The sequence below is a fragment of the Solanum lycopersicum genome, chromosome 4 (assembly GCF_036512215.1).
Source record: "Solanum lycopersicum chromosome 4, SLM_r2.1".
In the NCBI taxonomy this organism is placed as follows: Eukaryota; Viridiplantae; Streptophyta; class Magnoliopsida; order Solanales; family Solanaceae; genus Solanum; species Solanum lycopersicum.
Window position 1 is genome coordinate 59,049,603 of NC_090803.1, and position 72,089 is coordinate 59,121,691.

Genomic DNA, 72,089 nt, shown 5'->3' on the forward strand with positions numbered 1-72,089 from the left:
AATGAGGCGTATGCTCGCTTCGGGGCTTGTTTGACCCTCCAAATGGGCCGGACAATCCGTGATGGCCAATCGAATGCATAGACAAGGTCTTGACTGACGTCCACGAAAAAATTTGGCATTTTTGACATCGGAATCCGGATCACCCAAAAAATAATGTGCTATCGCACACGAAAATCGTCGAAATGAGGCGTATGCTCGCTTAGGGGCTCGTTTGACCCTCCAAATGGGCCGGAGAATCGGTGATGGCCAACCGTATGCCTTGACGGACGTCCACGAAAAAATTTGGCATTTTTGACGTCAGAATCTGGATCACCCAAAAAATGGTGTGCTGTAGCACACGAAAATCGTCGAAATGAGGCGTATGCTCGCTTCGGGGGCTCGTTTGACCCTCCAAATGGGCCGGACAATCCGTGATGGCCAGCCGTATGCCTTGACGGACATCCACGAAAAAATTTGGCATTTTTGACGTCAGAATCCGGATCACCCAAAAAATGGTGTGCTGTAGCACACGAAAATCGTCGAAATGAGGCGTATGCTCGCTTCGGGGCTCATTTGACCCTCCAAATGGGCCGGAAAATCCGTGATGGCCAACCGTATGCATAGACAAGGTCTTGACGGACGTCCATGAAAAAATTTGGCATTTTTGACGTCGGAATCCGGATCACCTTAAAAATGGTGTGCTATAGCACACGAAAATCGTCGAAATGAGGCGCATGCTCGCTTCGGGGCTCGTTTGACCCTCCAAATGGCCCGGACAATCCATGATGGCCAACCGTATGCATAGACAAGGTCTTGACGAACGTCCACGAAAATATTTGGCATTTTTGACGTCGGAATCCGGATCACCCAAAAAATGGTGTGCATTAGCACACGAAAATCGTCGAAATGAGGCGTATGCTCGCTTCGGGGCTCGTTTGACCCTCCAAATGGGCCGGACAATCCGTGATGGCCAACCGTATGCATAGACAAGATCTTGACGGACGTCCACGAAAAATTTGGCATTTTGACGTTGGAATCCGGATCACCCAAAATATGGTGTGCTATAGCACACGAAAATTGTCGAAATGAGGCGTATGCTCGCTTCGGGGCTTGTTTGACCCTCCAAACGGGCCGGACAATCCGTGATGGCCAATCGAATGCATAGACAAGGTCTTGACTGACGTCCACGAAAAAATTTGGCATTTTTGACGTTGGAATCCGGATCACCCAAAAAATGGTGTGCTGTAGCACACGAAAATCGTCGAAATGAGGCGTATGCTCGCTTCGGGGCTCGTTTGACCCTCCAAATGGGCCGGACAATCCATGATGGCAAACCATATGCATAGACAAGGTCTTGACGGACGTCCACGAAAAAATTTGGCATTTTTGACGTCGGAATCCGGATCACCCAAAAAATGGTGTGCTATAGCACACGAAAATCGTCGAAATGAGGCGTATGTTCGCTTCGGGGCTCGTTTGACCCTCCAAATGGGCCGGAAAATCCATGATGGCAAACCATATGCATAGACAAGGTCTTGACGGACGTCCACGAAAAAATTTGGCATTTTTGACGTCGGAATCCGGATCACCCAAAAAATGGTGTGCTATAGCACACGAAAATCGTCGAAATGAGGCTTATGCTCGCTTCGAGGCTCGTTTAACCCTCCAAATGGGCCAGACAATCCTTGATGACCAACCGTATGCATAGACAAGGTCTTGACAGACGTCCACGAAAACATTTGGCATTTTTGACGTCGGAATCCGGATCACCCAAAAAATGGTGTGCTATAGCACACGAAAATCGTCGAAATGAGGCGTATGCTCGCTTCGGGGCTCGTTTGACCCTCCAAATGGGCCGGACAATCAATGATGGCCAAACGTATGCATAGACAAGGTCTTGACGGACGTCCACGAAAACATTTGGCATTTTTGACGTCAGAATCCGGATCACCCAAAAAATGGTGTGCTATAGCACACAAAAATCATCGAAATGAGGCGTATGCTCGCTTCGGGGCTCGTTTGACCCTCCAAATGGGCCAGACAATCCGTGATGGCCAACCGTATGCATAGAATAGGTCTTGACGGACGTCCACGAAAATATTTGGCATTTTTGAAATCGGAATCCGAATCACCCAAAAAATGGTGTTCTATAGCACACAAAAATCGTCGAAATGAGGCGTATGCTCGCTTAGGGGCTCGTTTGACCCTCCAAATGGGCCGGAGAATCGGTGATGGCCAACCGTATGCATAGGCAAGGTCTTGAAGGACGTCCACGAAAAAATTTAGCATTTTTGACGTCGGAATCCAGATCACCCAAAAAATGGTGTGCTATAGCACACGAAAATCGTCGAAATGAGGCGTATGCTCGCTTCGGGGCTCGTTTGACCCTCCAAATAGGCCGGACAATCCGTGATGGCCAACCGTAAAAATAGACAAGGTCTTGACGGACGTCCACGAAAAAATTTGGCATTTTTGACGTCGGAATCGGGATCACCCAAAAAATGGTGTGCTATATAGCACACGAAAATAGTCGAAATGAGGCATATGCTCGCTTCGGGGCTCGTTCTACCCTCCAAATGGCCCGGACAATCCGTGATGGCCAACCATATGCATAGACAAGGTCTTGACTGACGTCCACGAAAAAATTTGGCATTTTTGACGTCGGAATCCGGATCACCCAAAAAATGGTGTGCTATATAGCACACGAAAATCGTCGAAATGAGGCGTATGCTCCCTTCGGGGCTCGTTTGACCCTCCAAATGGCACGGACAATCCGTGATGGCCAACCGTATGCATAGACAAGGTCTTGACGGACATCCACGAAAATTTTTTGCATTTTTGACATTGGAATCCGGATCACCCGAAAAATGGTGTGCTATAGCACACGAAAATCGTCGAAATGAGGCGTATGCTCGCTTCGGGGCTCGTTTGACCCTCCAAATGGCCCGGACAATCCGTGATGGCCAACCATATGCATAGACAAGGTCTTGACTGACGTCCACGAAAAAATTTGGCATTTTTAACGTTGGAATCCGGATCACCCAAAAAATGGTGTGCTATAGCGCATGAAAATCGTCGAAATGAGGCGTATGCTCGCTTCGGGGCTTGTCTGACCCTCCAAATGGCCCGGAAAATCCGTGATGGCCAACCGTATGCATAGACAAGGTCTTGACGGACGTCCACGAAAAAATTTGGCATTTTTGACGTGGTAATCCGGATCACCCAAAAAATGGTGTGCTACAGCACATGAAAATAGTCGAAATGAGGCGTATGCTCGCTTCGGGGCTCGTTTGACCCTCCAAATGGCACAGACAATCCGTGATGGCCAACCGTATGCATAGACAAGGTCTTGACGGACATCCACGAAATTTTTTTGCATTTTTGACGTTGGAATCCGGATCACCCGAAAAATGGTGTGCTATAGCACACGAAAATCGTCGAAATGAGGCGTATGCTCGCTTCGGGGCTCGTTTGACCCTCCAAATGGGCCGGACAATCCGTGATGGCCAATCGTATGCATAGACAAGGTCTTGACGAACGTCCATGAAAAAATTTAGCATTTTTGACGTCGGAATCCAGATCACCCAAAAAATGGTGTGCTATAGCACACTAAAATCGTCGAAATGAGGCGTATGCTCGCGTCGGGTCTCGTTTGACCCTCCAAATAGGCCGGACAATCCGTGATGGCCAACCGTAAAAATAGACAAGGTCTTGACGGACGTCCACGAAAAAATTTGGCATTTTTGACGTCGGAATCGGGATCACCCAAAAAATGGTGTGCTATATAGCACACAAAAATAGTCGAAATGAGGCGTATGCTCGCTTCGGGGCTCGTTCTACCCTCCAAATGGCCCGGACAATCCGTGATGGCCAACCATATGCATAGACAAGGTCTTGACTGACGTCCACGAAAAAATTTGGCATTTTTGACGTCGGAATCCGGATCACCCAAAAAATGTTGTGCTATAGCGCATGAAAATCGTCGAAATGAGGTGTATGCTCGCTTCGGGGCTCGTTTGACCCTCCAAATGGCCCGGACAATCCGTGATGGCCAACTATATGCATAGACAAGGTCTTGGCGGACGTCCACGAAAAAATTTTGCATTTTTTACGTCGGAATCCGGATCACCCAAAAAATGGTGTGCTATAGCACACGAAAATCGTCGAAATGAGGCGTATGCTCGCTTCGGGGCTCGTTTGACCCTCTAAATGGGCCGGACAATCTGTGATGGCCAACCGTATGCATAGACAAGGTCTTGACGAACGTCCATAGAAAAATTTTGCATTTTTGACGTCGGAATCCGAATCACCCAAAAAATGGGGTGCTATAGAGCACGAAAATCGTCGAAATGAGGCGTATGCTCGCTTCGGGGCTTGTTTGACCCTCCAAATGGCCCGGACAATCCGTGAGTGCCAACCGTATTCATAGACAAGGTCTTGACGGACGTCCATGAAAAAATTTGGCATTTTTGACGTCAGAATCTGGATCACCCAAAAAATGGTGTGCTATAGCACTCGAAAATCGTCGAAATGAGGCGTATGCTCGCTTCGGAGCTCGTTTGACCCTCCAAATGGCCCGAACAATCTGTGATGGCCAACCGTATGCATAGACAAGGTCTTGACGGACGTCCACGAAAACATTTGGCATTTTTGACGTCGGAATCCGAATCACCCAAAAAATGGTATGCTATAGCACATGAAAATCGTCGAAATGAGGCGTATGCTCGCTTCGGGGCTCGTTTGACCCTCCAAATTGCCCTAACAATCCGTGATGGCCAACCGTATGCATAGACAAGGTCTTGACGGACGTCCACGAAAAAATTTGGCTTTTTTGACATCGGAATCCGAATCACCCAAAAAATGGTGTGCTATAGCACACAAAAATCGTCGAAATGAGGCGTATGCTCGCTTCGGGGCTCGCTTGACCCTCGAAATGGCACGGACAATCCGTGATGGCCAACCGTGTGCATAGACAAGGACTTGATGGACTTCCACTTCAAAATTTGGCATTTTTGACATCGGAATCCGGATCACCCAAAAAATGGTGTGCTATAGCACACGAAAATAGTCGAAATGAGGCGTATGCTCGCTTCGGGGCTCGTTTGACCCTCCAAATGGCCCGGACAATCCGTGATGGCCAACCGTATGCATAGACACGGTCTTTACGGACATCCACGAAAAAATTTGGCATTTTTGACGTGGGAATCCGGATCACTTAAAAAATGTTGTGCTATAGCACATGAAAATCGTCGAAATGAGGCGTATGCTCGCTTCGGGGCTCGCTTGACCCTCCAAATGGCCCGGACAATCCGTGATTGACAACCGTATTCATAGACAAGGTTCTTGACGGACGTCCACGAAAAAATTTGGCATTTTTGACGTCGGAATCCGGATCACCCAAAAAATGGTGTGCTATAGCACACGAAAATCGTCGAAATGAGGCTTATGCTCGCTTCGGGGCTCGTTTGATCCTCCAAATGGCCCGGACAATCCGTGATGGCAACCAATATGCATAGACAAGGTCTTGACGGACGTCCACGAAAAAATTTGGCATTTTTGACGTCGGAATCCGGATCACCCAAAAAATGGTGTGCTATTGCACACGAAAATCGTCGAAATGAGGCGTATGCTCGCTTCGGGGCTCGTTTGACCCTCCAAAAGGCCCGGACAATCCGTGATGGCCAACCGTATGCATAGAAAAGGTCTTGACGGACGTCCACGAAAACATTTGGCATTTTTGACGTCGGAATACGGATTACGAAAAAAATGGTGTGCTATAACACATGAAAATCGTCGAAATGAGGCGTATGCTCGCTTCGGGGCTCGTTTGACCCTCCAAATGGACCGATCAATCCGTGATGGCCAACCGTATGCATAGACAAGGTCTTGACAGACGTCCACGAAAAAATTTGGCATTTTTGACGTCGGAATCTGGATCACCCAAAAAATAGTGTGCTATAGCACGCGAAAATTGTCGAAATGAGGCGCCTGCTCGCTTCGGGGCTCGTTTGATCCTCCAAATGGCCCGGACAATCCGTGATGGCCAACCGTATGCATAGACAAGGTCTTGACGGATGTCCACAAAAAAATTTGGCATTTTTGACGTCGGAATCTGGATCACCCAAAAACGGTGTTCTATAGCACACGAAAATCGTCAAAATGAGGCGTATGCTCGCTTCGGGGCTCGTTTGACCCTCCAAATGGGCCGGACAATATGTGATGGCCAACCGTATGCATAGACAAGGTCTTGACGGACGTCCACGAAAAAATTTGGCATTTTTGACGTCGGAATCCGGATCACCCAAAAAATGGTGTGCTATAGCACACAAAAATCGTCGAAATGAGGCGTATGCTCGCTTCGGGGCTCGTTTGACCCTCCAAATGGCCCGGACAATTAGTGATGGCCATCCGTATGCATAAAAAAGGTCTTGACGGATGTCCACAAAAAAATTTGGCATTTTTGACGTCGGAATCAGGATCACCATAAAAATGATGTGCTATAGCACACGAAAATCGTCGAAATGAGGCGTATGCTCGCATCGGGGCTCGTTTGACCCTCCAAATGGCCCGGACAATCCCTGATGGCAAACTGTATGCATAGACAAGGTCTTGACGGACGTCCACGAAAAAATTTGGCATTTTTGACGGCGGAATCCGGATCACCCAAAAAATGGTGTGCTATAGCACACGAAAATCGTCAAAATAAGGCGTATGCTCGCTTCGGGGCTCGTTTGACCCTCCAAATGGCCCGGAAAATCCGTGATGGCCAACCGTATGCATAGACAAGGTCTTGACGGACGTCCACAAAAAAATTTGGCATTTTTGACGTCGAAATCCGGATCCCCCAAAAAATGGTGTGCTATAGCACACGAAAATCGTCTAAATGAGGCGTATGCTCGCTTCGGGGCTCATTTGGCCCACCAAATGGCCCGGACAATCCGTGATGGCCAACCGTATGCATAGACAAGGTCTTGACGGACGTCCACAAAAAAATTTGGCATTTTTGACGTCGAAATCCGGATCCCCCAAAAAATGGTGTGCTATAGCACACGAAAATCATCTAAATGAGGCGTATGCTCGCTTCGGGGCTCTTTTGACCCCCCAAATGGCCCGGACAATCCGTGATGGACAACCGTATGCATAGACAAGGTGTTGACGGACGTCCATGAAAAAATTTGGCATTTTTGACGGGGAAATCCGGATCACCCAAAAAATGGTGTGCTATAGCACACGAAAATCATCGAAATGAGGCGTATGCTCGCTTCGGGGCTCGTTTGACCCTCCAAATGGCCCGGACAATCCGTGATGGCCAACCGTATGCATAGACAAGGTCTTGACGGGCGTCCACGAAAAAATTTGGCATTTTTGACATTGGAATTCGGATCACCCAAAAAATGGTGTGCTATAGCACACGAAAATCGTCGAAATGAGGCGTATGCTCGCTTCGGGGCTCGTTTGACCCTCCAAATGGCCCGAACAATCCGTGATGGCCAACTGTATGCATAGACAAGGTCTTGACGGACATCCACGAAAAAATTTGGCATTTTTGACGTCGGAATCCGGATCGCCCAAAAAATGGTGTGCTATAGCACACGAAAATCGTCGAAATGAGGCGTATGCTCGCTTCGGAGCTCGTTTGACCCTCCAAATGGCCCGGACAATCCGTGATGGCCAACCGTATGAATAGACAAGGTCTTGACGGACGTCCACGAAAAAATTTTGCATTTTTGACGCCGGAATCCGGATCACCCAAAAAATGGTGTGCTATAGCACACGAAAATTGTCGAAATGAGGCGTATGCTCGCTTCGGGGCTCGTTTGACCCTCCAAATGGCCCAGACAATCCGTGATGGCCAACCGTATGCATAGAAAAGGTCTTGACGGACGTCCACGAAAAAATTTGGCATTTTTGACGGGGAAATCCGGATCACCCAAAAAATGGTGTGCTATAGCACACGAAAATCATCGAAATGAGGCGTATGCTCGCTTCGGGGCTCGTTTGACCCTCCAAATGGCCCGGACAATCCGTGATGGCCAACCGTATGCATAGACAAGGTCTTGACGGGCGTCCACGAAAAAATTTGGCATTTTTGACATTGGAATTCGGATCACCCAAAAAATGGTGTGCTATAGCACACGAAAATCGTCGAAATGAGGCGTATGCTCGCTTCGGGGCTCGTTTGACCCTCCAAATGGCCCGGACAACCCGTGATGGCCAACCGTATGCATAGACAAGGTCTTGACGGACGTCCACGAAAAAATTTGGCATTTTTGACGTTGGAATCTAGATCACCCAAAAAATGGTGTGCTATAGCACACGAAAATCGTCGAAATGAGGCGTATGCTCGCTTCGGGGCTCGTTTGACCCTCCAAATGGCCCGGACAATCCGTGATGGCCAACTGTATGCATAGACAAGGTCTTGACGGACATCCACGAAAAAATTTGGCATTTTTGACGTCGGAATCAGGATCGCCCAAAAAATGGTGTGCTATAGCACACGAAAATCGTCAAAATGAGGCGTATGCTCGCTTCGGGGCTCGTTTGACCCTCCAAATGGCCCGGACAACCCGTGATGGCCAACCGTATGCATAGACAAGGTCTTGACGGACGTCCACGAAAAAATTTTGCATTTTTGACGCCGGAATCCGGATCACCCAAAAAATGGTGTGCTATAGCACACGAAAATCGTCGAAATGAGGCGTATGCTCGCTTCGGGGCTCGTTTGACCCTCCAAATGGCCCAGACAATCCGTGATGGCCAACCGTATGCATAGACAAGGTCTTGACGGACGTCCACGAAAAAATTTGGCATTTTTGACGGGGAAATCCGGATCACCCAAAAAATGGTGTGCTATAGCACACGAAAATCATCGAAATGAGGCGTATGCTCGCTTCGGGGCTCGTTTGACCCTCCAAATGGCCCGGACAACCTGTGATGGCCAACCGTATGCATAGACAAGGTCTTGACGGACGTCCACGAAAAAATTTGGCATTTTTGACGTTGGAATCTAGATCACCCAAAAAATGGTGTGCTATAGCACATGAAAATCGTCGAAATGAGGCGTATGCTCGCTTCGGGGCTCGTTTGACCCTCCAAATGGCCCGAACAATCCGTGATGGCCAACTGTATGCATAGACAAGGTCTTGATGGACATCCACGAAAAAATTTGGCATTTTTGACGTCGGAATCCGGATCGCCCAAAAAATGGTGTGCTATAGCACACGAAAATCGTCGAAATGAGGCGTATGCTCGCTTCGGAGCTCGTTTGACCCTCCAAATTGCCCGGACAATCCGTGATGGCCAACCATATGAATAGAAAAGGTCTTGACGGACGTCCACGAAAAAATTTTGCATTTTTGACGCCGGAATCCGGATCACCCAAAAAATGGTGTGCTATGGCACACGAAAATCGTCGAAATGAGGCGTATGCTCGCTTCGGGGCTCGTTTGACCCTCCAAATGGCCCAGACAATCCGTGATGGCCAACCGTATGCATAGACAAGGTCTTGACGGATGTCACGAAAAAATTTGGCATTTTTTACGGCGAAATCCGGATCACCCAAAAAATGGTGTGCTATAGCACACGAAAATCATCGAAATGAGGCGTATGCTCGCTTCGGGGCTCGTTTGACCCTCCAAATGGCCCGGACAATCCGTGATGGCCAACCGTATGCATAGACAAGGTCTTGACAGGAGTCCACGAAAAAATTTGGCATTTTTGACGTTGGAATTCGGATCACCCAAAAAATGGTGTGCTATAACACACGAAAATCGTCGAAATGAGGCGTATGCTCGCTTCGGGGCTCGTTTGACCCTCCAAATGGCCCGGACAATCCGTGATGGCCAACCGTATGCATAGAAAAGGTCTTGACGGACGTCCACGAAAACATTTGGAATTTTTTATGTCGGAATCCAGATCACCCAAAAAATGGTGTGCTATAGCACACGAAAATAGTCAAAATAAGGCGTATGCTCGCTTCGGGGCTCATTTGACCCTCTAAATGGCCCGGACAATCCGTGATGGCCAACCGTATGCATAGACAAGGTCTTGACGGACGTCCACGAAAACATTTGGCATTTTTGACGTCGAATCCGGATCAACCAAAAAATGGTGTGCTACAGCACACTAAATCGTCGAAATGAGGCGTATGCTCGCTTCGGGGCTCGTTTGACCCTCCAAATGGCCCGGACAATCCGTGATGGCAAACCGTATGCATAGACAAGGTCTTGACGGACGTCCACGAAAAAATTTGGCATTTTTGTCGTCGGAATCCAGATCACTCAAAAAATGGTGTGCTATAGCACACGAAAATCGTCGAAATGAGGCGTATGCTCGCTTCGGGGCTCGTTTGACCCTCAAAATGGATCGGACAATCCGTGATGGCCAACCGTATGCATAGACAAGGTCTTGACGGACGTCCACAAAAAAATTTGGCATTTTTGACGTCGAAATCCGGATCACCCAAAAAATGGTGCTATAGCACACGAAAATCGTCGAAATGATGTGTATGCTCGCTTCAGGGCTCATTTGACCCTCCAAATGGCCCGGACAATCCGTTATGGCCAACCGTATGCATAGAAAAGGTCTTGACGGACGTCCACGAAAAAATTTGGCATTTTTGACGTCGGAATCATGATCACCCAAAAAATGGTTTGCTATAGCACACGAAAATCGTCGAAATGAGGCGTATGCTCGCTTCGAGGCTCGTTTGACCCTCCAAATGGCCCGGACAATCCATTATGGCCAACCGTATGCATAGACAAGGTCTTGACGGACGTCCACGAAAACATTTGGCATTTTTGACGTCGGAATCTGGATCACCCAAAAAATGGTGTGCTATAGCAAGCGAAAATCGTCGAAATGAGGCGCCTGCTTGCTTCGGGGCTCGTTTGACCCTCCAAATGGCCCGGACAATCCGTGATGGCCAACCGTATGCATAGACAAGGTCTTGACGGACGTCCACGAAAAAATTTGGCATTTTTTACGTCGGATTCCGGATCACCAAAAAAATGGTGTGCTATAGCACACGAAAATCGTCGAAATGAGGCGTATGCTCGCTTCGGGGCTCGGTTAACCCTCCAAATGGCCCGGACAATCCGTGATGGCCAACCGTATGCATAGACAAGGTCTTGACGGACGTCCACAAAAAAATTTGGCATTTTTTTCGTCGGAATCCGGATCACCCAAAAAATGGTGCTATAGCACACGAAAATCATCGAAATGATGCGTATGCTCGCTTCGGGGCTCGTTTGACCCTCCAAATGGCCCGGACTATCCGTTATGGCCAACCGTATGCATAGACAAGGTCTTGACGGACGTCCACGAAAAAATTTGGCATTTTTGACGTCGGAATCTGGATCACCCAAAAAATGGTGTGCTATAGCACACGAAAATCGTCGAAATGAGGCGTATGCTCGCTTCGGGACTCGTTTGACCCTCCAAATGGCCCGGACAATCAATTATGGCCAACCGTATGCATAGACAAGGTCTTGACGGACGTCCACGAAAAAATTTGGCATTTTTGACGTCGGAATCTGGATCACCCAAAAATGGTGTGCTATAGCACACGAAAATCGTCGAAATGAGGCGTATGCTCGCTTCAGGGCTCGTTTGACCCTCCAAATGGCCCGGACAATCCGTTATGGCCGACTACATGCATAGACAAGGTCTTGACGGACGTCCACGAAAAAATTTGGCATTTTTGACGTCGGAATCTGGATCACCCAAAAAAAAGGTGTGCTATAGCACACGAAAATCGTCGAAATGAGGCGTATGCTCGCTTCGGGGCTCGTTTGACCCTCCAAATGGCCCGGACAATCCGTTATGGCCAACCGTATGCATAGACAAGTTCTTGACGGACGTCCACGAAAAAATTTGGCATTTTGGACGTCGAAATCCTGATCACCCAAAAAATGGTGTGCTATAGCACACGAAAATCATCGAAATGAGGCGTATGCTCGCTTCGGGGCTCGTTTGACCCTCCAAATGGGACGGACAATCCGTGATGGCCAACCGTATGCATAGAAAAGGTCTTAACGGACGTCCACGAAAAAATTTGGCATTTTTGACGTCGGAATCCGGATCAACCAAAAAATGGTGTGCTATAGCACACGAAAATCGTCGAAATGAGGCGTATGCCCGCTTCGGGGCTCGTTTGACCCTCCAAATGGCCCAGACAATCCATGATGGCAAACCGTATGCATAGACAAGGTCTTGACAGATGTCCACGAAAAAATTTGGCATTTTTGACGTCGGAATCTTGATCACCCAAAAAATGGTGTGCTATAGCACACGAAATACGTCGAAATGAGGCGTATGCTCGCTTCGGGGCTCGTTTGACCCTCCAAATGGCCCGGACAATCCGTGATGGCCAACCGTATGCATAGACAAGGTATTGACGGACGTCCACAAAAAAATTTGGCATTTTTGACGTCGAAATCCGGATCACCCAAAAAATGGTGCTATAGCACACGAAAATCGTCTAAATGATGCGTATGCTCGTTTCAGAGCTCGTTTGACCCTCCAAATGGCCCGGACAATCCGTTATTGCCAACCGTATGCATAGACAAGGTCTTGACGGACGTCCACGAAAAAATTTGGCATTTTTGACGTCGGAATCTGGATCACCCAAAAAATGGTGTGCTATAGCACACGAAAATCGTCGAAATGAGGCGTATGCTTGCTTCGGGGCTCGTTTGACCCTCCAAATGGCCCGGACAATCCATTATGGCCAACCGTATGCATAGACAAGGTCTTGACGGACGTCCACAAAAAAATTTGGCATTTTTGACGTCGGAATCCGGATCACCCATAAAATGGTGTGCTATAGCAAGCGAAAATCGTCGAAATGAGGCGCCTGCTTGCTTCGGGGCTCGTTTGACCCTCCAAATGGCCCGGACAATCCGTGATGGCCAACCGTATGCATAGACAAGGTCTTGACGGACGTCCACGAAAAAATTTGGCATTTTTGTCGTCAGAATCCGGATCACCCAAAAAATGGTGCTATAGCACACGAAAATCGTCGAAATGATGCGTATGCTCGCTTCGGGGCTCGTTTGACCCTCCAAATGGACCGGACAATCTGTTATGGCCAACCGTATGCATAGACAAGGTCTTGACGGACGTCCACGAAAAAATTTGACATTTTTGACGTCGAAATCCGGATCACCAAAAAAATGGTGCTATAGCACACGAAAATCGTCGAAATGATGCGTATGCTCGCTTCAGGGCTCGTTTGACCCTCCAAATGGCCCGGACAATCCGTTATGGCCAACCGTATGCATAGACAAGGTCTTGACGGACGTCCACGAAAAAATTTGGCATTTTTGACGTCGGAATCTGGATCACCCAAAAAATGGTGTGCTATAGCACACGAAAATCGTCGAAATGAGGCGTATGCTCGCTTCGGGGCTCGTTTGACCCTCCAAATGGCCCGGACAATCCGTTATGGCCAACCGTATGCATAGACAAGGTCTTGACGGACGTCCACGAAAAAATTTGGCATTTTGGACGTCGGAATCTGGATCACCCAAAAAATGGTGTGCTATAGCACACGAAAATCATCGAAATGAGGCGTATGCTCGCTTCGGGGCTCGTTTGACCCTCCAAATGGGCTGGACAATCCGTGATGGCCAACCGTATGCATAGAAAAGGTCCTTACGGACGTCCACGAAAAAATTTGGCATTTTTGACGTTGAAATCCGGATCACCCAAAAAATGGTGTGCTATAGCAAACGAAAATCGTCGAAATGAGGCGTATGCTCGCTTCGGGGCTCGTTTGACCCTCCAAATGGCCCAGACAATCTATGATGGCCAACTGTATGCATAGACAAGGTCTTGACAGATGTCCACGAAAAAATTTGGCATTTTTGACGTCGGAATCCGGATCACCCAAAAAATGGTGTGCTATAGCACACGAAAATCGTCGAAATGAGGCGTATGCTCGCTTCAGGGCTCGTTTAACCCTCCAAATGGCCCGGACAATCCGTGATGGCCAACCGTATGCATAGACAAGGTCTTGACGGACGTCCATGAAAAAATTTGGCATTTTTGACGTCGGAATCTGGATCACCCAAAAAATGGTGTGCTATAGTACACGAAAATCATCGAAATGAGGCGTATGCTCGCTTCGGGGCTCGTTTGACCCTCCAAATGTCCTGAACAATCCGTGATGGCCAACCGTATGCATAGACAAGGTCTTGACCGACGTCCACGAAAAAATTTGGCATTTTTGACGTCGGAATCCGGATCACCCAAAAAATGGTGTGCTATAGCACACGAAAATCATCGAAATGAGGCGTATGCTCGCTTCGGGCCTCGTTTGACCCTCCAAATGGCCCAGACAATCCGTGATCGCCAACCGTATGCATAGACAAGGTCTTGACGGACATCCACGAAAATATTTGGCTTTTTTGACGTCGGAATCCGGATCACCAAAAAAATGGTGTGCTATAGCACACGAAAATCGTCGAAATGAGGCGTATTCTCGCTTCGGGGCTCGTTTGACCTTCCAAATGGCCAGGACAATCCGTGATGGCCAAATGTATGCATAGACAAGGTCTTGACGGACGTCCACAAAAAAATTTGGCATTTTTGACGTCGGAATCCGGATCACCCAAAAAATGGTGTGTTATAGCACACGAAAATCGTCGAAATGAGGTGTATGCTCGCTTCGGGGCTCGTTTGACCCTCCAAATGGCCCAGACAATCTGTGATGGCAAACCGTATGCATAGACAAGGTCTTGATGGTGTGCTATAGCACACGAAAATTGTGGAAATGAGGCGTATGCTCGCTTCGGGGCTCGTTTGACCCTCCAAATGGCCCGGACAATCCGTGATGGCCAACCGTATGCATAGACAAGGTCTTGACGGACGTCCGCAAAAAAATTTGGCATTTTTGACGTCGGAATCCGGATCACCCAATAAATGGTGTGCTATAGCACACGAAAATCGTCGAAATGAGGCGTATGCTCGCTTCGGGGCTCGTTTGACCCTCCAAATGGCCAGGACAATCCGTGATGGCCAACCGTATGCATAGACAAGGTCTTGACGGACATCCACGAAAAAATTTGGCATTTTTGATGTCGGAATCCGGATCACCCAAAAAATGGTGTGCTATAGCACACGAAAATCGTCGAAATGAGGTGTATGCACGCTTCGGGCCTCGTTTGACCCTCCAAATGGCCCGGACAATCCGTGATGGCCAACCGTATGCATAGACAAGGTCTTGACGTACGTCCACGAAAAAATTTGGCATTTTTGACATCGGAATCCGGATCACCAAAAAAATGGTGTGCTATAGCACACGAAAATTATCGAAATGTGGCGTATGCTAGCTTCGGGGCTCGTTTGACCCTCCAAATGGCCCGGACAATCCGTGATGGCCAACCGTATGCATAGACAAGGTCTTGACGGACGTCCATGAAAATATTTGGCATTTTTGACGTCGGAATCTGGATCACCCAAAAAATGGTGTGCTATAGCACACGAAAATCATCAAAATGAGGCGTCTGCTCGCTTCGGAGCTCGTTTGACCCTCCAAATGGCCCGGACAATCCGTGATGGCCAACCGTATGCATAGATAAGGTCTTGACGGACGTCCACAAAAAAAGTTTGCATTTTTGACGTCGGAATCCGGATCACCCAAAAAATGGTGTGCTATAGCACACGAAAATTGTCGAAATAAGGCGTATGCTCGCTTCGGAGCTCTTTTTACCCTCCAAATGGTCCGGACAATCCGTGATGGCCAACCGTATGCATAGACAAGGTCTTGAGGGACGTCCACGAAAAAATTTGGCATTTTTGACGTCGGAATCCGGATCACCCAAAAAATGGTGTGCTATAGCACACGAAAATCGTCCAAATGAGGCATATGCTCGCTTCGGGGCTCGTTTGACCCTCCAAATGGCCCGGACAATCCGTGATGGCCAACCATATGTATAGACAAGGTCTTTACGGACGTCCACGAAAAAATTTGGCATTTTTGATGTCGGATTCTGGATCACCCAAAAAATGGTGTGCTATAGCTCACGAAAATCGTCGAAATGAGGCGTATGCTCGCTTGAGGCTCGTTTGACCCTCCAAATGGCCCGGACAATCCGTGATGGCCAACCGTATGCATAGACAAGGTCTTGACGGACATCCACGAAAAATTTGGCATTTTGGCGTCGGAATCGGATCACCCAAAAATAGTGTGCTATAGCACACGAAAATCGTCGAAATGAGGTGTATACTCGCTTCGGGGCTCGTTTGACCCTCCAAATGACCCGGACAATCCGTGATGGCCAACCGTATACATAGAAAAGGTCTTGATGGACGTCCACGGAAAATTTTGGCATTTTTGACGTCGGAATCCGGATCACCCAAAAAATGGTGTGCTATAGCACACGAAAATCGTCGAAATGAGGCGTATGCTCGCTTCAGGGCTCGTTTGACCCTCCAAATGGCCCGGACAATCCGTGATGGACAACCGTATGCATAGACAAGGTCTTGACGGACGTCCACGAAAAAATTTGGCATTTTGACGTCAGAATCTGGATCACCCAAAAAATGGTGTGCTATAGCCCACGAAAATCGTCGAAATGAGGCGTATGCTCGCTTCGGGGCTCGTTTGACCCTCCAAATGTCCCGAACAATCCGTGATGGCAAACCGTATGCATAGACAAGGTCTTGACGGATGTCCATGAAAAAATTTGGCATTTTTGACGTCGGAATCCGGATCACCCAAAAAATGGTGTGCTATAGCACACGAAAATCGTCGAAATGAGGCGTATGCTCGCTTCGGGGCTTGTATGACCCTCCAAATGGCCCTGACAATCCGTGATGGCCAACCGTATGCATATACAAGGTCTTGACGGACGTCCACAAAAAATTTGGCATTTTTGACGTCGGAATCCGAATCATTCAAAAAATGGTGTGGTATAGCACACGAAAATCGTCAAAATCAGGCGTATGCTCGTTTCGGGGCTCGTTTGACCCTTCAAATGGCCCGGACAATCCGTGATGGCCAACCGTATGCATAGAAAAAGTCTTGACGGACGTCCATGAAAAAATTTGGCATTTTTGACGTCAGAATCCGGATCACCCAAAAAAAGGTTTCATATAGCACATGAAAATCGTCGAAATGAGGCGTATGCTCGCTTCGGGGCTCGTTTGACCCTCCAAATGGCCCGGAAAAGCCGTGATGGCCAACCGTATGCATAGACAAGGTCTTGACGGACGTCCACGAAAACATTTCGCATTTTTGACGTCGGAATCCAGATCACCCACAAAATGGTGTGCTATAGCACACGAAAATCGTCGAAATGAGGCGTATGCTCGCTTTGGGGCTCGTTTAACCCTCCAAATGGCCTGGACAATCTGTGATGGCCAACCGTATGCATAGACAAGGTCTTGACGGACGTCCACGAAAAAATTTGGCATTTTTGACGTCGGAATCCGGATCACCCAAAAAATGGTGTGCTATAGCACACGAAAATCGTCGAAATGAGGCGTATGGTCACTTCGGGGATCGTTTGACCCTCCAAATGGCCCGGACAATCCGTGATGGCCAACCGTATGCATAGACAAGGTCTTGACAGACGTCCACTCAAAAATTTGGCATTTTTGACGTCGGAATCCGGATCACCTAAAAAATGGTGTGCTATAGCACACGAAAATCGTCGAAATGAGGCATATGCTCGCTTCGGGGCTCGTTTGACCCTCCAAATGGCCCGGACAATCCGTGATGGCCAACCGTATGCATAGACAAGGTCTTGACGGACGTTCACGAAAAAATTTGGCATTTTTGACATCAGAATCCGGATCACCCAAAAAATAGTGTGCTATAGCACACGAAAATCGTCGAAATCAGGTGTATGCTCGCTTCGAGGCTCGTTTGACCCTCCAAATGGCCCAGACAATCCGTGATGGCCAACCGTATGCATATACAAAGTCTTGACGTACGTCCACGAAAAAATTTGGCATTTTTGACGTCGGAATCCGGATCACCCAAAAAATGGTGTGCTATAGCACACAAAAATCGTCGAAATGAGGCGTATGCTCGCTTCGGGGCTCGTTTGACCCTCCAAATGGCTCGGACAATCCGTGATGGCCAACCGTATGCATAGACAAGGTCTTGACGGACGTCCACGAAAAAATTTGGCATTTTTGACGTCGGAATCCGGATCACCCAAAAAATGGTGTGCTATAGCACACAAAAATCGTCGAAATGAGGCGTATGCTCGCTTGGGGGTTTGTTTGACCCTCCAAATGGCCCGGACAATCCGTGATGGCCAACCGTATGCATAGACAAGGTCTTGAAGGCCGTCCACGAAAAAATTTAGCATTTTTTACGTCGGAATCCGGATCACCCAAAAAATGGTGTGCTATAGCACACGAAAATCGTCGAAATGAGGCGTATGCTCTCTTCGGGGCTCGTTTGACCCTCCAAATGGCCCGGACAATCCGTGATGGCCAACCATATGCATAGAAAAGGTCTTGACGGATGTCCACGAAAAAATTTGGCATTTTTGATGTCGGAATCCGGATCACCCAAAAAATGGTGTGCTATAGCACACGAAAATCGTCGAAATGAGGCGTATGCTCGTTTTGGGGCTCGTTTGATTCTCCAAATGGCCTGGACAATCCGTGATGGCCAACCATATCCATAGACAAGTTCTTGATGGACGTCCACGAAAAAATTTGGCATTTTTGACGTCGTAATCCGGATCACCCAAAAAATAGTGTGCTATCGAAAATCGTCGAAATAAGGCGTATGCTTGCTTGGGGGCTCGTTTGACCCTCCAAATGGCCCGGAAAATCTGTGATGGCCAACCGTATGCATAGACAAGATCTTGACGGACGTCCACGAAAAAATTTAGCATTTTTGACATCGGAATACGGATCACCTAAAAAATGGTGTGCTATAGCGCACGAAAATCGTCAAAATGAGGCGTATGCTCGCTTCGAGGCTCGTTTGACCCTCCAAATGGCCCGGAAAATCCGTGATGGCCAACCATATGCATAGACAAGGTCTTGACGGACGTCCACGAAAAAATTTGGCATTTTTGACGTCGGAATCCGGATCACTCAAAAAATGGTGTGCTATAGCACGCGAAAATCGTCGAAATGAGGCGTATGCTCACTTCGGGGCACGTTTGACCCTCCAAATGGCCCGGACAATCCGTGATTGACAACCGTATTCATAGACAAGGTTCTTGACGGACGTCCACGAAAAAATTTGGCAATTTTGACGTTGGAATCCGGATCACCCAAAAAATGGTGTGCTATAGAACAAGAAAATCGTCGAAATGAGGCTTATGCTCGCTTCGGGGCTCGTTTGATCCTCCAAATGGCCCGGACAATCCGTGATGCCAACCCATATGCATCGACAAGGTCTTGACGGACGTCCACAAAAACATTAGGCATTTTTGACGTTGGAACACGGATTACCAAAAAAATGGTGTGCTATAGCACACGAAAATCGTCGAAATGAGGCGTATGCTCGCTTCGGGGCTCGTTTGACCCTCCAAATGGCCCGAACAATCCGTGATGGACAACCGTATGCATAGACAAGGTCTTGACTGACGTCCATGAAAAAATTTGGCATTTTTGACGTCGGAATCTGGATCACCCAAAAAATAGTGTGCTATAGCACGCGAAAATCGTCGAAATAAGGCGCCTGCTCGCTTCGGGGCTCGTTTGACCCTCCAAATGGCCCGGACAATCCGTGATGGCCAACCATATGCATAGACAAGGTCTTGACGGACGTCCACGAAAAAATTTGGCATTTTTGACGTCGGAATCCGGATCACTCAAAAAATGGTGTGCTTATAGCACGCGAAAATCGTCGAAATGAGGCGTATGCTCGCTTCGGGGGTCGTTTGACCCTCCAAATGGCCCAGACAATCCGTGATTGACAACCGTATTCATAGACAAGGTTCTTGACGGACGTCCACGAAAAAATTTGGCATTTTTGACGTCGGAATCCGGATCACCCAAAAAATGGTGTGCTATAGCACACGAAAATCGTCGAAATGAGGCTTATGCTCACTTCGGGGCTCGTTTGATCCTCCAAATGGCCCGGACAATCCGTGATGGCAACCAATATGCATAGACAAGGTCTTGACGGACGTCCACGAAAAAATTTGGCATTTTTGACGTCGGAATCTGGATCACCCAAAAAATGGTGTGCTATTGCACACGAAAATCGTCGAAATGAGGCGTATGCTCGCTTCGGGGCTCGTTTGACCCTCCAAAAGGCCCGGACAATCCGTGATGGCCAACCGTATGCCTAGACAAGGTCTTGACGGACGTCCACGAAAACATTTGGCATTTTTGACGTCGGAATCCGGATGACCCAAAAAATGGTGTTCTATAGCACACGAAAATCGTCGAAATGAGGCTTATGCTCGCTTCGGGGCTCGTTTGACCCTCCAAATGGCCCGGATAATCCGTGATGGCCAACCGTATGCATAGACAAGGTCTTGACGGATGTCCACAAAAAAATTTGGCATTTTTGACGTCGGAATCCGGATCACCCAAAAATGGTGTTCTATAGCACACGAAAATCGTCGAAATGAGGCGTATGCTCGCTTCGGGGCTCGTTTGACCCTCCAAATGGGCCGGACAATATGTGATGGCCAACCGTATGCATAGACAAGGTCTTGACGGACGTCCACGAAAAAATTTGGCATTTTTGACGTCAGAATCCGGATCACCCAAAAAATGGTGTGCTATAGCACACAAAAATCGTCGAAATGAGGCGTATGCTCGCTTCGGGGCTCGTTTGACCCTCCAAATGGCCCGGACAATTAGTGATGGCCATCCGTATGCATAAAAAAGGTCTTGACGGACGTCCACCAAAAAATTTGGCATTTTTGACGTTGGAATCCGTATCACCCAAAAAATGGTGTGGTATAGCACACGAAAATCGTCAAAATGAGGCGTATGCTCGCTTCGGGGGTCGTTTGACCCTCCAAATGGCCCGGACAATTAGTGATGGCAAACCGTATGCATAGACAAGATCTTGACGGACGTCCACCAAAAAATTTGGAATTTTTTACGTCAGAATCCGGATCACCAGAAAAATGGTGTGCTATAGCACACGAAAATCGTCGAAATGAGGCGTATGCTCACATCGGGGCTCGTTTGACCCTCCAAATGGCCCGAACAATCCGTGATGGCCAACTGTATGCATAGACAAGGTCTTGACGGACGTCCACGAAAAAATTTGGCATTTTTGACGGCGGAATCCAGATCACCCAAAAAATGGTGTGCTATAGCACACGAAAATCGTCGAAATGAGGCGCCTGCTCGCTTCGGGGCTCGTTTTACCCTCCAAATGACCCGGACAATCTATGATGGCCAACCATATGCATAGACAAGGTCTTGACGGACGTCCACGAAAAAATTTGGCATTTTTGACGTCGGAATCCGGATCACTCAAAAAATGGTGTGCTATAGCACGGGAAAATCGTCGAAATGAGGCGCCTGCTCGCTTCGGGGCTCGTTTGACCCTCCAAATGGCCCGGACAATCCGTGATGGCCAACCGTATGCATAGACAAGGTCTTGACGGACGTCCACGAAAAAATTTGGCATTTTTGACGTCGGAATCCGGATCACTCAAAAAATGGTGTGCTATAGCACGCGAAAATCGTCGAAATGAGGCGTATGCTCGCTTCGGGGCTCGTTTGACCCTCCAAATGGCCCGGACAATCCGTGATTGACAACCGTATTTATAGACAAGGTTCTTGACGGACGTCCACGAAAAAATTTGGCATTTTTGACGTCGGAATCCGGATCACCCAAAAAATGGTGTGCTATAGCACACGAAAATCGTCGAAATGAGGCTTATGCTCGCTTCGGGGCTCGTTTGATCCTCCAAATGGCCCGGACAATCCGTGATGGCAACCAATATGCATAGACAAGGTCTTGACGGACGTCCACGAAAAAATTTGGCATTTTTGACGTCGGAATCCGGATCACCCAAAAAATGGTGTGCTATTGCACACGAAAATCGTCGAAATGAGGCGTATGCTCGCTTCGGGGCTCGTTTGACCCTCCAAAAGGCCCGGACAATCCGTGATGGCCAACCGTATGCATAGAAAAGGTCTTGACGGACGTCCACGAAAACATTTGGCATTTTTGACGTCGGAATACGGATTACGAAAAAAATGGTGTGCTATAACACATGAAAATCGTCGAAATGAGGCGTATGCTCGCTTCGGGGCTCGTTTGACCCTCCAAATGGACCGATCAATCCGTGATGGCCAACCGTATGCATAGACAAGGTCTTGACAGACGTCCACGAAAAAATTTGGCATTTTTGACGTCGGAATCTGGATCACCCAAAAAATAGTGTGCTATAGCACGCGAAAATTGTCGAAATGAGGCGCCTGCTCGCTTCGGGGCTCGTTTGATCCTCCAAATGGCCCGGACAATCCGTGATGGCCAACCGTATGCATAGACAAGGTCTTGACGGATGTCCACAAAAAAATTTGGCATTTTTGACGTCGGAATCCGGATCACCCAAAAACGGTGTTCTATAGCACACGAAAATCGTCAAAATGAGGCGTATGCTCGCTTCGGGGCTCGTTTGACCCTCCAAATGGGCCGGACAATATGTGATGGCCAACCGTATGCATAGACAAGGTCTTGACGGACGTCCACGAAAAAATTTGGCATTTTTGACGTCGGAATCCGGATCACCCAAAAAATGGTGTGCTATAGCACACAAAAATCGTCGAAATGAGGCGTATGCTCGCTTCGGGGCTCGTTTGACCCTCCAAATGGCCCGGACAATTAGTGATGGCCATCCGTATGCATAAAAAAGGTCTTGACGGATGTCCACAAAAAAATTTGGCATTTTTGACGTCGGAATCCGGATCACCATAAAAATGGTGTGCTATAGCACACGAAAATCGTCGAAATGAGGCGTATGCTCGCATCGGGGCTCGTTTGACCCTCCAAATGGCCCAGACAATCCCTGATGGCAAACTGTATGCATAGACAAGGTCTTGACGGACGTCCACGAAAAAATTTGGCATTTTTGACGGCGGAATCCGGATCACCCAAAAAATGGTGTGCTATAGCACACGAAAATCGTCAAAATAAGGCGTATGCTCGCTTCGGGGCTCGTTTGACCCTCCAAATGGCCCGGAAAATCCGTGATGGCCAACCGTATGCATAGACAAGGTCTTGACGGACGTCCACAAAAAAATTTGGCATTTTTGACGTCGAAATCCGGATCCCCCAAAAAATGGTGTGCTATAGCACACGAAAATCGTCTAAATGAGGCGTATGCTCGCTTCGGGGCTCATTTGGCCCACCAAATGGCCCGGACAATCCGTGATGGCCAACCGTATGCATAGACAAGGTCTTGACGGACGTCCACAAAAAAATTTGGCATTTTTGACGTCGAAATCCGGATCTCCCAAAAAATGGTGTGCTATAGCACACGAAAATCGTCTAAATGAGGCGTATGCTCGCTTCGGGGCTCTTTTGACCCCCCAAATGGCCCGGACAATCCGTGATGGACAACCGTATGCATAGACAAGGTGTTGACGGACGTCCACAAAAAAACTTGGCATTTTTGACGTCAGAATCCGGATAGCCCAAAAAATGGTGTGCTATAGCACACGAAAATCGTCGAAATGAGGCGTATGCTCGCTTCGGGGCTCATTTGGCCCACCAAATTGCCCGGACAATCCGTGATGGCCAACCGTATGCATAGACAAGGTCTTGACGGACGTCCACGAAAAAATTTGGCATTTTTGACGTCGGAATCCGGATCACCCAAAAAATGGTGTGCTATAGCACACAAAAATCGTCGAAATGAGGCGTATGCTCGCTTCGGGGCTCGTTTGACCCTCCAAATGGCCCGGACAATTAGTGATGGCCATCCGTATGCATAAAAAAGGTCTTGACGGACGTCTACCAAAAAATTTGGCATTTTTGACGTTGGAATCCGTATCACCCAAAAAATAGTGTGGTATAGCACACGAAAATCGTCAAAATGAGGCGTATGCTCGTTTCGGGGCTCGTTTGACCCTCCAAATGGCCCGGAAATTAGTGATGGCCAACCGTATGCATAGACAAGATCTTGACAGACGTCCACCAAAAAATTTGGCATTTTTGACGTCGGAATCCGGATCACCAGAAAAATGGTGTGCTATAGCACACGAAAATCGTCGAAATGAGGCGTATGCTCGCATCGGGGCTCGTTTGACCCTCCAAATGGCCCGAAAAATCTCTGATGGCCAATTGTATGCATAGACAAGGTCTTGACGGACGTCCACGAAAAAATTTGGCATTTTTGACGGCAGAATCCGGATCACCCAAAAAATGGTGTGCTATAGCACACGAAAATCGTCAAAATAAGGCGTATGCTCGCTTCGGGTCTCGTTTGACCCTCCAAATGGCCCGGAAAATCCGTGATGGCCAACCGTATGCATAGAGAAGGTCTTGATGGACGTCCATGAAAAAATTTGGCATTTTTGATGTCGGAATCCGGATCACCCAAAAAATGGTGTGCTATAGCACACGAAAATCGTAGAAATGAGGCGTATGCTCTCTTCGGGGCACGTTTGACCCTCCAAATGGCCCGGACAACCCGTGATGGCCAACCGTATGCATAGACAAGGTCTTGACGGACGTCCACGAAAAAATTTGGCATTTTTGACGTTAGAATCTAGATCACCCAAAAAATGGTGTGCTATAGCACACGAAAATCGTCGAAATGAGGCGTATGCTCGCTTGGAGGCTCGTTTGACCCTCCAAATGGCTCGGACAATCCGTGATGGCCAACCGTATGCATAGAGAAGGTCTTGACGGACGTGCATGAAAAAATTTGGCATTTTTGACGCCGGAATCCGGATCACCCAAAAAATGGTGTGCTATAGCACACGAAAATCGTCGAAACTAGGCGTATGCTCGCTTCGGGGCTCTTTTGACCCTCCAAATGGCCCGGACAATCCGTGATGGCCAACCGTATGCATAGACAAGGTGTTGACGGACGTCCACAAAAAAATTGGCATTTTTGACGTCAGAATCCGGATAGCCCAAAAAATGGTGTGCTATAGCACACGAAAATCATCGAAATGAGGCGTATGCTCGCTTCGGGGCTCATTTGGCCCACCAAATGGCCCGGACAATCCGTGACGGCCAACCGTATGCATAGACAAGGTCTTGACAGACGTCCACGAAAAAATTTGGCATTTTTGACGTCGGAATCCGTATCACCCAAAAAATGGTGTGCAATAGCACACGAAAATCGTCAAAATGAGGCGTATGCTCGCTTCGGGCTCGTTTGACCCTCCAAATGGCCCGGAAAATCCGTGATGGCCAACCGTATGCATAGACAAGGTCTTGACGGACGTCCACAAAAAAATTTGGCATTTTTGACGTCGAAATCCGGATCCCCCAAAAAATGGTGTGCTATAGCACACGAAAATCGTCTAAATGAAGCGTATGCTCGCTTCGGGGCTCGTTTGACCCTCCAAATGGCCCTGACAATCTGTGATGGCCAACCGTATGCATAGACAAGGTCTTGACGGAAGTGCACGAAAAAATTTGGCATTTTTGACGTCGAAATCCAGATCACCCAAAAAATGGTGTGCTATAGCACACGAAAATCGTTGAAATTAGGCGTATGCTCGCTTCGGGGCTCGTTTGACCCTCCAAATGGCCCGGACAATACGTGATGGCCAATCGTATGAATAGACAAGGTCTTGACGGACGTCCACAAAAAAATTTGGCATTTTTGACGTCGAAATCCGGATCACCCAAAAAAAGGCGTGCTATAGCACACGAAAATCGTCGAAATTAGGCGTATGCTCGCTTCGGGGCTCGTTTGACCCTCCAAATGGCCCGGACAATCCGTGATGGCCAACCGTATGCATAGACAAGGTCTTGACGGAAGTCCACGAAAAAATTTGGCATTTTTAACGTCGGAATCCGTATCATCCAAAAAATGGTGTGCTATAGCACATGAAAATCGTCGAAATGAGGCGTATGCTCGCTTCGGGGCTCGTTTGACCCTCCAAATGGCTCGAACAATCCGTGATGGCCAACTGTATGCATAGACAAGGTCTTGACGGACAACCACGAAAAAATTTGGCATTTTTGACGTCGGAATCCGGATCGCCCAAAAAATGGTGTGCTATAGCACACGAAAATCGTCGAAATGAGGCGTATGCTCGCTTCGGAGCTCGTTTGACCCTCCAAATGGCCCGGACAATCCGTGATGGCCAACCGTATGAATAGACAAGGTCTTGACGGACGTCCACGAAAAAATTTTGCATTTTTGACGCCGGAATCCGGATCACCCAAAAAATGGTGTGCTATAGCACACGAAAATCGTCGAAATGAGGCGTATGCTCGCTTCGGGGCTCGTTTGACCCTCCAAATGGCCCAGACAATCCGTGATGGCCAACCGTATGCATAGAAAAGGTCTTGACGGACGTCCACGAAAAAATTTGGCATTTTTGATGGGGAAATCCGGATCACCCAAAAAATGGTGTGCTATAGCACACGAAAATCATCGAAATGAGGCGTATGCTCGCTTCGGGGCTCGTTTGACCCTCCAAATGGCCCAGACAATCCGTGATCGCCAACCGTATGCATAGACAAGGTCTTGATGGACGTCCATGAAAACATTTGGCATTTTTTACGTCGGAATCCGGATCAACCCAAAAACGGTGTGCTACAGCACACGAAAATCTGCGAAATGAGGCGTATGCTCGCTTCGGGGCTCGTTTGACCCTCCAAATGGCTCGGACAATCCGTGATGGCCAACCGTATGCATAGACAAGGTCTTGACGGGCGTCCACGAAAAAATTTGGCATTTTTGACATTGGAATTCGGATCACCCAAAAAATGGTGTGCTATAGCACACGAAAATCGTCGAAATGAGGCGTATGCTCGCTTCGGGGCTCGTTTGACCCTCCAAATGGCCCGGACAACCCGTGATGGCCAACCGTATGCATAGACAAGGTCTTGACGGACGTCCACGAAAAAATTTGGCATTTTTGACGTTGGAATCTAGATCACCCAAAAAATGGTGTGCTATAGCACACGAAAATCGTCGAAATGAGGCGTATGCTCGCTTCGGGGCTCGTTTGACCCTCCAAATGGCCCGGACAATCCGTGATGGCCAACTGTATGCATAGACAAGGTCTTGACGGACATCCACGAAAAAATTTGGCATTTTTGACGTCGGAATCAGGATCGCCCAAAAAATGGTGTGCTATAGCACACGAAAATCGTCAAAATGAGGCGTATGCTCGCTTCGGGGCTCGTTTGACCCTCCAAATGGCCCGGACAACCCGTGATGGCCTACCGTATGCATAGACAAGGTCTTGACGGACGTCCACGAAAAAATTTTGCATTTTAGACGCCGGAATCCGGATCACCCAAAAAATGGTGTGCTATAGCACACGAAAATCGTCGAAATGAGGCGTATGCTCGCTTCGGGGCTCGTTTGACCCTCCAAATGGCCCAGACAATCCGTGATGGCCAACCGTATGCATAGACAAGGTCTTGACGGACGTCCACGAAAAAATTTGGCATTTTTGACGGGGAAATCCGGATCACCCAAAAAATGGTGTGCTATAGCACACGAAAATCATCGAAATGAGGCGTATGCTCGCTTCGGGGCTCGTTTGACCCTCCAAATGGCCCGGACAACCCGTGATGGCCAACCGTATGCATAGACAAGGTCTTTACGGACGTCCACGAAAAAATTTGGCATTTTTGACGTTGGAATCTAGATCACCCAAAAAATGGTGTGCTATAGCACATGAAAATCGTCGAAATGAGGCGTATGCTCGCTTCGGGGCTCGTTTGACCCTCCAAATGGCCCGAACAATCCGTGATGGCCAACTGTATGCATAGACAAGGTCTTGATGGACATCCACGAAAAAATTTGGCATTTTTGACGTCGGAATCCGGATCGCCCAAAAAATGGTGTGCTATAGCACACGAAAATCGTCGAAATGAGGCGTATGCTCGCTTCGGAGCTCGTTTGACCCTCCAAATTGCCCGGACAATCCGTGATGGCCAACCATATGAATAGAAAAGGTCTTGACGGACGTCCACGAAAAAATTTTGCATTTTTGACGCCGGAATCCGGATCACCCAAAAAATGGTGTGCTATGGCACACGAAAATCGTCGAAATGAGGCGTATGCTCGCTTCGGGGCTCGTTTGACCCTCCAAATGGCCCAGACAATCCGTGATGGCCAACCGTATGCATAGACAAGGTCTTGACGGAGGTCACGAAAAAATTTGGCATTTTTTACGACGAAATCCGGATCACCCAAAAAATGGTGTGCTATAGCACACGAAAATCATCGAAATGAGGCGTATGCTCGCTTCGGGGCTCGTTTGACCCTCCAAATGGCCCGGACAATCCGTGATGGCCAACCGTATGCATAGACAAGGTCTTGACGGGCGTCCACGAAAAAATTTTGCATTTTTGACGTTGGAATTCGGATCACCCAAAAAATGGTGTGCTATAACACACGAAAATCGTCGAAATGAGGCGTATGCTCGCTTCGGGGCTCGTTTGACCCTCCAAATGGCCCGGACAATCCGTGATGGCCAACCGTATGCATAGAAAAGGTCTTGACGGACGTCCACGAAAACATTTGGAATTTTTGATGTCGGAATCCAGATCACCCAAAAAATGGTGTGCTATAGCACACGAAAATAGTCAAAATAAGGCGTATGCTCGCTTCGGGGCTCATTTGACCCTCTAAATGGCCCGGACAATCCGTGATGGCCAACCGTATGCATAGACAAGGTCTTGACGGACGTCCACGAAAACATTTGGCATTTTTGACGTCGAATCCGGATCAACCAAAAAATGGTGTGCTACAGCACACTAAATCGTCGAAATGAGGCGTATGCTCGCTTCGGGGCTCGTTTGACCCTCCAAATGGCCCGGACAATCCGTGATGGCAAACCGTATGCATAGACAAGGTCTTGACGGACGTCCACGAAAAAATTTGGCATTTTTGTCGTCGGAATCCAGATCACTCAAAAAATGGTGTGCTATAGCACACGAAAATCGTCGAAATGAGGCGTATGCTCGCTTCGGGGCTCGTTTGACCCTCAAAATGGACCGGACAATCCGTGATGGCCAACCGTATGCATAGACAAGGTCTTGACGGACGTCCACAAAAAAATTTGGCATTTTTGACGTCGAAATCCGGATCACCCAAAAAATGGTGCTATAGCACACGAAAATCGTCGAAATGATGTGTATGCTCGCTTCAGGGCTCATTTGACCCTCCAAATGGCCCGGACAATCCGTTATGGCCAACCGTATGCATAGAAAAGGTCTTGACGGACGTCCACGAAAAAATTTGGCATTTTTGACGTCGGAATCTGGATCACCCAAAAAATGGTTTGCTATAGCACACGAAAATCGTCGAAATGAGGCGTATGCTCGCTTCGAGGCTCGTTTGACCCTCCAAATGGCCCGGACAATCCATTATGGCCAACCGTATGCATAGACAAGGTCTTGACGGACGTCCACGAAAACATTTGGCATTTTTGACGTCGGAATCTGGATCACCCAAAAAATGGTGTGCTATAGCATGCGAAAATCGTCGAAATGAGGCGCCTGCTTGCTTCGGGGCTCGTTTGACCCTCCAAATGGCCCGGACAATCCGTGATGGCCAACCGTATGCATAGACAAGGTCTTGACGGACGTCCACGAAAAAATTTGGCATTTTTTACGTCGGATTCCGGATCACCAAAAAAATGGTGTGCTATAGCACACGAAAATCGTCGAAATGAGGCGTATGCTCGCTTCGGGGCTCGGTTAACCCTCCAAATGGCCCGGACAATCCGTGATGGCCAACCGTATGCATAGACAAGGTCTTGACGGACGTCCACAAAAAAATTTGGCATTTTTGTCGTCGGAATCCGGATCACCCAAAAAATGGTGCTATAGCACACGAAAATCATCGAAATGATGCGTATGCTCGCTTCGGGGCTCGTTTGACCCTCCAAATGGCCCGGACTATCCGTTATGGCCAACCGTATGCATAGACAAGGTCTTGACGGACGTCCACGAAAAAATTTGGCATTTTTGACGTCGGAATCTGGATCACCCAAAAAATGGTGTGCTATAGCACACGAAAATCGTCGAAATGAGGCGTATGCTCGCTTCGGGGCTCGTTTGACCCTCCAAATGGCCCGGACAATCAATTATGGCCAACCGTATGCATAGACAAGGTCTTGACGGACGTCCACGAAAAAATTTGGCATTTTTGACGTCGGAATCTGGATCACCCAAAAATGGTGTGCTATAGCACACGAAAATCGTCGAAATGAGGCGTATGCTCGCTTCGGGGCTCGTTTGACCCTCCAAATAGCCCGGACAATCCGTTATGGCCGACCGTATGCATAGACAAGGTCTTGACGGACGTCCACGAAAAAATTTGGCATTTTTGACGTCGGAATCTGGATCACCCAAAAAAAAGGTGTGCTATAGCACACGAAAATCGTCGAAATGAGGCGTATGCTCGCTTCGGGGCTCGTTTGACCCTCCAAATGGCCCGGACAATCCGTTATAGCCAACCGTATGCATAGACAAGTTCTTGACGGACGTCCACGAAAAAATTTGGCATTTTGGACTTCGGAATCTGGATCACCCAAAAAATAGTGTGCTATAGCACACGAAAATCATCGAAATGAGGCGTATGCTCGCTTCGGGGCTCGTTTGACCCTCCAAATGGGACGGACAATCCGTGATGGCCAACCGTATGCATAGAAAAGGTCTTAACGGACGTCCACGAAAAAATTTGGCATTTTTGACGTCGGAATCCGGATCAACCAAAAAATGGTGTGCTATAGCACACGAAAATCGTCGAAATGAGGCGTATGCCCGCTTCGGGGCTCGTTTGACCCTCCAAATGGCCCAGACAATCCATGATGGCAAACCGTATGCATAGACAAGGTCTTGACAGATGTCCACGAAAAAATTTGGCATTTTTGACGTCGGAATCTGGATCACCCAAAAAATGGTGTGCTATAGCACACGAAATACGTCGAAATGAGGCGTATGCTCGCTTCGGGGCTCGTTTGACCCTCCAAATGGCCCGGACAATCCGTGATGGCCAACCGTATGCATAGACAAGGTATTGACGGACGTCCACAAAAAAATTTGGCATTTTTGACGTCGAAATCCGGATCACCCAAAAAATGGTGCTATTGCACACGAAAATCGTCTAAATGATGCGTATGCTCGTTTCAGAGCTCGTTTGACCCTCCAAATGGCCCGGACAATCCGTTATTGCCAACCGTATGCATAGACAAGGTCTTGACGGACGTCCACGAAAAAATTTGGCATTTTTGACGTCGGAATCTGGATCACCCAAAAAATGGTGTGCTATAGCACACGAAAATCGTCGAAATGAGGCGTATGCTTGCTTCGGGGCTCGTTTGACCCTCCAAATGGCCCGGACAATCCATTATGGCCAACCGTATGCATAGACAAGGTCTTGACGGACGTCCACGAAAAAATTTGGCATTTTTGACGTCGGAATCCGGATCACCCAAAAAATGGTGTGCTATAGCACACGAAAATCGTCGAAATGAGGCGTATGCTCGCTTCGGGGCTCGTTTAACCCTCCAAATGGCCCGGACAATCCGTGATGGCCAACCGTATGCATAGACAAGGTCTTGACGGACGTCCATGAAAAAATTTGGCATTTTTGACGTCGGAATCTGGATCACCCAAAAAATGGTGTGCTATAGTACACGAAAATCATCGAAATGAGGCGTATGCTCGCTTCGGGGCTCGTTTGACCCTCCAAATGTCCTGAACAATCCGTGATGGCCAACCGTATGCATAGACAAGGTCTTGACCGACGTCCACGAAAAAATTTGGCATTTTTGACGTCGGAATCCGGATCACCCAAAAAATGGTGTGCTATAGCACACGAAAATCATCGAAATGAGGCGTGTGCTCGCTTCGGGCCTCGTTTGACCCTCCAAATGGCCCAGACAATCCGTGATCGCCAACCGTATGCATAGACAAGGTCTTGATGGACGTCCATGAAAACATTTGGCATTTTTTACGTCAGAATCCGGATCAACCAAAAAACGGTGTGCTACAGCACACGAAAATCGTCGAAATGAGGCGTATGCTCGCTTCGGGGCTCGTTTGACCCTCCAAATGGCTCGGACAATCCGTGATGGCCAACCGTATGCATAGACAAGGTCTTGACCGACGTCCATGAAATAATTTGGCATTTTTGACGTCGGAATCCGGATCACCCAAAAAATGGTGCACACGAAAATCGTCGAAATAAGGCGTATGCTCGCTTCGGGGCTCGTTTGACCCTCAAAATGGCCCGGACAATCCGTGATGGCCAACCGTATGCATAGACAAGGTCTTGACAGACGTCCACAAAAAAATTTGGCATTTTTGACGTCGGAATCCGAATAACCCAAAAAATGGTGTGCTATAGCACACGAAAATCATCGAAATGAGGCGTATGCTCGCTTCGGGCCTCGTTTGACCCTCCAAATGGCCCAGACAATCCGTGATCGCCAACCGTATGCATAGACAAGGTCTTGACGGACGTCCATGAAAACATTTGGCATTTTTGACGTCGGAATCCGGATCAACCAAAAAATGATGTGCTACAGCACACGAAAATCGTCGAATGAGGCGTATGCTCGCTTCGGGGCTCGTTTGACCCTCCAAATGGCTCGGACAATTCGTGATGGCAAATCGTATGCATAGACAAGGTCTTGACCGACGTCCATGAAATAATTTGGCATTTTTTACGTCGGAATCCGGATCACCCAAAAAATGATGCACACGGAAATCATCAAAATGAGGCGTATGCTCGCTTCGGGGCTCGTTTGACCCTCAAAATGGCCCGGACAATCCGTGATGGCCAACCGTATTCATAGACAAGGTCTTGACGAACGTCTACGAAAAAATTTGGCATTTTTGACGTCGGAATCCAGATCACCCAAAAAATGGTGCACACGAAAATCGTCGAAATGAGGCGTATGCTCGCTTCAGGGCTCGTTTGACTCTCCAAATGGCCCGGACAATCCGTGATGGCCAACCGTATGCATAGACAAGGTCTTGACGGACGTCCACAAAAAAATTTGGCATTTTTGACGTCGGAATCCGGATCACCCAAAAAAAGGTGCGCTATAGCACACGAAAATCGTCCAAATGAGGCGTATGCTCGCTTCGGGGCTCGTTTGACACTCCAAATGGCCCGGACAATCCGCGATCGCCAACCGTATGCACAGACAAGGTCTTGACGGACGTCCATGAAAACATTTGGCATTTTTGACGTCGGAATTCGGATCAACCAAAAAATGGTGTGCTACAGCACACTAAATCGTCGAAATGAGGCGTATGCTCGCTTCGGGACTCGTTTGACCCTCCAAATGGGCCGGACAATCCGTGATGGCCAACCGTATGCATAGACAAGGTCTTGACGGACATCCACGAAAATATTTGGCTTTTTTGACGTCGGAATCCGGATCACCCAAAAAATGGTGTGCTATAGCACACGAAAATCATCGAAATGAGGCGTATGCTCGCTCCGGGGCTCGTTTGACACTCTAAATGGCCCGGACAATCCGTGATCGCACACCGTATGCATAGACAAGGTCTTGACGGACGTCCATGAAAACATTTGGCATTTTTGACGTCGGAATCCGGATCAACCAAAAAATGGTGTGCTACAGCACACTAAATCGTCGAAATGAGGTGTATGCTCGCTTCGGGGCTCGTTTGACCCTCCAAATGGCTCGGAAAATCCGTGATGGCCAACCGTATGCATAGACAAGGTCTTGACGGACGTCCATGAAATAATTTGGCATTTTTGACGTCGGAATCCGGATCACCCAAAAAATGGTGCACACGAAAATCGTCGAAATGAGGCGTATGCTCGCTTCGGGGCTCGTTTGACACTCCAAATGGCCCGGACAATCCGCGATCGCCAACTGTATGCACAGACAAGGTCTTGACGGACGTCCATGAAAACATTTGGCATTTTTGACGTCGGAATCCGGATCAACCAAAAAATGGTGTGCTACAGCACACGAAAATCGTCGAAATGAGGCGTATGCTCGCTTCGGGGCTCGTTTGACCCTCCAAATGGGCCGGACAATCCGTGATGGCCAACCGTATGCATAGACAAGGTCTTGACGGACGTCCACGAAAAAATTTGGCTTTTTTGACGTCGGAATCCGGATCACCCAAAAAATGGTGTGCTATAGCACACGAAAATCATCGAAATGAGGCGTATGCTCGCTTCGGGGCTCGTTTGACACTCTAAATGGCCCGGACAATCCGTGATCGCACACCGTATGCATAGACAAAGTCTTGACGGACGTCCATGAAAACATTTGGCATTTTTGACGTCGGAATCCGGATCAACCAAAAAATGGTGTGCTACAGCACACTAAATCGTCGAAATGAGGCGTATGCTCGCTTCGGGGCTCGTTTGACCCTCCAAATGGCCGGACAATCCGTGATGGCCAACCGTATGCATAGACAAGGTGTTGACGGACGTCCATGAAATAATTTGGCATTTTTTACGTCGGAATCCGGATCACCCAAAAAATGGTGCACACGAAAATCGTCGAAATGAGGCGTATGCTCGCTTTGGGGCTCGATTGACCCTCCAAATGGCCCAGACAATCCGTGATGGCCAACCGTATGCATAGACAAGGTCTTGACGGACGTCCACGAAAAAATTTGGCATTTTTGACGTCGGAATCCGGATCATCCAAAAAATGGTGTGCTATAGCACGCGAAAATCGTCGAAATGAGGCGTATGCTCGCTTCGGGGCTCGTTTTACCCTCCAAATGGCCCGGACAATCCATGATGGCCAACCGTATGCATAGACAAGGTCTTGACGGACGTCCATGAAAATATTTGGCATTTTTGACGTCGGAATCCGGATTACCCAAAAAATGGTGTGCTATAGCACACGAAAATCGTCGAAATGAGGCGTATGCTCGCTTCGGGGCTCGTTTGACCCTCCAAATGGCCCGGACAATCCATTATGGCCAACCGTATGCATAAACAAGGTCTTGACGGACGTCCACGAAAAAATTTGGCATTTTCGACGTCGGAATCTGGATCACCCAAAAAATGGTGTGCTATAGCACACGAAAATCATCGAAATGAGGCGTATGCTCGCATCGGGGCTCGTTTGACCCTCCAAATGGGCCGAACAATCCGTGATGGCCAACCGTATGCATAGAAAAGGTCTTAACGGACGTCCACGAAAAAATTTGGCATTTTTGACGTCGGAATCCGGATCACCCAAAAAATGGTGTGCTATAGCACACGAAAATCGTCGAAATGAGGCGTATGCTCGCTTCGGGGCTCGTTTGACCCTCCAAATGGCCCATACAATCCATGATGGAAAACCGTATGCATAGACAAGGTCTTTACAGATGTCCACAAAAAAATTTGGCATTTTTGACGTCGGAATCCGGATCACCCAAAAAATGGTGTGCTATAGCACACGAAAATCGTCGAAATGAGGAGTATGCTCGCTTCGGGGCTTGTTTGACCATCCAAATGGCCCGGACATTCCGTGATGGGCAACCGTATGCATAAACAAGGTCTTGACGGACGTCCACGAAAAAATTTGGCATTTTTGACACCGGAATCCGGATCACCCAAAAAGTGGTGTGCTATAGCACACGAAAATCGTCGAAATGAGGCGTATGCTCGCTTTGGGGCTTGTTTAACCCTCTAAATGGCCCGGACAATCTTTGAAGGCCAACCATATGCATAGACAAGGTCTTGACGGATGTCCACGAAAAAATTTGGCATTTTTGACGTCGGAATCTGGATCACCCAAAAAATGGTGTGCTATAGCACACGAAAATCATCGAAATGAGGCGTATGCTCGCTTCGGGGCTCGTTTGACCCTCCAAATGGGACGGACAATCCGTGATGGCCAACCGTATGCATAGAAAAGGTCTTAACGGACGTCCACGAAAAAATTTGGCATTTTTGACGTCGGAATCCGGATCAACCAAAATTTGGTGTGTTATAGCACACGAAAATCGTCGAAATGAGGCGTATGCCCGCTTCGGGGCTCGTTTGACCCTCCAAATGGCCCAGACAATCCATGATGGCAAACCGTATGCATAGACAAGGTCTTGACAGATGTCCACGAAAAAATTTGGCATTTTTGACGTCGGAATCTGGATCACCCAAAAAATGGTGTGCTATAGCACACGAAATACGTCGAAATGAGGCGTATGCTCGCTTCGGGGCTCGTTTGACCCTCCAAATGGCCCGGACAATCCGTGATGGCCAACCGTATGCATAGACAAGGTCTTGACGGACGTCCACGAAAAAGTTTGGCATTTTTGACGTTGGAATCCGGATCACCCAAAAAATGGTGTGCTATAAGCACACGAAAATCGTCGAAATGAGGCGTATGCTCGCTTTGGGGCTTGTTTAACCCTCTAAATGGCCCGGACAATAAGTGATGGCCAACCGTATGCATAGACAAGGTCTTGACGGATGTCCACGAAAAAATTTGGCATTTTAACGTTGGAATCCGGATCACCCAAAAAATAGTGTGCTATAGCACACGAAAATCGTCGCAATGAGGCATATGCTCGCTTTCATGGCTCGTTTGACCCTCCAGATTGCCCGGACAATCCGTGATGGCCAACCGTATGCATAAACAAGGTCTTGACGGACGTTCACAAAAAAATTTGGCATTTTTGACGTCGGAATCCGAATCACCCAAAAAATAGTGTGCTATAGCGCACGAAAATAATCGAAATGAGGCATATGCTCGCTTCGCGGCTCATTTGACCCTCCAAATGGCCCGGACAATCCGTGATGGACAACCGTATGTAAAGAAAAGGTCTTGACAGACGTCCACGAAAAAATTTGGCATTTTTGACGTCGGAATCCGGATCACCTTAAGAATGGTGTGCTATAGCACACGAAAATCGTCCAAACGAGGCGTATGCTCGCTTCGGGGCTCGTTTGACCCTCCAAATGGCCCGCACAGTCCGTGATGGCCAACCGTATGCATAGACAAGGTCTTGACGGACGTCCACGAAAAAATTTGGCATTTTTGACGTCGGAATCCGGATCACCCAAAAAATGGTGTGCTATAGCACACGAAAATCGTCGAAATGAGGCGTATGCTCGCTTCGGAGCTCGTTTGACCCTCCAAATGGCGCGGACAATCCAAGATAACCAACCGTATGCATAGACAAGGTCTTGACGGACGTCCACGAAAAAATTTGGAATTTTTGACGTCGGAGTCCGGATAACCCAAAAAATGGTGTGCTATAGCACACGAAAATCATCGAAATGAAGCGTATGCTCGCTTCGGGGCTCGTTTGACCCTCCAAATGGCCCGGACAATCCGTGATGGCCAACCGTATGCATAAACAAGGTCTTGAAAGATGTCCACGAAAACATTTGGCATTTTTGACGTCGGAATCCGGATCACCCAAAAAATGGTGTGCTATAGCACACGAAAATCGTCGTAATGAGGCGTATGCTCGCTTCGGGGCTCGTTTGACCCTCCAAATGGCCCGGACAATCCGTGATGGCCAACCATATGCATAGACAAGGTCTTGACTGACGTCTACGAATAAATTTGGCATTTTTGACGTCGGAATCCGGATCACCCAAAAAATGGTGTGCTATAGCGCACGAAAATCGTCGAAATAAGGCGTATGCTCGCTTCGCGGCTCGTTTGACCCTCCAAATGGCCCGGAAAATCCGTGATGGCCAACCGTATGCATCGACAAGGTCTTGAAAAACGTCCACAAAAAAATTTGGCATTTTTGACGTAGAATCCGGATCACCAAAAAATGGTGTGCTATAGCACACGAAAATCGTCGAAATGAGGCGTATGCTCGATACGGGGCTCGTTTGACCCTCCAAATGGCCCGAACAATCCGTGATGGCCAACCGTATGCATAGACAAGGTCTTGACGGACGTCCACGAAAAAATTTAGCATTTTTGACGTCGGAATCCGGATAACCCAAAAAATGGTGTGCTATAGCACACGAAAATCATCGAAATGAAGCGTATGCTCGCTTCGGGGCTCGTTTGACCCTCCAAATGGCCCGGACAATCCGTGATGGCCAACCGTATGCATAAACAAGGTCTTGACAGACGTCCACGAAAAAATTTGGCATTTTTGACGTCGGAATCCGGATCACCCAAAAAATGGTGTGCTATAGCACACGAAAATCGTCGAAATGAGGCGTATGCTCGCTTCGAGGCTCGTTTGACCCTCCAAATGGTCCGGTCAATCCGTGATGACACCCCGTATGCATAGACAAGGTCTTGACGGACGTTCACAAAAAAATTTGGCATTTTTGACATCGGAATCCGGATCACCCAAAAAATGGTGTGCTATAGCGCACGAAAATCGTCGAAATGAGGCATATGCTCGCTTCGCAGCTCGTTTGACCCTCCAAATGGCCCGGACAATCCATGATGGCCAACCGTATGCATAGACAAGGTCTTGACGGACGTCCACGAAAAAATTTGGCATTTTTGACGTAGAATCCGGATCACCAAAAAATGATGTGCTATAGCACACGAAAATCGTCGAAATGAGGCGTATGCTCGATTCGGGGCTCGTTTGACCCTCCAAATGGTCCAGACAATCAATGATGGCCAACCGTATGCATAGACAAGGTCTTGGCGGACGTCCACAAAAAAATTTGGCATTTTGACGTTGGAATCCGGATCACCCAAAAAATAGTGTGCTATAGCACACAAAAATCGTCGCAATGAGGCGTATGCTCGCTTCGGGGCTCGTTTTACCCTCCAAATGGCCCGGACAATTCGTGATGGCAACCATATGCATAGACAAGGTCTTGACAGACGTCCACGATAAAATTTGGCATTTTTGACGTCGGAATCCGGATCACCCAAAAAATGGTGTGCTATAGCACACGAAAATCATCGAAATGAGGCGTACGCTTGCTTCAGGGCTCGTTTGACCCTCCAAATGGCCCGGACAATCTGTGAAGGCCAACCGTATGCATAGACACGGTCTTGACAGACGTCCAAGAAAAAATTTGGCATTTTTGATGTCAGAATCCGGATCACCCAAAAAATGGTGTGCTATAGCACACGAAAATCATCGAAATGAGGCGTATGCTCGCTTCGGGGCTTGTTTGACCCTCCAAATGGCCCGGACAATCCGTGATGGCCAACCGTATGCATAGACAAGGTCTTGACGGACGTCCATGAAAAAATTTGGCATTTTTGATGTCGGAATCGTGATCACCCAAAAAATGGTGTGCTATAGCACACGAAAATCGTCGAAATGAGGCGTATGCTCGCTTCGGGGCTCCTTTGACCATCCAAATGGCCCGGACAATCCGTGATGGCCAACCGTATGCATAGACAAGGTCTTGACGGACGTCCACGAAAAAATTTGGCATTTTGACGTCGGAATCTGGATCACCCAAAAAATGGGGTGCTATAGCGCACGAAAATCGTCGAAATAAGGCGTATGCTCGCTTCGGGGCTCGTTTGACCCTCCAAATTGCCCGGATAATCCGTGATGGCCAACCATATGCATAGAAAAGGTCTTGACGGACGTCCACAAAAAAATTTGGCATTTTTGACGTCGGATTCCGGATCACCCAAAAAATGGTGTGCTATAGCACACGAAAATCATCAAAATGAGGCGTATGCTCGCTTTAGGGCTCGTTTGACCCTCCAAATGGCCCGGACAATCCGTGATGGCCAACCGTATGCATAGACAAGGTCTTGACGGACGTGCACGAAAAAATTTGGCATTTTTTACGTCGGAATCCGGATCACCCAAAAAATGGTGTGCTATAGCACAAGAAAATCATCGAAATGAGGCTTATGCTCTCTTCGGGGCTCGTTTGACCCTCCAAATGGCCCGGACAATCCGTGATGGCCAACCGTATGCATAGAAACGGTCTTGACGGACGTCCACGAAAACATTTTGCATTTTTGACGCCGGAATTCGGATCACCCAAAAAGAGGTGTGCTATAGCACACGAAAATCGTCAAAATGAGGCGTATACTTGCTTCGGAGCTCGTTTGACCCTCCAAATGGCCTGCACAATCCGTGATGGCCAACCGTATGCATAGACAAGGTCTTGACGGACGTCCACGAAAAAATTTGGCAATTTTGACGTCGGAATCTGGATCACCCAAAAAATGGTGTGCTATGGCACACGAAAATCGTTGAAATGAGGCGTATGCTCGCTTCGGGGCTCGTTTGACCCTCCAAATGGCCTGGACAATCCGTGATGGCCAACCATATGCATAGACAAGGTCTTGACGGACGTCCACGAAAAAATTTGGCATTTTTGACGTCGGAATCCGGATCACCCAAAAAATGGTGTGTTATAGCACACGAAAATCGTCGAAAGGAGACATATGCTCGCTTCGGGGCTCGTTTGACCCTCCAAATGGCCCGGACAATCCGTGATGGCCAACCGTATGCATAGACAAGGTCTTGACAGACGTCCACGAAAAAATTTGGCATTTTTGACGTCGGAATCTGGATCACCCAAAAAATGGTGTGCTATAGCACACGAAAATTGTCGAAATAAGGCGTATGATCGCTTCGGGGCTCGTTTGACCCTCCAAATGGCCCGGACAATCCGTGATGGCCAACTGTATGCATAAAAAAGGTCTTGAAGGACGTCCACACAAAAATTTGGCATTTTTGACGTCGGAATCCGGATCACCCAAAAAATGGTGTGCTATAGCATACGAAAATCGTCAAAATGAGGCGTATGCTCGCTTCGGGGCTCGTTTGACCCTCCAAATGGCCCGGAAAATCCGTGAGTGCCAACCGTATGCATATACAAGGTCTTGACGGACGTCCACGAAAAAATTTGGCATTTTTGACGTCGGAATCCGGATCACCCAAAAAATGGTGTGCTATAGCACACCAAAATCGTCGAAATGAGGCGTATGCTCGCTTCGGGGCTCGTTTGACCCTCCAAATGGCCCGGACAATCCGTGATGGCCAACCGTATGCATAGACAAGGTCTTGACGGACGTCCATGAAAAAATTTGGCATTTTTGACGTCAGAATCCGGATCACCCAAAAAATGGTGTGCTATAGCACTCGAAAATCATCGAAATGAGGCGTATGCTCGCTTCGGGGCTCGTCTGACCCTCCAAATGGCCCGGACAATACGTAATGGCAAACCGTATGCATAGACAAGGTCTTGACAGATGTCAACGAAAAAATTTGGCATTTTTGACGTCGGAATCCGGATCACCCAAAAGATGGTGTGCTATAGCATACGAAAATCGTCGAAATGAGGCGTATGCTCGCTTCGGGGCTCGTTTGACCCTCCAAATGGCCTGGAAAATCCGTGATGGCCAACCGTATGCATAGACAAGGTCTTGACGGACGTCCACGAAAAAATTTGGCATTTTTGACGTCGGAATCCGGATCACCCAAAAAATGGGGTGCTATAGCGCACGAAAATCGTCGAAATAAGGCGTATGCTCGCTTCGGGGCTCGTTTGACCCTCCAAATGGCCCGGACAAACCGTGATGGCCAACCGTATGAATAGACAAGGTCTTGATGGACATCCACGAAAAAATTTGGCATTTTTTACGTCGGAATCCGGATCACCCAAAAGATGGTGTGCTATAGCACACGAAAATTGTCGAAATGAGGCGTATGCTCGCTTCGGGGCTCGTTTGACCCTCCAAATGGCCCGGACAATCTGTGATGGCCAACCATATGCATAGACAAGGTCTTGACGGATGTCCACAAAAAAATTTGGCATTTTTGACGTCGGAATCCGGATCACCAAAAAAATGGTGTGCTATAGCGCACAAAAATCATCGAAATGAGGCGTATGCTCGCTTCGGGGCTCGTTTGACCCTCCAAATTGCCCGGATAATCCGTGATGGCCAACCATATGCATAGACAAGGTCTTGACGGACGTCCACGAAAAAATTTGGCATTTTTGATGTCGGAATCCGGATCACCCAAATAATGGTGTGCTGTAGCACACGAAAATCGTCGAAATGAGGCGTATGCTCGCTTCGGGGCTTGTATGACCCTCCAAATGGCCCGGACAATCCGTGATAGCCAACCGTATGCATAGACAAGGTCTTGACGGACGTCCACGAAAAAGTTTGGCATTTTTGACGTTGGAATCCGGATCACCCAAAAAATGGTGTGCTATAAGCACACGAAAATCGTCGAAATGAGGCGTATGCTCGCTTTGGGGCTTGTTTAACCCTCTAAATGGCCCGGACAATAAGTGATGGCCAACCATATGCATAGACAAGGTCTTGACGGATGTCCACGAAAAAATTTGGCATTTTTGACGTCGGAATCTGGATCACCCAAAAAATGGTGTGTTATAGCACACGAAAATCATCGAAATGAGACATATGCTCGCTTCGGGGCTCGTTTGAACCTCCAAATGGCCCGGATAATCCGTGATGGCAAACCGTATGTATAGACAAGGTCTTGATGGACGTCCACGAAAACATTTGGCATTTTTGACGTCGGAATTCGGATCACCCAAAAAATGGTGTGCTATAGCACACGAAAATCATCGAAATAAGGCGTATGCTCGCTTCGGGGCTCGTTTGACCCTCCAAATGGCCCGGACAATCCGTGATGGCCAACCGTATGCATAGACAAGGTCTTGACGGACGTCCATGAAAAAGTTTGGCATTTTTGACGTCGGAATCCAGATCACCCAAAAAAAGGTGTGCTATAGCACACGAAAATCGTTGAAATGAGGCGTATGCTCGCTTCGGGGCTCGTTTGACCATCCAAACGGCCCGGAAAATCCGTGATGGCAAACTGTATGCATAGACAAGGTCTTGACGATGTCCACGAAAAAATTTGGCATTTTTGACGTCGGAATCCGGATCACCTGAAAATCGTCGAAATGAGGCGTATGCTCGCTTCGGGGCTCGTTTGACCCTCCAAATGGCCCGGACAATCCGTGATGGCCAACCGTATGCATAGACAAGGTCTTGACAGACATACACAAAAATATTTGGCATTTTTGACGTCGGATATCCGGATCACCCAAAAAATGGTGTGCTATAGCACACGAAAATCGTCGAAATGAGGCGTATGCTCGCTTCGGGGCTCGTTTGACCCTCCAAATGGCCCGAACAATCCGTGATGGCCAACCGTATGCATAGACAAGGTCTTGACGGACAACCACGAAAAAATTTGGCATTTTTGACGTCGAAATCTGAATCACCCAATAAATGGTGTGCTATAGCACACGGAAATCGTCGAAATGAGGCGTATGCTCGCTTCGTGCTCGTTTGACCCTCCAAACGGCCCAGACAATCCGTGATGGCCAACCGTATGCATAGACAAGGTCTTGACGGATGTCCACACAAAAATTGGGTATTTTTGACGTCGGAATCCGGATCACCCAAAAAAGGTGTGCTATAGCACACGAAAATCGTCGAAATGAGGCGTATGCTCGCTTCGGGGCTCGTTTGACCCTCCAAATGGCCCGGACAATCCGTGATGGCCAACCGTATGCATATACAAGGTCTTGACGGACGTCCACGAAAATATTTGGAATTTTTGACGTCGGAATCCGGATCACCCAAAAAATGGTGTGCTATAGCACACGAAAATCGTCGAAATGAGGCGTATGCTCGCTTCGGGGCTCGTTTGACCCTCCAAATGGCCCGGAAAATCCGTGATGGCCAACCGTATGCATAGACACGGTCTTGACGGACGTCCACGAAAAAATTTGGCATTTTTGACGTGGGAATCCGGATCACTTAAAAAATGTTGTGCTATAGCACATGAAAATCGTCGAAATGAGGCGTATGCTCGCTTCGGGGCTCGTTTGACCCTCCAAATGGCCCGGACAATCCGTGATGGCCAACCATATGCATAGACAAGGTCTTGGCGGACGTCCACGAAAAAATTTGGCATTTTTTACGTCGGAATTCGGATCACCCAAAAAATGGTGTGCTATAGCGCATGAAAATCGTCGAAATGAGGTGTATGCTCGCTTCGTGGCTCGTTTGACCCTCCAAATGGCCCGGACAATCCGTCATGGCCAACCATATGCATAGACAAGGTCTTGGCGGACGTCCACGAAAAAATTTGGCATTTTTGACGTCGGAATCCGGATCACCCAAAAAATGGTGTGCTATAGCACACGAAAATCGTCGAAATGAGGCGTATGCTCGCTTCGGGGCTAGTTTGACCCTCCAAATGGGCCGGACAATCCGTGATGGCCAACCGTATGCATAGACAAGGTCTTGACGAACGTCCACGGAAAAATTTGGCATTTTTGACGTCGGAATTTGATTCACCCAAAAAATGGGGTAGTATAGAGCACGAAAATCGTCGAAATGAGGCGTATGCTCGCTTCGGGGCTTGTTTGACCCTCCAAATGGCCCGGACAAACCGTGATGGCCAACCGTATGCATAGAAAAGGTCTTGACGGACGTCCACGAAAAAATTTGGCATTTTTGACGTCGGAATCCGTATCACCCACAAAATGGTGGTCTATAGCACACGAAAATCGTCGAAATGAGGTTCGGGGCTCGTTTGACCCTCCAAATGGCCTGGAAAATCCGTGATGGCCAACCATATGCATAGACAAGGTCTTGACGGACGTCCACGAAAAAATTTGGCATTTTTGACGTCGGAATCCGGATCACCCAAAAAATGTGGTTCTATAGCGCACGAAAATCGTCGAAATAAGGCGTATGCTCACTTCGGGGCTCGTTTGACCCTCCAAATGGCCCGAACAATCCGTGATGGCCAACCGTATGCATAGACAAGGTCTTGACGGACAACCACGAAAAAATTTGGCATTTTTGACGTCGAAATCTGAATCACCCAATAAATGGTGTGCTATAGCACACGAAAATCGTCGAAATGAGGCGTATGCTCGCTTCGTGCTCGTTTGACCCTCCAAACGGCCCAGACAAACCGTGATGGCCAACCGTATGCACAGACAAGGTCTTGACAGACGTCCACGAAAAAATTTGGCATTTTTGACGTCGGAATCCGGATCACCCAAAAGATGGTGTGCTATAGCACACGAAAGTTGTCGAAATGAGGCGTATGCTCGCTTCGGGGCTCGTTTGACCCTCCAAATGGTAGGACAATCCGTGATGGCCAACCGTATGCATAGTCAAGGTCTTGACGGACGTCCACGAAAAAGTTTGGCATTTTTGACGTCGGAATTCGGATCACCCAAAAAATGGTGTGCTATAGCACACGAAAATCATCGAAATGAGGCGTATGCTCGCTTCAGGGCTCGTTTGACCCTCCAAATGGCCCGAACAATCCGTGATGGCCAACCGTATGCATAGACAAGGTCTTGACGGACAACCACGAAAACATTTGGCATTTTTGACGTCGAAATCTGAATCACCCAATAAATGGTGTGCTATAGCACACGGAAATCGTCGAAATGAGGCGTATGCTCGCTTCGTGCTCGTTTGACCCTCCAAACGGCCCAGACAATCCGTGATGGCCAACCGTATGCATAGACAAGGTCTTGACGGATGTCCACACAAAAATTTGGCATTTTTGACGTCGGAATCCGGATCACCCAAAAAGGGTGTGCTATAGCACACGAAAATCGTCGAAATGAGGCGTATGCTCGCTTCGGGGCTCGTTTGACCCTCCAAATGGCCCGGACAATCCGTGATAGCCAACCGTATGCATATACAAGGTCTTGACGGACGTCCACGAAAATATTTGGCATTTTTGACGTCGGAATCTGGATCACCCAAAAAATGAAATGCTATAGCACACGAAAAACGTCGAAATGAGGCGTATGCTCGCTTCGGGGCTCGTTTGACCCTCCAAATGGCCCGGACAATCCGTGATAGCCAACCGTATGCATAGAAAAGGTCTTGACGGACGTCCACGAAAAAATTTGGCATTTTTGACGTCGGAATCCGGATCACCCAAAAAATGGTGTGCTATAGCACACGAAAATCGTCGAAATGAGGCGTATGCTCGCTTCAGGGCTCGTTTGACCCTCCAAATGGCCCGAACAATCCGTGATGGACAACCGTATGCATAGACAAGGTCTTGACGGACAACCACGAAAAAATTTGGCATTTTTGACGTCGAAATCTGAATCACCCAATAAATGGTGTGCTATAGCACACGGAAATCGTCGAAATGAGGCGTATGCTCGCTTCGTGCTCGTTTGACCCTCCAAACGGCCCAGACAATCCGTGATGGCCAACCGTATGCATAGACAAGGTCTTGACGGATGTCCACACAAAAATTTGGCATTTTTGACGTCGGAATCCGGATCACCCAAAAAGGGTGTGCTATAGCACACGAAAATCGTCGAAATGAGGCGTATGCTCGCTTCGGGGCTCGTTTGACCCTCCAAATGGCCCGGACAATCCGTGATAGCCAACCGTATGCATATACAAGGTCTTGACGGACGTCCACGAAAATATTTGGCATTTTTGACGTCGGAATCTGGATCACCCAAAAAATGATATGCTATAGCACACGAAAAACGTCGAAATGAGGCGTATGCTCGCTTCGGGGCTCGTTTGACCCTCCAAATGGCCCGGACAATCCGTGATAGCCAACCGTATGCATAGAAAAAGTCTTGACGGACGTCCACGAAAAAGTTTGGCATTTTTGACGTTGGAATCCGGATCACCCAAAAAATGGTGTTCTATAGCACACGAAAATCGTCGAAATGAGGCGTATGCTCGCTTTGGGGCTTGTTTAACCCTCCAAATGGCCCGGACAATAAGTGATGGCCAACCATATGCATAGACAAGGTCTTGACGGACGTCCACGAAAAAATTTAGCATTTTTGACGTCAGAATCCGGATCACCCAAAAAATGGTGTGTTATAGCACACGAAAATCGTCGAAATGAGACATATGCTCGCTTCGGGGCTCGTTTGACCCTTCAAATGGCCCGGACAATCCGTGATGGCAAATCGTATGCATAGACAAGGTCTTGACGGACGTCCACGAAAACATTTGGCATTTTTGACGTCGGAATTCGGATCACCCAAAAAAGGTGTGCTATAGCACACGAAAATCGTCGAAATGAGGCGTATGCTCGCTTCGGGGCTTTTTTGACCCTCCAAATGGCCCGGACAATCCGTGATGGCCAACCGTATGCATAGACAAGGTCTTGACGGACGTCCACGAAAAAATTTGGCATTTTTGACGTCGAAATCCGAATCACCCAATAAATGGTGTGCTATAGCACACGGAAATCGTCGAAATGAGGCGTATGCTCGCTTCGTGCTCGTTTGACCCTCCAAACGGCCCAGACAATCCGTGATGGCCAACCGTATGCATAGACAAGGTCTTGACGGATGTCCACGAAAAAATTTGGCATTTTTAACATCGGAATCCGGATCACACGAAAATCGTCGAAATGAGGCGTATGCTCGCTTCTGCGCTCGTTTGACCCTCCAAATGGCCCGGACAATCCGTGATGGCCAACCGTATGCATAGACAAGGTCTTGACGGACGTCCACGAAAAAATTTGGCATTTTTGACGTCGGAATCCGGATCACCCAAAAAATGGTGTGCTATAGCACACGAAAATCGTCGAAATGAGGCGTATGCTCGCTTCGGGGCTCGTTTAACCCTCCAAATGGCCCGGACAATCCGTGATGGCTAACCGTACACATAGACAAGGTCTTGACGGACGTCCACACAAAAATTTGGCATTTTTGACGTCGGAATCCGGATCACCCAAAAAAGGTGTGCTATAGCACACGAAAATCGTCGAAATGAGGCGTATGCTCGCTTCGGGGCTCGTTTGACCCTCCAAATGGCCCGGACAATCCGTGATGGCCAACCGTATACATATACAAGGTCTTGATGGACGTCCACGAAAATATTTGGCATTTTTGACGTCGGAATCCGGATCACCCAAAAAATGGTGTGCTGTAGCACACGAAAATTGTCGAAATGAGGCGTATTCTCGCTTCGGGGCTCGTTTGACCCTCCAAATCGCCCGGACAATCCGTGATGGCCAACCGTATGCATAGACAAGGTCTTGACGGACGTCCACGATAAAGTTTTGGCATTTTTGACGTCGGAATCCGGATCACCCAAAAAATGGTGTGCTATAGCACACGAAAGACGTCGAAATGAGGCGTATGCTCGCTTTGGGGCTCGTTTGACCCTCCATATGGGCCGGACAATTCGTGATGGCCAACCGTATGCATAGACAATGTCTTGACGGACGTCCACGAAAAAATTTGGCATTTTTGACGTCGGAATCCGGATCACCCAAAAAATGGTGTGCTATAGCACACAAAAATCGTCAAAATGAGGCGTGTGCTCGCTTCGGAGCTTGTTTGACCCTCCAAATGGCCCGGACAATCCGTGATGGCCAACCGTATGCATAGACAAGGTCTTGACGGATGTCCACGAAAAAATTTGGCATTTTTGACATGGGGATCCGGATCACCCAAAAAATGGTGTGCTATAGAAAACGAAAATCGTCGAAATGAGGTGTATGCTCGCTTCGGGACTCGTTTGACCCTCCAAATGGGCCGGACAATCCGTAATGGCCAACCGTATGCATAGACAAGGTCTTGACGGACGTCCACGAAAAAGTTTTGCATTTTTTACGTCAGAATCCGGATCATCCAAAAAATGGTGTGCTATAGCACACGAAAATCGTTGAAATGATGCGTATGCTCGCTTCGGGGCTCGTTTGACCCTCCAAATGGTAGGACAATCCGTGATGGCCAAACGTATGCATAGACAAGGTCTTGACGGACGTCCACGAAAAAATTTGGCATTTTTGACGTCGGAATCCGGATCACCCAAAAAATGGTGTGCTATAGCACACGAAAATCGTCGAAATGAGGCGTGTGCTCGCTTCGGAGCTTGTTTGACCTTCCAAATGGCCCGGACAATCCGTGATGGCCAACCGTATGCATAGACAAGGTCTTGACGGATGTCCACGAAAAAATTTGGCATTTTTGACATGGGGATCCGGATCACCCAAAAAATGGTGTGCTATAGAAAACGAAAATCGTCGAAATGAGGTGTATGCTCGCTTCGGGACTCGTTTGACCCTCCAAATGGGCCGAACAATCCGTAATGGCCAACCGTATGCATAGACAAGGTCTTGACGGACGTCCTTGAAAAAATTTGGCATTTTTGACGTCAGAATCCGGATCATCCAAAAAATGGTGTGCTATAGCACACGAAAATCGTTGAAATGATGCGTATGCTCGCTTCGGGGCTCGTTTGACCCTCCAAATGGTAGGACAATCCGTGATGGCCAAACGTATGCATAGTTAAGGTCTTGACGGACGTCCACGAAAAAATTTGGCATTTTTGACGTCGGAATCCAGATCACCCAAAAAATGGTGTGCTATAGCACACGAAAATCGTTGAAATGAGGCGTATGCTCGCTTCGGGGCTCGTTTGACCCTCCAAATGGGTCGGACAATCCGTGATGGCCAACCATATGCATAGACAAGGTCTTGATGGATGTCCACGAAAAAATTTGGCATTTTTGACGTCGAAATCCGGATCACCCAAAAAATGGTGTGCTATAGCACACGAAAATCGTTGAAATGAGGCGTATGCTCGCTTCGGGGCTCGTTTGACCCTCCAAATGGTAGGACAATCCGTGATGGCCAACCGTATACATAGTCAAGGTCTTGACGGACGTCCACGAAAAAATTTGGCATTTTTGACGTCGGAATCCGGATCACCGAAAAAATGGTGTGCTATAGCACACGAAAGTCGTCGAAATGAGGTGTATGCTCGCTTCGGGGCTCGTTTGACCCTCCAAATGGTCCGGACAATCCGTGATAGCCAATCGTATGCCTTGACGGACGTCCACGAAAAAATTTGGCATTTTTGACGTCAGAATCCGGATCAACCAAAAAATGGTGTGCTGTAGCACACGAAAATCGTCGAAATGAGGCGTATGCTCGCTTCGAGGCTCGTTTGACCCTCCAAATGGGCCGGACAATCCGTGATGGCCAACCGTATGCATAGACAAGGTCTTGACGGACGTCCATGAAAAAATTTGGCATTTTTGACGTCGGAATCCGGATCACCTTAAAAAAGGTGTGCTATAGCACACGAAAATCATCGAAATGAGGCGCATGCTCGCTTCGGGGCTCGTTTGACCCTCCAAATGGCCCGGACAATCCGTGATGGCCAACCGTATGCATAGAAAAGGTCTTGACGAACGTCCACTAAAAAATTTGGCATTTTTGACGTCGGAATCCGGATCACCCAAAAAATGGTGTGCATTAGCACACGAAAATCGTCGAAATGAGGCGTATGCTCGCTTCGTGCTCGTTTGACCCTCCAAACGGCCCAGACAAACCGTGATGGCCAACCGTATGCACAGACAAGGTCTTGACAGACGTCCACGAAAAAATTTGGCATTTTTGACGTCGGAATCCGGATCACCCAAAAGATGGTGTGCTATAGCACACGAAAGTTGTCGAAATGAGGCGTATGCTCGCTTCGGGGCTCGTTTGACCCTCCAAATGGTAGGACAATCCGTGATGGCCAACCGTATGCATAGTCAAGGTCTTGACGGACGTCCACGAAAAAGTTTGGCATTTTTGACGTCGGAATTCGGATCACCCAAAAAATGGTGTGCTATAGCACACGAAAATCGTCGAAATGAGGCGTATGCTCGCTTCAGGGCTCGTTTGACCCTCCAAATGGCCCGAACAATCCGTGATGGCCAACCGTATGCATAGACAAGGTCTTGACGGACAACCACGAAAACATTTGGCATTTTTGACGTCGAAATCTGAATCACCCAATAAATGGTGTGCTATAGCACACGGAAATCGTCGAAATGAGGCGTATGCTCGCTTCGTGCTCGTTTGACCCTCCAAACGGCCCAGACAATCCGTGATGGCCAACCGTATGCATAGACAAGGTCTTGACGGATGTCCACACAAAAATTTGGCATTTTTGACGTCGGAATCCGGATCACCCAAAAAGGGTGTGCTATAGCACACGAAAATCGTCGAAATGAGGCGTATGCTCGCTTCGGGGCTCGTTTGACCCTCCAAATGGCCCGGACAATCCGTGATAGCCAACTGTATGCATATACAAGGTCTTGACGGACGTCCACGAAAATATTTGGCATTTTTGACGTCGGAATCTGGATCACCCAAAAAATGAAATGCTATAGCACACGAAAAACGTCGAAATGAGGCGTATGCTCGCTTCGGGGCTCGTTTGACCCTCCAAATGGCCCGGACAATCCGTGATAGCCAACCGTATGCATAGAAAAGGTCTTGACGGACGTCCACGAAAAAATTTGGCATTTTTGACGTCGGAATCCGGATCACCCAAAAAATGGTGTGCTATAGCACACGAAAATCGTCGAAATGAGGCGTATGCTCGCTTCAGGGCTCGTTTGACCCTCCAAATGGCCCGAACAATCCGTGATGGCCAACCGTATGCATAGACAAGGTCTTGATGGACAACCACGAAAAAATTTGGCATTTTTGACGTCGAAATCTGAATCACCCAATAAATGGTGTGCTATAGCACACGGAAATCGTCGAAATGAGGCGTATGCTCGCTTCGTGCTCGTTTGACCCTCCAAACGGCCCAGACAATCCGTGATGGCCAACCGTATGCATAGACAAGGTCTTGACGGATGTCCACACAAAAATTTGGCATTTTTGACGTCGGAATCCGGATCACCCAAAAAGGGTGTGCTATAGCACACGAAAATCGTCGAAATGAGGCGTATGCTCGCTTCGGGGCTCGTTTGACCCTCCAAATGGCCCGGACAATCCGTGATAGCCAACCGTATGCATATACAAGGTCTTGACGGACGTCCACGAAAATATTTGGCATTTTTGACGTCGGAATCTGGATCACCCAAAAAATGATATGCTATAGCACACGAAAAACGTCGAAATGAGGCGTATGCTCGCTTCGGGGCTCGTTTGACCCTCCAAATGGCCCGGACAATCCGTGATAGCCAACCGTATGCATAGAAAAAGTCTTGACGGACGTCCACGAAAAAGTTTGGCATTTTTGACGTTGGAATCCGGATCACCCAAAAAATGGTGTTCTATAGCACACGAAAATCGTCGAAATGAGGCGTATGCTCGCTTTGGGGCTTGTTTAACCCTCCAAATGGCCCGGACAATAAGTGATGGCCAACCATATGCATAGACAAGGTCTTGACGGACGTCCATGAAAAAATTTAGCATTTTTGACGTCAGAATCCGGATCACCCAAAAAATGGTGTGTTATAGCACACGAAAATCGTCGAAATGAGACATATGCTCGCTTCGGGGCTCGTTTGACCCTTCAAATGGCCCGGACAATCCGTGATGGCAAATCGTATGCATAGACAAGGTCTTGACGGACGTCCACGAAAACATTTGGCATTTTTGACGTCGGAATTCGGATCACCCAAAAAAGGTGTGCTATAGCACACGAAAATCGTCGAAATGAGGCGTATGCTCGCTTCGGGGCTTTTTTGACCCTCCAAATGGCCCGGACAATCCGTGATGGCCAACCGTATGCATAGACAAGGTCTTGACGGACGTCCACGAAAAAATTTGGCATTTTTGACGTCGAAATCCGAATCACCCAATAAATGGTGTGCTATAGCACACGGAAATCGTCGAAATGAGGCGTATGCTCGCTTCGTGCTCGTTTGACCCTCCAAACGGCCCAGACAATCCGTGATGGCCAACCGTATGCATAGACAAGGTCTTGACGGATGTCCACGAAAAAATTTGGCATTTTTAACATCGGAATCCGGATCACACGAAAATCGTCGAAATGAGGCGTATGCTCGCTTCTGCGCTCGTTTGACCCTCCAAATGGCCCGGACAATCCGTGATGGCCAACCGTATGCATAGACAAGGTCTTGACGGACGTCCACGAAAAAATTTGGCATTTTTGACGTCGGAATCCGGATCACCCAAAAAATGGTGTGCTATAGCACACGAAAATCGTCGAAATGAGGCGTATGCTCGCTTCGGGGCTCGTTTAACCCTCCAAATGGCCCGGACAATCCGTGATGGCTAACCGTACACATAGACAAGGTCTTGACGGACGTCCACACAAAAATTTGGCATTTTTGACGTCGGAATCCGGATCACCCAAAAAAGGTGTGCTATAGCACACGAAAATCGTCGAAATGAGGCGTATGCTCGCTTCGGGGCTCGTTTGACCCTCCAAATGGCCCGGACAATCCGTGATGGCCAACCGTATACATATACAAGGTCTTGATGGACGTCCACGAAAATATTTGGCATTTTTGACGTCGGAATCCGGATCACCCAAAAAATGGTGTGCTGTAGCACACGAAAATTGTCGAAATGAGGCGTATTCTCGCTTCGGGGCTCGTTTGACCCTCCAAATCGCCCGGACAATCCGTGATGGCCAACCGTATGCATAGACAAGGTCTTGACGGACGTCCACGATAAAGTTTTGGCATTTTTGACGTCGGAATCCGGATCACCCAAAAAATGGTGTGCTATAGCACACGAAAATCGTCGAAATGAGGCGTATGCTCGCTTTGGGGCTCGTTTGACCCTCCATATGGGCCGGACAATTCGTGATGGCCAACCGTATGCATAGACAATGTCTTGACGGACGTCCACGAAAAAATTTGGCATTTTTGACGTCGGAATCCGGATCACCCAAAAAATGGTGTGCTATAGCACACAAAAATCGTCAAAATGAGGCGTGTGCTCGCTTCGGAGCTTGTTTGACCCTCCAAATGGCCCGGACAATCCGTGATGGCCAACCGTATGCATAGACAAGGTCTTGACGGATGTCCACGAAAAAATTTGGCATTTTTGACATGGGGATCCGGATCACCCAAAAAATGGTGTGCTATAGAAAACGAAAATCGTCGAAATGAGGTGTATGCTCGCTTCGGGACTCGTTTGACCCTCCAAATGGGCCGGACAATCCGTAATGGCCAACCGTATGCATAGACAAGGTCTTGACGGACGTCCACGAAAAAGTTTTGCATTTTTTACGTCAGAATCCGGATCATCCAAAAAATGGTGTGCTATAGCACACGAAAATCGTTGAAATGATGCGTATGCTCGCTTCGGGGCTCGTTTGACCCTCCAAATGGTAGGACAATCCGTGATGGCCAAACGTATGCATAGACAAGGTCTTGACGGACGTCCACGAAAAAATTTGGCATTTTTGACGTCGGAATCCGGATCACCCAAAAAATGGTGTGCTATAGCACACGAAAATCGTCGAAATGAGGCGTGTGCTCGCTTCGGAGCTTGTTTGACCTTCCAAATGGCCCGGACAATCCGTGATGGCCAACCGTATGCATAGACAAGGTCTTGACGGATGTCCACGAAAAAATTTGGCATTTTTGACATGGGGATCCGGATCACCCAAAAAATGGTGTGCTATAGAAAACGAAAATCGTCGAAATGAGGTGTATGCTCGCTTCGGGACTCGTTTGACCCTCCAAATGGGCCGGACAATCCGTAATGGCCAACCGTATGCATAGACAAGGTCTTGACGGACGTCCTTGAAAAAATTTGGCATTTTTGACGTCAGAATCCGGATCATCCAAAAAATGGTGTGCTATAGCACACGAAAATCGTTGAAATGATGCGTATGCTCGCTTCGGGGCTCGTTTGACCCTCCAAATGGTAGGACAATACGTGATGGCCAAACGTATGCATAGTTAAGGTCTTGACGGACGTCCACGAAAAAATTTGGCATTTTTGACGTCGGAATCCAGATCACCCAAAAAATGGTGTGCTATAGCACACGAAAATCGTTGAAATGAGGCGTATGCTCGCTTCGGGGCTCGTTTGACCCTCCAAATGGGTCGGACAATCCGTGATGGCCAACCATATGCATAGACAAGGTCTTGATGGATGTCCACGAAAAAATTTGGCATTTTTGACGTCGAAATCCGGATCACCCAAAAAATGGTGTGCTATAGCACACGAAAATCGTTGAAATGAGGCGTATGCTCGCTTCGGGGCTCGTTTGACCCTCCAAATGGTAGGACAATCCGTGATGGCCAACCGTATACATAGTCAAGGTCTTGACGGACGTCCACGAAAAAATTTGGCATTTTTGACGTCGGAATCCGGATCACCGAAAAAATGGTGTGCTATAGCACACGAAAGTCGTCGAAATGAGGTGTATGCTCGCTTCGGGGCTCGTTTGACCCTCCAAATGGTCCGGACAATCCGTGATAGCCAACCGTATGCCTTGACGGACGTCCACGAAAAAATTTGGCATTTTTGACGTCAGAATCCGGATCAACCAAAAAATGGTGTGCTGTAGCACACGAAAATCGTCGAAATGAGGCGTATGCTCGCTTCGAGGCTCGTTTGACCCTCCAAATGGGCCGGACAATCCGTGATGGCCAACCGTATGCATAGACAAGGTCTTGACGGACGTCCATGAAAAAATTTGGCATTTTTGACGTCGGAATCCGGATCACCTTAAAAAAGGTGTGCTATAGCACACGAAAATCATCGAAATGAGGCGCATGCTCGCTTCGGGGCTCGTTTGACCCTCCAAATGGCCCGGACAATCCGTGATGGCCAACCGTATGCATAGAAAAGGTCTTGACGAACGTCCACTAAAAAATTTGGCATTTTTGACGTCGGAATCCGGATCACCCAAAAAATGGTGTGCATTAGCACACGAAAATCGTCGAAATGAGGCGTATACTCGCTTCGGGGCTCGTTTGACTTTCCAAATGGGCCGGACAATCCGTGATGGCCAACCGTATGCATAGACAAGGTCTTGACGGACGTCTACGAAAAAATTTGGCATTTTTGACGTCGAAATCCGGATCACCCAAAAAATGGTGTGCTATATAGCACACGAAAATCGTCGAAATGAGGCGTATGCTCGCTTCGGGGCTCGTTTTACCCTCCAAATGGCCCGGACAATCCGTGATGGCCAACCATATGCATAGACAAGGTCTTGACTGACGTCCACGAAAAATTTTGCATTTTTGACGTCGGAATCCGGATCACCCAAAATATGGTGTGCTATAGCACACGAAAATTGTCGAAATGAGGCGTATGCTCGTTTCGGGGCTTATTTGACCCTCCAAATGGGCCGGACAATCCGTGATGGCCAACCGTATGCATAGACAAGGTCTTGACGGACGTCCACGAAAAAATTTGGCATTTTTTACGTCGGATTCCGGATCACCAAAAAAATGGTGTGCTATAGCACACGAAAATCGTCGAAATGAGGCGTATGCTCGCTTCGGGGCTCGGTTAACCCTCCAAATGGCCCGGACAATCCGTGATGGCCAACCGTATGCATAGACAAGGTCTTGACGGACGTCCACAAAAAAATTTGGCATTTTTGTCGTCGGAATCCGGATCACCCAAAAAATGGTGCTATAGCACACGAAAATCATCGAAATGATGCGTATGCTCGCTTCGGGGCTCGTTTGACCCTCCAAATGGCCCGGACTATCCGTTATGGCCAACCGTATGCATAGACAAGGTCTTGACGGACGTCCACGAAAAAATTTGGCATTTTTGACGTCGGAATCTGGATCACCCAAAAAATGGTGTGCTATAGCACACGAAAATCGTCGAAATGAGGCGTATGCTCGCTTCGGGGCTCGTTTGACCCTCCAAATGGCCCGGACAATCAATTATGGCCAACCGTATGCATAGACAAGGTCTTGACGGACGTCCACGAAAAAATTTGGCATTTTTGACGTCGGAATCTGGATCACCCAAAAATGGTGTGCTATAGCACACGAAAATCGTCGAAATGAGGCGTATGCTCGCTTCGGGGCTCGTTTGACCCTCCAAATGGCCCGGACAATCCGTTATGGCCGACCGTATGCATAGACAAGGTCTTGACGGACGTCCACGAAAAAATTTGGCATTTTTGACGTCGGAATCTGGATCACCCAAAAAAAAGGTGTGCTATAGCACACGAAAATCGTCGAAATGAGGCGTATGCTCGCTTCGGGGCTCGTTTGACCCTCCAAATGGCCCGGACAATCCGTTATGGCCAACCGTATGCATAGACAAGTTCTTGACGGACGTCCACGAAAAAATTTGGCATTTTGGACGTCGAAATCTGGATCACCCAAAAAATGGTGTGCTATAGCACACGAAAATCATCGAAATGAGGCGTATGCTCGCTTCGGGGCTCGTTTGACCCTCCAAATGGGACGGACAATCCGTGATGGCCAACCGTATGCATAGAAAAGGTCTTAACGGACGTCCACGAAAAAATTTGGCATTTTTGACGTCGGAATCCGGATCAACCAAAAAATGGTGTGCTATAGCACACGAAAATCGTCGAAATGAGGCGTATGCCCGCTTCGGGGCTCGTTTGACCCTCCAAATGGCCCAGACAATCCATGATGGCAAACCGTATGCATAGACAAGGTCTTGACAGATGTCCACGAAAAAATTTGGCATTTTTGACGTCGGAATCTGGATCACCCAAAAAATGGTGTGCTATAGCACACGAAATACGTCGAAATGAGGCGTATGCTCGCTTCGGGGCTCGTTTGACCCTCCAAATGGCCCGGACAATCCGTGATGGCCAACCGTATGCATAGACAAGGTATTGACGGACGTCCACAAAAAAATTTGGCATTTTTGACGTCGAAATCCGGATCACCCAAAAAATGGTGCTATAGCACACGAAAATCGTCTAAATGATGCGTATGCTCGTTTCAGAGCTCGTTTGACCCTCCAAATGGCCCGGACAATCCGTTATTGCCAACCGTATGCATAGACAAGGTCTTGACGGACGTCCACGAAAAAATTTGGCATTTTTGACGTCGGAATCTGGATCACCCAAAAAATGGTGTGCTATAGCACACGAAAATCGTCGAAATGAGGCGTATGCTTGCTTCGGGGCTCGTTTGACCCTCCAAATGGCCCGGACAATCCATTATGGCCAACCGTATGCATAGACAAGGTCTTGACGGACGTCCACGAAAAAATTTGGCATTTTTGACGTCAGAATCCGGATCACCCATAAAATGGTGTGCTATAGCAAGCGAAAATCGTCGAAATGAGGCGCCTGCTTGCTTCGGGGCTCGTTTGACCCTCCAAATGGCCCGGACAATCCGTGATGGCCAACCGTATGCATAGACAAGGTCTTGACGGACGTCCACGAAAAAATTTGGCATTTTTGTCGTCAGAATCCGGATCACCCAAAAAATGGTGCTATAGCACACGAAAATCGTCGAAATGATGCGTATGCTCACTTCGGGGCTCGTTTGACCCTCCAAATGGACCGGACAATCTGTTATGGCCAACCGTATGCATAGACAAGGTCTTGACGGACGTCCACGAAAAAATTTGACATTTTTGACGTCGAAATCCGGATCACCCAAAAAATGGTGCTATAGCACACGAAAATCGTCGAAATGATGCGTATGCTCGCTTCAGGGCTCGTTTGACCCTCCAAATGGCCCGGACAATCCGTTATGGCCAACCGTATGCATAGACAAGGTCTTGACGGACGTCCACGAAAAAATTTGGCATTTTTGACGTCGGAATCTGGATCACCCAAAAAATGGTGTGCTATAGCACACGAAAATCGTCGAAATGAGGCGTATGCTCGCTTCGGGGCTCGTTTGACCCTCCAAATGGCCCGGACAATCCGTTATGGCCAACCGTATGCATAGACAAGGTCTTGACGGACGTCCACGAAAAAATTTGGCTTTTTGGACGTCGGAATCTGGATCACCCAAAAAATGGTGTGCTATAGCACACGAAAATCATCGAAATGAGGCGTATGCTCGCTTCGGGGCTCGTTTGACCCTCCAAATGGGCTGGACAATCCGTGATGGCCAACCGTATGCATAGAAAAGGTCCTTACGGACGTCCACGAAAAAATTTGGCATTTTTGACGTTGAAATCCGGATCACCCAAAAAATGGTGTGCTATAGCACACGAAAATCGTCGAAATGAGGCGTATGCTCGCTTCGGGGCTCGTTTGACCCTCCAAATGGCCCAGACAATCTATGATGGCCAACTGTATGCATAGACAAGGTCTTGACAGATGTCCACGAAAAAATTTGGCATTTTTGACGTCGGAATCCGGATCACCCAAAAAATGGTGTGCTATAGCACATGAAAATCGTCGAAATGAGGCGTATGCTCGCTTCGGGGCTCGTTTAACCCTCCAAATGGCCCGGACAATCCGTGATGGCCAACCGTATGCATAGACAAGGTCTTGACGGACGTCCATGAAAAAATTTGGCATTTTTGACGTCGGAATCTGGATCACCCAAAAAATGGTGTGCTATAGTACACGAAAATCATCGAAATGAGGCGTATGCTCGCTTCGGGGCTCGTTTGACCCTCCAAATGTCCTGAACAATCCGTGATGGCCAACCGTATGCATAGACAAGGTCTTGACCGACGTCCACGAAAAAATTTGGCATTTTTGACGTCGGAATCCGGATCACCCAAAAAATGGTGTGCTATAGCACACGAAAATCATCGAAATGAGGCGTATGCTCGCTTCGGGCCTCGTTTGACCCTCCAAATGGCCCAGACAATCCGTGATCGCCAACCGTATGCATAGACAAGGTCTTGATGGACGTCCATGAAAACATTTGGCATTTTTTACGTCGGAATCCGGATCAACCAAAAAACGGTGTGCTACAGCACACGAAAATCGTCGAAATGAGGCGTATGCTCGCTTCGGGGCTCGTTTGACCCTCCAAATGGCTCGGACAATCCGTGATGGCCAACCGTATGCATAGACAAGGTCTTGACCAACGTCCATGAAATAATTTGGCATTTTTGACGTCGGAATCCGGATCACCCAAAAAATGGTGCACACGAAAATCGTCGAAATAAGGCGTATGCTCGCTTCGGGGCTCGTTTGACCCTCAAAATGGCCCGGACAATCCGTGATGGCCAACCGTATGCATAGACAAGGTCTTGACAGACGTCCACAAAAAAATTTGGCATTTTTGACGTCGGAATCCGAATAACCCAAAAAATGGTGTGCTATAGCACACGAAAATCATCGAAATGAGGCGTATGCTCGCTTCGGGCCTCGTTTGACCCTCCAAATGGCCCAGACAATCCGTGATCGCCAACCATATGCATAGACAAGGTCTTGACGGACGTCCATGAAAACATTTGGCATTTTTGACGTCGGAATCCGGATCAACCAAAAAATGATGTGCTACAGCACACGAAAATCGTCGAATGAGGCGTATGCTCGCTTCGGGGCTCGTTTGACCCTCCAAATGGCTCGGACAATTCGTGATGGCAAATCGTATGCATAGACAAGGTCTTGACCGACGTCCATGAAAAAATTTGGCATTTTTTACGTCGGAATCCGGATCACCCAAAAGATGGTGTGCTATAGCACACGAAAATTGTCGAAATGAGGCGTATGCTCGCTTCGGGGCTCGTTTGACCCTCAAAATGGCCCGGACAATCCGTGATGGCCAACCGTATGCATAGACAAGGTCTTGACGGACGTCCACAAAAAAATTTGGCATTTTTGACGTCGGAATCCGGATCACCCAAAAAAAGGTGCGCTATAGCACACGAAAATCGTCCAAATGAGGCGTATGCTCGCTTCGGGGCTCGTTTGACACTCCAAATGGCCCGGACAATCCGCGATCGCCAACCGTATGCACAGACAAGGTCTTGACGGACGTCCATGAAAACATTTGGCATTTTTGACGTCGGAATTCGGATCAACCAAAAAATGGTGTGCTACAGCACACTAAATCGTCGAAATGAGGCGTATGCTCGCTTCGGGACTCGTTTGACCCTCCAAATGGGCCGGACAATCCGTGATGGCCAACCGTATGCATAGACAAGGTCTTGACGGACATCCACGAAAATATTTGGCTTTTTTGACGTCGGAATCCGGATCACCCAAAAAATGGTGTGCTATAGCACACGAAAATCATCGAAATGAGGCGTATGCTCGCTCCGGGGCTCGTTTGACACTCTAAATGGCCCGGACAATCCGTGATCGCACACCGTATGCATAGACAAGGTCTTGACGGACGTCCATGAAAACATTTGGCATTTTTGACGTCGGAATCCGGATCAACCAAAAAATGGTGTGCTACAGCACACTAAATCGTCGAAATGAGGTGTATGCTCGCTTCGGGGCTCGTTTGACCCTCCAAATGGCCCGGAAAATCCGTGATGGCCAACCGTATGCATAGACAAGGTCTTGATGGACGTCCATGAAATAATTTGGCATTTTTGACGTCGGAATCCGGATCACCCAAAAAATGGTGCACACGAAAATCGTCGAAATGAGGCGTATGCTCGCTTCGGGGCTCGTTTGACACTCCAAATGGCCCGGACAATCCGCGATCGCCAACTGTATGCACAGACAAGGTCTTGACGGACGTCCATGAAAACATTTGGCATTTTTGACGTCGGAATCCGGATCAACCAAAAAATGGTGTGCTACAGCACACGAAAATCGTCGAAATGAGGCGTATGCTCGCTTCGGGGCTCGTTTGACCCTCCAAATGGGCCGGACAATCCGTGATGGCCAACCGTATGCATAGACAAGGTCTTGACGGACGTCCACGAAAAAATTTGGCTTTTTTGACGTCGGAATCCGGATCACCCAAAAAATGGTGTTCTATAGCACACGAAAATCATCGAAATGAGGCGTATGCTCGCTTCGGGGCTCGTTTGACACTCTAAATGGCCCGGACAATCCGTGATCGCACACCGTATGCATAGACAAAGTCTTGACGGACGTCCATGAAAACATTTGGCATTTTTGACGTCGGAATCCGGATCAACCAAAAAATGGTGTGCTACAGCACACTAAATCGTCGAAATGAGGCGTATGCTCGCTTCGGGGCTCGTTTGACCCTCCAAATGGCCGGACAATCCGTGATGGCCAACCGTATGCATAGACAAGGTGTTGACGGACGTCCATGAAATAATTTGGCATTTTTTACGTCAGAATCCGGATCACCCAAAAAATGGTGCACACGAAAATCGTCGAAATGAGGCGTATGCTCGCTTCGGGGCTCGATTGACCCTCCAAATGGCCCAGACAATCCGTGATGGCCAACCGTATGCATAGACAAGGTCTTGACGGACGTCCACGAAAAAATTTGGCATTTTTGACGTCGGAATCCGGATCATCCAAAAAATGGTGTGCTATAGCACGCGAAAATCGTCGAAATGAGGCGTATGCTCGCTTCGGGGCTCGTTTTACCCTCCAAATGGCCCGGACAATCCATGATGGCCAACCGTATGCATAGACAAGGTCTTGACGGACGTCCATGAAAATATTTGGCATTTTTGACGTCGGAATCCGGATTACCCAAAAAATGGTGTGCTATAGCACACGAAAATCGTCGAAATGAGGCGTATGCTCGCTTCGGGGCTCGTTTGACCCTCCAAATGGCCCGGACAATCCATTATGGCCAACCGTATGCATAAACAAGGTCTTGACGGACGTCCACGAAAAAATTTGGCATTTTCGACGTCGGAATCTGGATCACCCAAAAAATGGTGTGCTATAGCACACGAAAATCATCGAAATGAGGCGTATGCTCGCATCGGGGCTCGTTTGACCCTCCAAATGGGCCGAACAATCCGTGATGGCCAACCGTATGCATAGAAAAGGTCTTAACGGACGTCCACGAAAAAATTTGGCATTTTTGACGTCGGAATCCGGATCACCCAAAAAATGGTTTGCTATAGCACACGAAAATCGTCGAAATGAGGCGTATGCTCGCTTCGGGGCTCGTTTGACCCTCCAAATGGCCCATACAATCCATGATGGAAAACCGTATGCATAGACAAGGTCTTTACAGATGTCCACAAAAAAATTTGGCATTTTTGACGTCGGAATCCGGATCACCCAAAAAATGGTGTGCTATAGTACACGAAAATCGTCGAAATGAGGCGTATGCTCGCTTCGGGGCTCGTTTGACCCTCCAAATGGCCCATACAATCCATGATGGAAAACCGTATGCATAGACAAGGTCTTTACAGATGTCCACAAAAAAATTTGGCATTTTTGACGTCGGAATCCGGATCACCCAAAAAATGGTGTGCTATAGCATACGAAAATCGTCGAAATGAGGCGTATGCTCACTTCGGGGCTCGTTTGACCCTCCAAATAGCCCGAACAATCCGTGATGGCCAACCGTATGCATAGACAAGGTCTTGATGGACGTCCACGAAAAAATATGGCATTTTTTACATTGGAATCCGGATCTCCCAAAAAATAGTGTGCTATAGCACACGAAAATCGTCGCAATGAGGCGTATGCTCGCTTCGGGGCTCGTTTGACCCTCCAAATGGCCCGGACAATCCGTGATGTCGAAAAGTATGCATAAACAAGGTCTTGACGGACGTCCACAAAAAAATTTGGCATTTTTTACGTCAGAATCCGGATCACCCAAAAAATGGTGTGCTATAGCAAACGAAAATTGTCAAAATAAAGCGTATGCTCGCTTCAGGGCTCGTTTGACCCTCCAAATGGCCTGGACAATCCGTGATGGCCAACCGTATGCATAGAGAAGGTCTTGACGGACGTCCATGAAAAAATTTGGCATTTTTGACGTCGGAATCCGGATCACCCAAAAAATGGTGTGCTATAGCACACGAAAATCGTCGAAATGAGGAGTATGCTCGCTTCGGGGCTTGTTTGACCATCCAAATGGCCCGGACATTCCGTGATGGGCAACCGTATGCATAAACAAGGTCTTGACGGACGTCCACGAAAAAATTTGGCATTTTTGACACCGGAATCCGGATCACCCAAAAAGTGGTGTGCTATAGCACACGAAAATCGTCGAAATGAGGCGTATGCTCGCTTCGGGGCTCGTTTGACCCTCTAAATGGCCCGGACAATCTTTGAAGGCCAACCGTATGCATAGACACGGTCTTGATGGACGTCCACAAAAAAATTTGGCATTTTTGATGTAGAATCCGGATCACCAAAAAATGGTGTGCTATAGCACACGAAAATCGTCGAAATGAGGCGTATGCTCGATTCGGGGCTCGTTTGACCCTCCAAATGGCCCAGACAATCCATGATGGCCAACCGTATGCATAGACAAGGTCTTGACGGACGTCCACGAAAAAATTTGGCATTTTTGACGTCGAAATCCGGATAACCCAAAAAATGGTGTGCTATAGCACACGAAAATCGTCGAAATGAAGAGTATGCTCGCTTCGGGGCTCGTTTGACCCTCCAAATAGCCCAGACAATCCGTGATGGCCAACCGTATGCATAGACAAGGTCTTGACGGACGTCCACGAAAAAATATGGCATTTTGACGTTGGAATCCGGATCACCCAAAAAATAGTGTGCTATGGCACACGAAAATCGTCGCAATGAGGCGTATACTCGCTTCGGGGCTCGTTTGACCCTCCAAATGGCCAGGACAATCCATGATGTCCAAACGTATGCATAGACAAGGTCTTGACGGACGTCCGTGAAAAAATTTGGCATATTTGACGTCGGAATCCGGATCACCTTAAAAATGGTGTGCTAAAGCATACGAAAATCGTCGAAATGAGGCGTATGCTCGCTTCGGGGCTCGTTTGACCCTCCAAATAGCCCAGACAATCCGTGATGGCCAACCGTATGCATAGACAAGGTCTTGACGGACGTCCACAAAAAAATTTGGCATTTTGACGTTGGAATCCGGATCACCCAAAAAATAGTGTGCTATAGCACACGAAAATCGTCGCAATGAGGCATATGCTCGCTTTCATGGCTCGTTTGACCCTCCAGATTGCCCGGACAATCCGTGATGGCCAACCGTATGCATAAACAAGGTCTTGACGGACGTTCACAAAAAAATTTGGCATTTTTGACGTCGGAATCCGAATCACCCAAAAAATGGTGTGCTATAGCGCACGAAAATAATCGAAATGAGGCATATGCTCGCTTCGCGGCTCATTTGACCCTCCAAATGGCCCGGACAATCCGTGATGGACAACCGTATGTAAAGAAAAGGTCTTGACAGACGTCCACTAAAAAATTTGGCATTTTTGACGTCGGAATCCGGATCACCTTAAGAATGGTGTGCTATAGCACACGAAAATCGTCCAAACGAGGCGTATGCTCGCTTCGGGGCTCGTTTGACCCTCCAAATGGCCCGCACAGTCCGTGATGGCCAACCGTATGCATAGACAAGGTCTTGACGGACGTCCACGAAAAAATTTTGCATTTTTGACGTCGGAATCCGGATCACCCAAAAAATGGTGTGCTATAGCACACGAAAATTGTCGAAATGAGGCGTATGCTCGCTTCGGGGCTCGTTTGACCCTCAAAATGGCCCGGACAATCCGTGATGGCCAACCGTATGCATAGACAAGGTCTTGACGGACGTCCACAAAAAAATTTGGCATTTTTGACGTCGGAATCCGGATCACCCAAAAAAAGGTGCGCTATAGCACACGAAAATCGTCCAAATGAGGCGTATGCTCGCTTCGGGGCTCGTTTGACACTCCAAATGGCCCGGACAATCCGCGATCGCCAACCGTATGCACAGACAAGGTCTTGACGGACGTCCATGAAAACATTTGGCATTTTTGACGTCGGAATCCGGATCACCCAAAAAATGGTGTGCTATAGCACACGAAAATCATCGAAATGAGGCGTATGCTCGCTTCGGGCCTCGTTTGACCCTCCAAATGGCCCAGACAATCCGTGATCGCCAACCGTATGCATAGACAAGGTCTTGATGGACGTCCATGAAAACATTTGGCATTTTTTACGTCGGAATCCGGATCAACCAAAAAACGGTGTGCTACAGCACACGAAAATCGTCGAAATGAGGCGTATGCTCGCTTCGGGGCTCGTTTGACCCTCCAAATGGCTCGGACAATCCGTGATGGCCAACCGTATGCATAGACAAGGTCTTGACCGACGTCCATGAAATAATTTGGCATTTTTGACGTCGGAATCCGGATCACCCAAAAAATGGTGCACACGAAAATCGTCGAAATAAGGCGTATGCTCGCTTCGGGGCTCGTTTGACCCTCAAAATGGCCCGGACAATCCGTGATGGCCAACCGTATGCATAGACAAGGTCTTGACAGACGTCCACAAAAAAATTTGGCATTTTTGACGTCGGAATCCGAATAACCCAAAAAATGGTGTGCTATAGCACACGAAAATCATCGAAATGAGGCGTATGCTCGCTTCGGGCCTCGTTTGACCCTCCAAATGGCCCAGACAATCCGTGATCGCCAACCATATGCATAGACAAGGTCTTGACGGACGTCCATGAAAACATTTGGCATTTTTGACGTCGGAATCCGGATCAACCAAAAAATGATGTGCTACAGCACACGAAAATCGTCGAATGAGGCGTATGCTCGCTTCGGGGCTCGTTTGACCCTCCAAATGGCTCGGACAATTCGTGATGGCAAATCGTATGCATAGACAAGGTCTTGACCGACGTCCATGAAAAAATTTGGCATTTTTTACGTCGGAATCCGGATCACCCAAAAGATGGTGTGCTATAGCACACGAAAATTGTCGAAATGAGGCGTATGCTCGCTTCGGGGCTCGTTTGACCCTCAAAATGGCCCGGACAATCCGTGATGGCCAACCGTATGCATAGACAAGGTCTTGACGGACGTCCACAAAAAAATTTGGCATTTTTGACGTCGGAATCCGGATCACCCAAAAAAAGGTGCGCTATAGCACACGAAAATCGTCCAAATGAGGCGTATGCTCGCTTCGGGGCTCGTTTGACACTCCAAATGGCCCGGACAATCCGCGATCGCCAACCGTATGCACAGACAAGGTCTTGACGGACGTCCATGAAAACATTTGGCATTTTTGACGTCGGAATTCGGATCAACCAAAAAATGGTGTGCTACAGCACACTAAATCGTCGAAATGAGGCGTATGCTCGCTTCGGGACTCGTTTGACCCTCCAAATGGGCCGGACAATCCGTGATGGCCAACCGTATGCATAGACAAGGTCTTGACGGACATCCACGAAAATATTTGGCTTTTTTGACGTCGGAATCTGGATCACCCAAAAAATGGTGTGCTATAGCACACGAAAATCATCGAAATGAGGCGTATGCTCGCTCCGGGGCTCGTTTGACACTCTAAATGGCCCGGACAATCCGTGATCGCACACCGTATGCATAGACAAGGTCTTGACGGACGTCCATGAAAACATTTGGCATTTTTGACGTCGGAATCCGGATCAACCAAAAAATGGTGTGCTACAGCACACTAAATCGTCGAAATGAGGTGTATGCTCGCTTCGGGGCTCGTTTGACCCTCCAAATGGCCCGGAAAATCCGTGATGGCCAACCGTATGCATAGACAAGGTCTTGATGGACGTCCATGAAATAATTTGGCATTTTTGACGTCGGAATCCGGATCACCCAAAAAATGGTGCACACGAAAATCGTCGAAATGAGGCGTATGCTCGCTTCGGGGCTCGTTTGACACTCCAAATGGCCCGGACAATCCGCGATCGCCAACTGTATGCACAGACAAGGTCTTGACGGACGTCCATGAAAACATTTGGCATTTTTGACGTCGGAATCCGGATCAACCAAAAAATGGTGTGCTACAGCACACGAAAATCGTCGAAATGAGGCGTATGCTCGCTTCGGGGCTCGTTTGACCCTCCAAATGGGCCGGACAATCCGTGATGGCCAACCGTATGCATAGACAAGGTCTTGACGGACGTCCACGAAAAAATTTGGCTTTTTTGACGTCGGAATCCGGATCACCCAAAAAATGGTGTTCTATAGCACACGAAAATCATCGAAATGAGGCGTATGCTCGCTTCGGGGCTCGTTTGACACTCTAAATGGCCCGGACAATCCGTGATCGCACACCGTATGCATAGACAAAGTCTTGACGGACGTCCATGAAAACATTTGGCATTTTTGACGTCGGAATCCGGATCAACCAAAAAATGGTGTGCTACAGCACACTAAATCGTCGAAATGAGGCGTATGCTCGCTTCGGGGCTCGTTTGACCCTCCAAATGGCCGGACAATCCGTGATGGCCAACCGTATGCATAGACAAGGTGTTGACGGACGTCCATGAAATAATTTGGCATTTTTTACGTCAGAATCCGGATCACCCAAAAAATGGTGCACACGAAAATCGTCGAAATGAGGCGTATGCTCGCTTCGGGGCTCGATTGACCCTCCAAATGGCCCAGACAATCCGTGATGGCCAACCGTATGCATAGACAAGGTCTTGACGGACGTCCACGAAAAAATTTGGCATTTTTGACGTCGGAATCCGGATCATCCAAAAAATGGTGTGCTATAGCACGCGAAAATCGTCGAAATGAGGCGTATGCTCGCTTCGGGGCTCGTTTTACCCTCCAAATGGCCCGGACAATCCATGATGGCCAACCGTATGCATAGACAAGGTCTTGACGGACGTCCATGAAAATATTTGGCATTTTTGACGTCGGAATCCGGATTACCCAAAAAATGGTGTGCTATAGCACACGAAAATCGTCGAAATGAGGCGTATGCTCGCTTCGGGGCTCGTTTGACCCTCCAAATGGCCCGGACAATCCATTATGGCCAACCGTATGCATAAACAAGGTCTTGACGGACGTCCACGAAAAAATTTGGCATTTTCGACGTCGGAATCTGGATCACCCAAAAAATGGTGTGCTATAGCACACGAAAATCATCAAAATGAGGCGTATGCTCGCATCGGGGCTCGTTTGACCCTCCAAATGGGCCGAACAATCCGTGATGGCCAACCGTATGCATAGAAAAGGTCTTAACGGACGTCCACGAAAAAATTTGGCATTTTTGACGTCGGAATCCGGATCACCCAAAAAATGGTTTGCTATAGCACACGAAAATCGTCGAAATGAGGCGTATGCTCGCTTCGGGGCTCGTTTGACCCTCCAAATGGCCCATACAATCCATGATGGAAAACCGTATGCATAGACAAGGTCTTTACAGATGTCCACAAAAAAATTTGGCATTTTTGACGTCGGAATCCGGATCACCCAAAAAATGGTGTGCTATAGTACACGAAAATCGTCGAAATGAGGCGTATGCTCGCTTCGGGGCTCGTTTGACCCTCCAAATGGCCCATACAATCCATGATGGAAAACCGTATGCATAGACAAGGTCTTTACAGATGTCCACAAAAAAATTTGGCATTTTTGACGTCGGAATCTGGATCACCCAAAAAATGGTGTGCTATAGCATACGAAAATCGTCGAAATGAGGCGTATGCTCACTTCGGGGCTCGTTTGACCCTCCAAATAGCCCGAACAATCCGTGATGGCCAACCGTATGCATAGACAAGGTCTTGATGGACGTCCACGAAAAAATATGGCATTTTTTACATTGGAATCCGGATCTCCCAAAAAATAGTGTGCTATAGCACACGAAAATCGTCGCAATGAGGCGTATGCTCGCTTCGGGGCTCGTTTGACCCTCCAAATGGCCCGGACAATCCGTGATGTCGAACAGTATGCATAAACAAGGTCTTGACGGACGTCCACAAAAAAATTTGGCATTTTTTACGTCAGAATCCGGATCACCCAAAAAATGGTGTGCTATAGCAAACGAAAATTGTCAAAATAAAGCGTATGCTCGCTTCAGGGCTCGTTTGACCCTCCAAATGGCCTGGACAATCCGTGATGGCCAACCGTATGCATAGAGAAGGTCTTGACGGACGTCCATGAAAAAATTTGGCATTTTTGACGTCGGAATCCGGATCACCCAAAAAATGGTGTGCTATAGCACACGAAAATCGTCGAAATGAGGAGTATGCTCGCTTCGGGGCTTGTTTGACCATCCAAATGGCCCGGACATTCCGTGATGGGCAACCGTATGCATAAACAAGGTCTTGACGGACGTCCACGAAAAAATTTGGCATTTTTGACACCGGAATCCGGATCACCCAAAAAGTGGTGTGCTATAGCACACGAAAATCGTCGAAATGAGGCGTATGCTCGCTTCGGGGCTCGTTTGACCCTCTAAATGGCCCGGACAATCTTTGAAGGCCAACCGTATGCATAGACACGGTCTTGATGGACGTCCACAAAAAAATTTGGCATTTTTGATGTAGAATCCGGATCACCAAAAAATGGTGTGCTATAGCACACGAAAATCGTCGAAATGAGGCGTATGCTCGATTCGGGGCTCGTTTGACCCTCCAAATGGCCCAGACAATCCATGATGGCCAACCGTATGCATAGACAAGGTCTTGACGGACGTCCACGAAAAAATTTGGCATTTTTGACGTCGAAATCCGGATAACCCAAAAAATGGTGTGCTATAGCACACGAAAATCGTCGAAATGAAGAGTATGCTCGCTTCGGGGCTCGTTTGACCCTCCAAATAGCCCAGACAATCCGTGATGGCCAACCGTATGCATAGACAAGGTCTTGACGGACGTCCACGAAAAAATATGGCATTTTGACGTTGGAATCCGGATCACCCAAAAAATAGTGTGCTATGGCACACGAAAATCGTCGCAATGAGGCGTATACTCGCTTCGGGGCTCGTTTGACCCTCCAAATGGCCAGGACAATCCGTGATGTCCAAACGTATGCATAGACAAGGTCTTGACGGACGTCCGTGAAAAAATTTGGCATATTTGACGTCGGAATCCGGATCACCTTAAAAATGGTGTGCTAAAGCATACGAAAATCGTCGAAATGAGGCGTATGCTCGCTTCGGGGCTCGTTTGACCCTCCAAATAGCCCAGACAATCCGTGATGGCCAACCGTATGCATAGACAAGGTCTTGACGGACGTCCACAAAAAAATTTGGCATTTTGACGTTGGAATCCGGATCACCCAAAAAATAGTGTGCTATAGCACACGAAAATCGTCGCAATGAGGCATATGCTCGCTTTCATGGCTCGTTTGACCCTCCAGATTGCCCGGACAATCCGTGATGGCCAACCGTATGCATAAACAAGGTCTTGACGGACGTTCACAAAAAAATTTGGCATTTTTGACGTCGGAATCCGAATCACCCAAAAAATGGTGTGCTATAGCGCACGAAAATAATCGAAATGAGGCATATGCTCGCTTCGCGGCTCATTTGACCCTCCAAATGGCCCGGACAATCCGTGATGGACAACCGTATGTAAAGAAAAGGTCTTGACAGACGTCCACTAAAAAATTTGGCATTTTTGACGTCGGAATCCGGATCACCTTAAGAATGGTGTGCTATAGCACACGAAAATCGTCCAAACGAGGCGTATGCTCGCTTCGGGGCTCGTTTGACCCTCCAAATGGCCCGCACAGTCCGTGATGGCCAACCGTATGCATAGACAAGGTCTTGACGGACGTCCACGAAAAAATTTTGCATTTTTGACGTCGGAATCCGGATCACCCAAAAAATGGTGTGCTATAGCACACGAAAATCGTCGAAATGAGGCGTATGCTCGCTTCGGAGCTCGTTTGACCCTCCAAATGGCGCGGACAATCCAAGATAACCAACCGTATTCATAGACAAGGTCTTGACGGACGTCCACGAAAAAATTTGGAATTTTTGACGTCGGAATCCGGATAACCCAAAAAATGGTGTGATATAGCACACGAAAATCATCGAAATGAAGCGTATGCTCGCTTCGGGGCTCGTTTGACCCTCCAAATGGCCCGGACAATCCGTGATGGCCAACCGTATGCATAAACAAGGTCTTGAAAGACGTCCACGAAAACATTTGGCATTTTTGACGTCGGAATCCGGATCACCCAAAAAATGGTGTGCTATAGCACACGAAAATCGTCGTAATGAGGCGTATGCTCGCTTCGGGGCTCGTTTGACCCTCCAAATGGCCCGGACAATCCGTGATGGCCAACCATATGCATAGACAAGGTCTTGACTGACGTCTACGAATAAATTTGGCATTTTTGACGTCGGAATCCGGATCACCCAAAAAATGGTGTGCTATAGCGCACGAAAATCGTCGAAATGAGGCGTATGCTCGCTTCGCGGCTCGTTTGACCCTCCAAATGGCCCGGAAAATCCGTGATGGCCAACCGTATGCATCGACAAGGTCTTGACAAACGTCCACAAAAAAATTTGGCATTTTTGACGTAGAATCCGGATCACCAAAAAATGGTGTGCTATAGCACACGAAAATCGTCGAAATGAGGCGTATGCTCGATACGGGGCTCGTTTGACCCTCCAAATGGCCCGAA